This window comes from Struthio camelus, chromosome 2 (assembly GCF_040807025.1).
Source record: "Struthio camelus isolate bStrCam1 chromosome 2, bStrCam1.hap1, whole genome shotgun sequence".
NCBI lineage: Eukaryota > Metazoa > Chordata > Aves > Struthioniformes > Struthionidae > Struthio > Struthio camelus.
The window spans coordinates 136,282,579-136,354,667 of record NC_090943.1 but is presented as its reverse complement, the minus strand read 5'-3'; the positions used below and the strand labels follow the sequence as shown (position 1 = coordinate 136,354,667).

General features: G+C 40.3%; 1 protein-coding gene and 1 long non-coding RNA gene across 3 annotated transcripts; one reads left to right on the top strand and one right to left on the bottom strand.

Moving 5' to 3' along the window:
- Positions 1–13,018: 13,018 nt before the first annotated feature.
- Positions 13,019–33,585, bottom strand: BPNT2 (3'(2'), 5'-bisphosphate nucleotidase 2). Its single transcript, XM_068932659.1, has 5 exons — positions 32,966–33,585; positions 22,804–22,963; positions 21,753–21,848; positions 19,733–19,894; positions 13,019–18,365 (listed from the first exon to the last, which is right to left on the bottom strand). The coding sequence occupies exons 1-5, from the start codon at positions 33,350–33,352 to the stop codon at positions 18,094–18,096; spliced, it is 1,077 nt and encodes a 358-aa protein (XP_068788760.1). The 5' UTR covers positions 33,353–33,585; the 3' UTR covers positions 13,019–18,093.
- A 108-nt stretch (positions 33,586–33,693) lies between these two features.
- LOC138066041 (uncharacterized) lies at positions 33,694–69,367 on the top strand. 2 transcript variants are annotated; one of them, XR_011139219.1, is made up of 4 exons: positions 33,694–34,050; positions 36,347–36,685; positions 66,636–66,892; positions 69,226–69,367. It is a non-coding gene; the product is annotated as an uncharacterized lncRNA (long non-coding RNA). The 2 variants fall into 2 exon arrangements; XR_011139218.1 differs by lacking the exons at positions 66,636–66,892; positions 69,226–69,367 and adding an exon at positions 39,667–44,317.
- The last annotated feature ends 2,722 nt before the right edge of the window (positions 69,368–72,089 follow it).

Below are 72,089 nucleotides of genomic sequence, written 5' to 3'. Positions count from 1 at the left end.
AAGGTGGAACTGCATCAGTTTCAGAAATATAGAGCAGTGGATGCCCAAAATTTTATTGCTTTTATTACAACGATTTACAGAAAGGTTTTGTCACTCTGTAGACCATTTCTTAATGTCTTACTGTTCTGCATCCTCAATTTTCACATGATATTTTTTTCATCTCATCTGCATTAGGCACGTTATTTACAAAATAAGTTATGCTATTTCAACTGTTGCTGCTCACAACTTTCCTTTCTTGCTTAATTCCCAATGTTCCATTGTTAATCTCTGATTTACAGAGACAGCTGAAGGCATGAAACAATTCTGACACACCAAATATCTTTTTCAGCTCATTGCTGAAAGTTAGAAACCACATAACAGGAAAGTTACATAAACAGAAAAGAATTTTTAGCAACATTCATGAAATATGTTTTAAACATTTGTCATGACAATGTTTCACCCGGCAAATTAAGCACAGATCTAAGGCAGATGCATGTAGTAGTTATATATATATCCTGACAGGTGGAACAATACCCTGAAAACAGAACTGGTCAATCAGAAATTTGCATTGCAATGGCAACAGCCAAGCCAGTTGTTCTTTACTAAACAACTAGTACTGGAATGATTAGTTAGTGGGAAGGGGGTAGAAAAGAAAAGGCATTATTTTTAACACTATGTATTGGCAAATGGAATTGTGAAACTACAGCAGGTATCTTTGTGCACTTTAATCAGAAGTTAGCAAAGGCTGGGTCATGGTCTATTTTAATGACCTCATCACTGAAAAGCAGACTTTTTGAAATTTCCTAGCTAGCTGTCCTATAGAAAGTTCCTGTTTAGACTGTTCCTGTATACAGTGAATCAGTTTTGGAAGGTACTTTGTAAAGCCTATGGTAGGTTTTAAAACTAGCACTTAAAATTGACTGCCATAGTACAGGCAGCCAAGGATTTGAACACATCAGCAATACTGAAAAATTGAAAAAGTGCTGGTAAAACGTGGGCACTACGATCCTGGCTTAAAGGAATATAAATGTGAGCTAGGATCTGTAAATTTGCATGATATTTCAACAAATGACATGCTTTTCTGAGCAATGTAGCAACAGAGCAGGAAGGGCAACTGCAATCCAGTGTACTAAGTATTAAAATTACCCAAAGTCATAGACAAAGCAGAACCAGGAATTTGAATCTCTAGATTTTTACACCCTATTGCATTCATTTTTTAACATCTCCATGAAAGTCAGGAGTTAGCTTCTTTTAGGTACCCAGGAACATATCAGTCTTAAAGTTGAGTCTGAGAGATGAGAAAAGTTCCTTTTTCTTATCTTTGGGACATCAGTGCTGCCAGACCATAATATAAACCTTGAAACAACAAGAACAACATCTTCAAGGAGCAGAAAGCCTGTTTGGGATTTTTCAGGAGTATGCATGAGTGTTGCAGAAATCTCCCCTCCCAAGCATCTTTCATAAGTCTTTTTATGAGAGTAGTTGTGAACCTATAAAGATGAACCATGGTCTTTTCTGAACTATTAATATATTCATATTGGCCTTCTGCCAAGCAATATGAAGGTGAAACATTTTCCAAGACTGACATAACATAGGTGTCAGAAGAGCAATGCATTCCTTCTTCACATCTCTAGAAATGGAAAAAGAATATGATTGTAGAATTGCATTTCAGGAGCCATGAGCACAAAGCAACAGCAGGTCAGAGTCACGCAGGCAGTTTCGTGGCAGACCATCATAATCCAGCTGCTTGTTCTGCATCATCCTTCCTGGCGATCGCCTGGCCTTGGCCTGAAGTATTTTACGATTTTTTGTCAGGTGGACTATTGCGTTGACTTAATTATTTTAAAACAGCTCTGCACAGGGTCAGATGAGCCCTTGTGTCAGCCAGAAGAAGGGCTGTAGCAGCCAGTGGTTAGATGGGTTCAGGCTGCTGTGGCACTAACAACCTACTCCAGAGCATAGCAGCTCTTGGTGCCAACACTCAGGTAACGGATGGAGGCAAGGAGATGCAATGTAGTAAAAGGGAAAGGAGAGCTATGAAGCTATCCATTCCTCTAAGTGGCTAGGAGCTGACGCTGAGGCTTTGAGGATATTTCTGAGGACATTTTCCTGAGGGTTTTCTTTATTGCATCTGCCTCATATAAATGGAGAAAAAGTAAACAAAGCAAATAGCACAGTGAAAGTTAGCCTCCCAGCTTCTCAGCTGCAATGATAAGCCTCATTCTCCTGCTTTGGGCTGTGTCTGAACAACTGGAGCTGCTCTACTGAGGACGTATACTCTGCATAGCACAAAAGGGTCCATTAAAATCCACTCTTTTCCATTAAGAAACAGTCAAACTTGGAAATAGCCCCAGTTTTGCCTGTTTTTCTTTCTTACTGATTTCCTTACCCTTCTTGTCTTCGCTTGCTTACAGTCTATGCAAGTAGGTCACTTATATAGAGGCTGTAAATCATCTGTCAGTAAAGGGCCTATTTCTGTGAAAGGCTAAAGTTCACGTACACTGCTTCTATTCATGTTATTTTGAACTACTATGAACTGTTTCAAAAACCATAACAAAAAAATCTACATTAAAGAAAAAAAAAAGAAAGAGACAGCAACCCAGTGAAAAAAATCACTAAAAAATCCTGGAATTCAGGTTTCCTGTGAAGCTTTAGTTCAGGCCTCCTTTGGCCTTGCATTAAGTTACCGGTGTCCACTTCCACAATCATCCTCTACTGATCAGATCTGTGATTTACAGAAATGCTAAGTCTTAAGAAATAAGGCCTTTTCATTCTTTGTGGGTCTGTCTAACCAACTCTTGTCTAGCCAAATCTCGAAAACCTCAAGGATTTCAAGTCTCCAAGGATGGAGACTACACAACATCTCTCAGTAAGCTGTTCCAGTGATGCACTACCCTCATAGCGAAGGATTTTTTCCTAATGCCCAGCTTAAACCTCTTAAGCTGCAATTTGTGCCCATTATCCTTTGTCGTATCACCTGCCACTGCCAAGAAGAGTGCAACCCTGCTATCCTTGTAGATACCATAAAAGCTGCTATTAAACTGCCCTTTAGCCTTCTCTTCCCCCTGCTAAACAAGCCCATCTCCCTCAGCCTCCCCTAGTGCATTGCATGCTCTAGGATCCCGACCTTCTCAGCAGTTTCCTGGAGGAGACTGTCCAGTTTCTCCACATCCCTCTTGAAAATAGATGGGGGGCAACACTAAGCACAGCATTCTAGGTATTCACTGTTGCCAAAAGGAACAGTAATTTCCCTTGATCTGCTGACCATGCTCCTGATAATACAGCCTACTGTGTGGTTTGCCTTATTTGCAAAGAAAGAATGCTACTGGCTCATATTAGGGTGTCTGCCATAAGCCCCAGGGGCCTTCTCTGTACACCTCAGGTTCCTTATCTATAAAAAGGATATAGATATCCCTCATCTCACAAGAAAAAAAGAAAAACAGAGGAACATCATTTCTGGCACTTCTCTTTGGCACTTACTGAGAATGTGCTGGAGAACGACGGCATGATACCTTAGCACTCAAACAAAAGTGAATTGGAACGGTAAAAATGCAATTAAAGCTGAACCTCACTGCCAGGGCACAGCAATGAGCTTTTATGATCCATAGAAGTATGAACCCACAGTCAGTTTTAAAGTTGCTATGGCACCGTACTCTAAAAAGAGTTTTCTAAATGTTAGTCCAATTTTTCTATATCCAAATGAAAGCAAGAAATAATCAACTGCTCTCTGAGCACACAAACCAAGTCAGCCTCAAACTCCAGGAATATATCTGCAAAGAGGAAGAACCACTGAGTCCCTGCAATTTAGTCCTTTCTGTGCAAAGTGGAGGACATGCTGTACTTCTAGATAAATGCACTCCTGCCTCCTCTTCTACTGTCTCTACAGCACAGGAGGAAAAAAATGAGTCTGTTTAAGTGCACCAAACCTCAGCCCAGTCCTCTCCCCGTTAATCCTTTTCCAGTGCTGTATTCTGCTTGGTAGGATGAAAATATATTGTGAACTGAGAAGAAAAGAGAGGAAGTGACAGAAGTTTTGCTTTTTAGATCAGCTATAAGTCATTTAACACTTCACAACGACAGATAAGGATTTTTGTGTTTGATTTTACTTTCACTGTCCTACAAACTGTTCCATAAACTTGCTCCCTTTCCTTTTTATTTGCACAGTATTTCAAACCCTCAAGTTCTCTAAGAGGAAAACGGAAAGCAGCATTGACTCTAAAGTTTCAAATGTCTTCACTGATTTAAAAAAAAAAGCTCCGAAATATACCTATCCTATCCATACAAAGAAGGAAACTTAAAAATTACTGTTGCCAAGAACACAGTCATAGCTCTGAGACAGAATATGGAACATCATGATCTACTTTTCCTTCAGATTCCCAGCCTGACTTTTTAATTGAGGTACTTCTTTGGGAATCCATCCTGGAAGGGTATTCAAAGGGCTCAAATACTTCCATTTCTCACTGCAGACTCACAGACTAGCAATCAGATGAACATCACAGTCTACGTTTAAATCAGCCCCCAGTAAGAAATGCTTTGGAAAGTCTTCAAGATATGAAGAAATTCTGAGACAAAACTGCTGTCACTTACATACACAGCAAGGGTTTCCACTCAGGGGTATTAGGGGCAAAGCATGATCTGAGCCCATCTCAGGTCCCACCTTCACAGAGGATGACTTGAATTTTTACCTAACATGATTTAGTTATGCCCCATGACTAGTGCTCAAGAATTTTAGAGGGAAAAAAAACCTGAGGCAGTTGGAAACAGACATAATCCATCATCCTAGACACCTCAGACCTGAGATGCTCCTTCCACTTCATCACTGAGGGCATCACAATGGCAATGACAGACACTTGAGCGCTTCAGTGGGTAGGTAGTCTTCTTGTCCACACTGTCTGGCCAGACGATTCCCATCACCAAGATGTCAAGTCTGCATATTTCAAATTATTTATTGCCAAGGCATCCATTTTAAAGGATTACTACAGTGAACAACTTAAAACAAGAAGCATATGATCTCATTCGTCTCAAGCAGTCCCTAGCCCATTTTTATTCCTTACTTAAATCAGCCCCCTTGTTAAAGGCAGAAGCATTGTTAAGAGGTACAGCATAAAATACTGGCAATATTGTTTAGACCTTTACTTTCAAAAAGATAAAGAAATTGAATAAATATTGATGGTTGAAAAAGGAAAGACCTTGGAAAAGTCCATTAGTGTCAAGATACTTAGTATTTAATACAATAAAACGTTAGATTTTTGCATGAAGAGAAAACATTTCTAAGGATTTTGCAAGGACTGTATTGCTGATCCTGAAAATCTGTATTTTATATTATTTGTCCCATTTTGCATGGGGTCACTCACAAACTAGGATAGGACAGACAAATATAGATGAGTGGGTCCTTCAACACTACAAACATCTTTGAAACATTAACTGTTCAAAGTCTTTTCCAGCAAGCTTCTTATGCTTTGTCTGTTACATATTTATGGTGTGATACTGAAATATTGAAGGATACAAGAATAAACACTATATTCAAGTAAAAAGGATTGATTTTAACTTCTAAATAATTTAAAACACTTTCAAGTGTGCTTTAAGCATTTCCATTTATGCTAATGGCTGTTAGTGCAAATGAAAAAAAAAAACAATAATCCAAGCCAAAATCTGAGTGGCTTGGCTAAGCCAATGTAATTTTTCTATTTTGCCTTAAAATAAGAGTTTTATGAAATATCAATGATAGCAGTTTTGTTCTTGGTAGTTAATATATAATCATCATAATTTTTCATTTCATTTTGATAAAAAATTTGCATCCTAAATATTTGATCTGTTTACATATAAAGTAATATGAACTTTATTTCCACGAAAATCCTCTTCTATCCCTCTCCTTCTGCTCTCTGTGCCACGGGTTTGTGATTAGAAATGCACTCAAGCTACAGAAATTCAAATCTCATTCCCATAAGGAAGCAGGGGTTGTAGAATTTAGGAATTATTCAAGCACTTTTCCCTCCTTGACTGCAATTTTAATAAGAAGGCTGAATATCAAATGTGGAGCTTCAAAAATGGATGGTAACTGTTCTTCCTTTTTCATGTGACTCAGCACATATGGGCTGAGGAAAAGCACTTCTCTCTTAACTGTGAAAATCCTATCAAATTGAAGGTAGCAATAGACACAGTCATAACAGCATCTTCACCAGGGACATTATTTTCCATAGGAATTTGTTTGTCCTGATGCCATTTCAGTAGGTGAAAGTATTAGACATGAAAACACAAATCCAGAGGGTATTACTCAGTAAGGACTTTTCTGTGATAATCCCAATTAGTGCTTAGAACTACGAAATTACTCCCCTCCTCATTTTATCACAGATGAGTAACAAGGCTTTGAACAGTCCCAGCTGAGGTAGTTAATGCTGTAAAAGGTGCCTATGACTAACACGGACTGAGAAAGGTTCAATGATTGCTGGTGTCAATGACTCAGAGCATTTTAATTTATACTGAGGAGGGCTGCCCAAAGAGTGAATGCTTTCACTGTTTACTTTTAAACTTGGAGCTGGATTCTCTTTTAAGTCTCTTTCATCTCCAAAAATAGCCAAGCTTAGAACAATTGGATTTCTTATTTGAGTGTATAATCTAATCTAAGGAACTTAGGTTTCATATTATTTTTTATTAATTATTATACTTAAATATACATCTGTATATAATTAACAGAATGAATTAATTGCACACACAAAGGACAATTCTCAAATTAGCATCGTATTCAGACTGAAATGTAAACCCATACAAGTCCCAGTCTATTTCCCTCACTGTCAGCTCTGCCTTTAACATCTTTTTTCTCTAACTTTTTTTTGTTGTTAGACTTTCTGGAATCCATAACATGCCTCTGGCAGGCAAGGGACTATTTTTCTTAGCTTTCACAGAGGGAGTAACAATCCCTACACTTGAAGACTGAAGTTTAGGTTGTAGCAAATGGCCATTCTCCAAACTTCTCTCTTCCTTCCTGACTGAGAGCCTACACAGGCCGAGAGCAGCACAAAGTTACTTTCTGTCTGTGCTTGGCTTAATGTGCAGCTGGAGCGTGCAGGACATGGACTTTTTTCTTTTTCTCACTTCCACAAGCAGGGAGGCGACACTAGAAACTCAGTGCATAGTGTGAGGAAAAGGCAATGCGAAGAAAGGAGGCATTTTCCATTTTTATGTTAAATTAAGATAATACTGGAAGATAGTTTTGGAGAAAAGCACAGAAAGTAAAATGCTAGAAAACAATAACTTATTTTTTCCCTCCATGTGAGAAAAGAACACAAACAAGTGTCACTCATAACTGTCAATAAGAGATAGCTCAGTTCGCCTGGCACAAAAGTATGACAAAACTCCAAAAAATTTCAGTAGCCAGTGGCTGAGGAAATATCAGTGCTCTGCTCTTGCTGATAGAGTGGCCAGAAGAGCCTGAATAAGTAAGATGGAGGTGCTCTAAGAGGCTCCATCATGCTGCTGGAGGACAAAAAATTCCAGATACATAAGTGTACAGTAGTTCTCTTATCAGGTGCAAAAAAGGGCCAATAGAAGCCTACTCTTAGCTAGCTAGAAGGACATTCAGATGGTATCAAGAAATTCATGGCAATTTATACTAGCCAGAGAACCACGTCTCGGAATTTAAGTGATTGTAAGATGTGGTATTGCAAATGCTTAAGCAACAATTTAAGCAAGTAATAGGTGTTTTTGTGTTAATCTAAATGAATAAAAAGGGAGGCTAGGGGACATATCTAGGCTTAGAAACAAACTGTCTTATTTAGTTTAATATGTATGCTGATTATCTGTTGGGATGCCACATACATGTCCTATAGTATTGTCATGGTTAATAGCATACGTGGACTGTGAGATGCATTACGCTTCAAGAAAAAATCACTGCCCTTTGGAAGAAATAAAACATGGAACTCTGTTAGAGCAAGCAGCGAGGCCCATACCATACGTGTTAAACTGTGAGAGCTGACAGCAGCTGAACAACTTGGACCAAACCCAAGAAAGCTAGATTTCTCTGCAGCGGGTTTGCTGCATTCAGTTCTTCTGCTCACAAGCACAAAAATCATATCAGCTGGAAGCTAGGAAAACATAACTCCTCACCAGCCCTGCACCCAAGAAGAATATGTGGCTAGAGGATCACTGAGCGTCATCAAGCCATGTTGACGGTGGGTGGGAACAGAGATGTTACTTGTGTGAGACTGAGGTGATGGAAGTGGAGGACTTACTCAAAGGTCAGACCTGTGCAATTAACCTGAAGTGGCAGGTGGAGTCATTATGAGCTAAAAATTACACCAACTTTGGTTATACAGCTGTCACATGTGAATTTATTCTCATGGCTTGCTGAAGTAAAACTGGAGGTGAGTATGCATATGGATACCCTCATGTGAACTTCAGACCATGGTTTTCAAGCTGTGATTACAGATGTCTGTCAACTCATAAGATAATTTTAAGCATTTTGAAAAGAGTTACTTAAAAGAAAGTCTATTGCTAGTAGCTTAAATGAACTCTACACAAAACAGCACTTTTACTGCAAAATCAAATCAAATAAAAAATACGAGAAAAAAGGTGCATTAGAAATAGCAACGAGCCGTCAAATTGCACTGTTACAATTCATTGTAGACATTTGGATCCACCCCTAAAATTATATGGGTGCTCTTTGAACTAAAAACATATGAAAAGATTGAACAAAACCAGTGGAAAAATGTCCTTGGTTAAAAATTAAACGGGCATCTAATTTTGCAGGCATCACTACCTTTCTAACTGTTCAGTGTGTTTGTGAAAAGATAGAGCCCTCTACCGGTCTATGCCTTTTTTTCCCCTAAGTTCTTTAGATGAGAGAGATCCTATTGCTAGGAGACTTCTCATCACAAGCACCGAGAGAAAGCTTTGGAAAGTTTTTCCCAGAATAATTATGCCTGCTGCAAGTGTCAGTGCTAAAAGTTATTCTGGCTTATGTAGTTTTCTTGGTCTAAATCTATTAGGAAGGAGTGTAATTTAGCTTCCAAAAGTCATTATTAGATCTATATAAAACTATTATTGTAAGAAAAGATAAGGACCTTACTGGAATAGTAAACATGCCTGTGTAAATTCAGTCCTGTAGGAAACATCACATACAACAGAGATGTGATATTCTTTCTGCTAAAACATGAAAATATTTGGTTTTGATTCAAATATCTCCAACAAATTCAGGTAGTGAGATTTCAAAAAATTATATGAAGCAGGTTAAAAAACTCATGCTTCCCTTTGTACAGAATTCATATGAATGTGATCCTCTTTTTTTACTTGAACAGTATCCCCGTGCAGAGATAGAGCTTGCACTGAGATATTTGCTTTCTGCAAATATAAGTACACCAGACCTACCCAACCTGGGCAAAGTTCAGATAAAAGGAGAGCAAACTTGATGCATTCATAACTCTACAATAAGATAATTTCTCCCAGTATGGCCCTCTGGAAGAAAAAATACTTTTTTTTTCAAATGTGAAAGCCAAAGCTGTGTAGTTTCACATCAGTCCATTGCCTTAGTAGAATTACTAAAACAGACAGTGACTACTATAGACTAGTACAATACTTGTTGCACAAGTATGGACTCTTCATTTAAATCGTACCAGCTAATCTGGAAGAAGTCCTGTAATTTGGAGTTATTTTACTTAGGATGTATAAAGAGCAACTTCTGCTGGTACAATTTCAAGTCTAGGCCTGCAGCAGAGGTGGCAGGCTTTCCAGTTCATCTGACTTAACTGCAAAGCATCCTGCTGGTTTATTGTACCTTCACTATTTCTATACCAAATTGTATTGCCAGGTATATCTTTCAGTCCTCTGCAGTGGGAATTCAACAGTTTCCCTGAAGATGAGAACTTCTGAGGAGGACTTCTGGAATGCCTTAAAACAACAGATTTAGCATCCAGACCCAGTTAAAACACTGCTGTGCAGTGTTATCCTCAAAAAAAAAAAGGCAGTTTAATTATTGTAGCTCTACAGCTGAATTAATGTTTTGAGTTCGAGACTGTGACTGATGAGCCCTCAGACAATAGACGAGTGTGTGGGATGGCTGTACGCCAATGCATTAACAAAAGTCTACACAAGACAGTCTTACTCTTGTACAAAGAAAGAAATGTGTAAACAGCTCTTAAGCATGCACAACTGGAACACAGCTTATGGTATTTTTAATGATTTAAGCTTGGATTTATACTTAGCATATGGACAACATACCAGTTAAAAGAAGTGTATGAAAATAAGAGGATGTAGAACACTATATAGGCAAGGAACTATCAAATGGATATAAGAAGTGAGCCATAAATTGGATTTGTACTCCTCGGAAACTGGGTGCCACTCTGGACTGTTATTTGTATGCAGTGTTATGCTTGTGATAACTGCTCTGAACAAAGACAGCTGCAAAAAGTCAGCCTTAGGTTAATCCTGTCGTTCAGGCAAGGCTGATCAAGTGCGAGCCCTGGTCAGAGGTGAGATTAGAGACTGGGACCAGCATTGGAGGTCAGTGGTTGCTGTTTTCAGTCCCAAGTACGGGTCCTTGACGTGACGCCAGAGCAACATGGCAGCTCTCGGAGTCTGGAAGAAGCATCTGCCAGCGATCCAGGTCTTACTCCATACTGTGGGGATAAGCTCAAGTGGAAGAAATACAAGCTTGAGTGCCTTGTGTGAATAGCTGACAGCATAGAATAGACATTATCCTGCAACTCAACCCTTCATGCCTCCCAGAAGATACATTCATTTTTAACAAGCCATTTACGAGCCAACTACCAACTGTTAACATATTTACTCAGTTTCTGCAATTTCCTTTATTGTCCAAGTCCTGCCGTGCTTGTGTTTTTTGTCCTTCCTTGCCTTAATATAACCCACAATGAAGAGCAATTTCTATTTTTTTTTTCTAATCAGTGTACTTGAAAAGACAATACTTTCACTGTAGCAGAGTTCCCAAACTGGCCCACAGAGAAATCTGCTAGTTCAGTAATTAGTCACGTGAAATGACAGTTAGGGACACCCTACACTTCCCTTAGACAAACTGCCGTTTGGGCAGTTTGGGTTGCTGCAGGGAAAACATGTCATCAAATGCATTTGGGAAATCATCACTCATTGATAAATGAAAATATTATCCCCTCCCTATGTACACATTTTGAAAGATGCGGAGAAGCTTTGTTCTTCTAGTTCGTTTTTTCCCCCTTAAATGATTTTCAGAGCTTTGCAAGGCCCTTTCTCTCCAAATTGCTGTCAAATATCTCACTCCAATTATTTGATTAGACCCCAGACAACCAACAACAGTTTTCAAAACATTCACATATGGTTCCTGTACCATACTGTGGCTAGTCCATACAAGTCAATTACTCAGACCAGAAATGGTCCTGGACTTTTGAGCTCAGAGGTCTATACCATTAAATGATCCTCAGCATGTTTTTGGCCTAAGCAAACTTGTCCTGAACAATTCCCAGGCGTGATTTGGTAGCCTGCACAATCCTGGGACAATTCTCAGTGGACAGTCCACATGCAGACACCCTGTTTTGGAGTCTGTCAAAGTTTAATAGCATATACAATGAATGTTAGTGTCACAGAACAGTTTTAGGCACACTCAAGTTACTAGTATGAATGTAACTTTTGTGACTAGCAATAAGACTGTGCTGGTAGAAGGGTTGTTTGGCAATTTAAGTTCTTAACTGGGGAAAGATGTGAATCAGCACAGAAAGATAAGGCCAGTATTGCCAGAATGATAACACTGTACATCCAGCCCGGCACATATTGCTAACAATCACTTTACTTGAAGCTAGCTTTTCCCTTGGCTTTAAAGTATGTGGTGCTTTCCTTGTCTAGCCCAGCCTGTTTTTAATAGGCTGTTATATTTACAGTGCACCCAAGAACAGCCCAATATATATTTTTGTGTCATCTTGATTTGGAATATAAAAGCACTTTCAACTTATTCCTTTTCAACTTATTCCATATTCATTTAGAAAGACTAGCACACTATTAGAAGAAGGGCTACTAATGGTAAAGTTTGACAGGATACCATAAAGTGATGGAAACAATAGAGTCAAACAGAATTAAAAAAAAAAAAAAAAAACCAGTTAGGAGTGAGCCTTGAAGTTGAAAGGAAAACTTCAGATCAAAATTACACTATTATGTGGGGGGTTTCTAAGAACTCACTTTCCATCACAAGAATCCACCAAACTTCAGAAAACCCATATGAAAGCAAAAGCAGTGAAGATCTCAAATTATACTTACCACGAACTTGGCTGGAAGGGCTACTAATGATAAACCCGTAGGGTTAGCCATGCACACAGAACAGGGACAGCACAGCTCAAGCAGTCTGGCAAGCATCAGCAGGAAAAAAAGAAAAAAAAAATCAGGTGTACAAAAAACTAAAGATATCCCTTTGAAAGACAAGATATAGAAAAACAGCCTCACAGTCCAACATTTCCCAGAGAGTTTATTTATAGAATTATTTCAATTTGGCACACAACTGGAAAATGCTAATACAATTTGCCGGGATAACAGGAAAAAGGCCAGAGTGTTGCTGGCCCTTTGTGGGGAAAAGAAACAAGAATTACAAAAAAGGAACAGTCAGGGCTGAAAACAAGTTTATTTGCAAGGACTGGCAGGGGTAGGGAGTGAAGATTTAGAGTGCTGAGATGGTCAGATGATAATGTTTCCAGGTCCTCTAGTAATGCAGACTGAAATAAGCCACAAGAGTTAAGTGTGACATAGCACAGGTTGTTTGCACTGTTGGCAGAAGTTGAGCTCTTTAGAACTTAACTTACTGTTTGTTCTTTACTGTGCTTACTTCTGCTCACACTGAAAGAGGTGGGAATTCTGCTACTGCCTTCAATAAAATCAGGCATTTTACATTGAGCCAGTGGAGCCTCTTTCACGAGCAAAGCTCTGTACTTGGAAGGACAGAAGTGACAAATGCTTGTAACAGAACACTGAAAAGCTGTTCTCTTCTCCTCCCTTTTAAGATAATTTAACTTGTACCCCCTAAGTCTACCTGCATCTTTTCTGGATGTTCAGCATTATTACACCAACAATCACATAAAACTTTAAGCGGCATTTATTTTATTGTAATCTATCACATTTTTGGTAGGATCAACACCTTAGACCTTGGTTTAAAACATTAACTGTTTTAGGATAAAGTGGACTGGGTAGTTTGCTGCCTTGATCCTTTATTTCTTGGACTGTTTCCACCTCTGAGCTCTCCTTTTTCTTGCTCACATGGAATAAAAAAGGAGCAAGGATCAGGAAGCAATAGGAGAATGAGGAACAGCAAAGAAAAAAGTGGCTACCAATTGCTGGCTCCAGAGATAAGAACCCCAGAGGGAAACTCAGAGAAGCTGAAAAAGCTAGCATGACACCTGAAAACCATGAAGTTTAGGGCTTCAACAGTCTCTCGATACGAACTGTGAATGACATTAGCTACCTGCAAGGGGGGAAACACACTTCCAGCAGGTGCTACCACTTCATTATAACAGCTGCCATATAGAAGATGTAGTTCAAAAGTCAAGCAATCTTTATGAGTCCTCAGAGTTAATGCAATCTTGTCTCAGCAAGTTAAATCAAAATGAACTGGATATAGAGTAGTTTTATCACTCAGGATGGTAGGTCAGAAGATAAGTTATGAATGGGACTTTGGCAATGTCAAATTTACAATTATGAAAAGTCCTAAATCTCTATAACAATAAAGCACTGAGGAAGACTCAACCTGAAAGGAAGCCATTCAGGCTTTCCTTGGCTGGAGGCATTCTTCCCTCCCATCCTGCTAGAGTTTAAAAAGCATGGAGGTATTTATCTATGGTTAGTTAAATCTTAACTGTATGGTTATTTAAACTCTGAAGCAAAAGAGAAATACTAACAATGAAATTTACAGCAAGAAATGGAAATGCTCTCTCCTACAAGTTCTCTAGCACAGCTGCCTGCTTCTTCCCTCTCCAATTTTCTGGTTTACTTAGAAAATAGACTCACAAAGAGGTAGGGCATAACTAGGGGGACAGTACCCTATAAAAACAGTTTTGCCATCACAGAAATTGCAACTGGAACTACACCCCTGTGACAAAGCCTCGGCTGGTGTAACGCACAACAGGCTCAGCTTAATACTTAGCCACTTCTCATTGCATTACTCCAGGGGGTGCAGACTGTTTAATACTCCTGTTAAACCAGGAGTATTATAGTGCTGTTGTTTAACTCCAACAGATATAATAGGATTGCAAAGATGTTGGGAGATCGGATGTTCTCAATTAATGAGAACAATCTATAAATAAGCAGATATGAACTCCAGTGAAGACTCCCCTTCATATTTCTGATCTTCAACCACTGACCATTAAAAGGAGAACAAATCAACCAAAAAAAAGCCTTCTCAAATCTGAAGCAAATCAGAAAAATATGTCTTCAGGGGAGCTACTCTAGCGACTGTAACGATGATAAAATAAAAGTAAATATATGAAACAATATCACTGGATGACTTCTCTGCTTCACTTACATGGTTAAATTCATTATTCAAGCTCTCTCTGCTAACTATTTTCACTATTTTTGTGTGCTCTGTAGATCAGACCAAACCGTGCTTATTTAATTCATCTGTAAGAGTTTGGCAAATATGTGGAACTAGAAATCATTTAAGTACAATTTTCAATCCTTTTATTTCCGTGTCAATGTATTTAGAAAAACATTCATTTAAGGAATGTAAGTTAGGATTCTTGGTACAGTACTAGGTATCATCTATGCTACCATCCACTCTTTTTAGCCGATTGTTAAAAAATGGCTTTAGAATAATTTCACTTGCAATCACCTTCATCATAATACACAAACAAAAACCAAAGCTAAAACAATACATTCTCTTACTTTCCTTGTTTGGAGCTAGAATGATACAGTGAAAGTTTTTTGTTTGTTTTTTTGTTTTTTCTTTTTTTAAGAAAAAACATACTTTTGTAGGACCCACTTATGCTGTGCTATTGTTTTAAGTACCATCCCTAAAAGTGGTTTGATGGTTTTATGTGGAAGAGGCTAGAACACAAAGAACAATGTTCTAGCCCTGCAGTGAGATGTTATGATATGATTTCCTAGCATTCTGGGCACAAATTTAAGTCACATCCATACAGGAGAAAAAAAAACATATAGTCAAGCCAGAACAGCAAAGTGTTTTAAAACATTGTAAACATGGTCAAAGGAATAGCATATACTGGGTATTAATATTATACCTACAAATATCCAAGAGTGAGGAAACACATGCACTAAGCAAACACTTTTAAATACTTCCTGGCCTGTGCAAAAGTTGCATTTATTGTAAAATGACAATACCAGAAGATGATATTCACCAGCAGCCTGACTATACTCATATCAAAGAAGCTGCTCTTCAGGCTAGACTGGGAGATTCCAAGCATCACCTTAGATCTCGGCTGTGGAAAAGCTGTACGTGCTCAGACTGTGCCAGCAGCACTTATCTAGGCACCTCAGTTTCATCTCCTCCTTTCCTTTTAGCAGAAGTGAGCATGGTCCACAGAGTCCAAAACTGAAAGGTAGTAAGTGCTATGATTCAGTGCAATAAAGCACTTTAGGATATAATCAGGTCTCAACAAGCTTAAGTCCTCCTGGTGAAAGATGAGATATTTTAGCCAGCAAATGGGAGGATGGAAAGGGGGGCTAAAGTGTATCTTTATACCTTCTTTATCTTCCTAGGGAAAAATTAATTAGGCAAATACTGCTGTTAACTGCTGTGTACCTTCAACTAAGATGCAAGTAAGCTCAAGATATGCAATCTTAACCTAGTCTTCATTTCTCATGTGGAAACCAAGTCTGACCACAGCTTATGCAAGGAAGTGACAGTCATACGCAAAATAAAAGCAGTCACACTTCCATGAGGAAAGATTACACACACTTTCAACCTGAATGCAAAACAATCATCTCCTACGAGCTTTATCTTATTGTCTCTTTGAATGCTGTGCATTCACCCTTAGTGACACACTCAGGTTTTTATAATAGGCTACTATGACTATTTCTCATATCTAAATTTTAACCCATATTGTTTAACTAATAAACAGAAGGGCTGCCCTTTTATCAGGCTTTAAGTCACTCACAGCAGCCAGAAAGGGGGGGGGGGGGGGGGAAGCTGCAGTTTTCTTGTAAAATGTTACTAAAGCCTTGACAAATATCTAGATTTTTGTTCTTCATTAAGATTTGGAAGCTCAACAAGTTTCAAAATAAATTAGCCCCTTTTTAATAAGGGTATATTCACTTATTTGTTGTGGCATTCAGCAGTTTATTTAACTTAAAAACTGGAAGCTGAGTTGCTTTGTTTGTATATTATCTACACATGTAAAAGCTATTCTTGAATAGCAGCAATAGTGAAAAATTTGGGCAAAAAGTAGTATCACAAAAAAACTACCCGTACCAAAAGGCTAGCAGGACTAAGTTTCAGTCTACTTTGCCTGTAAGTTTACAAAATAAAACTAACTGAAAGTTTGTATCTGTAGCTGGGTAACATCTGAGGAGGTCCTTCGGAACAGTAAGCACTAGCTAGAAGTTAACAGTATTAAAAGTGGTATGACATGCACCACTACTGAAGTAGAGGGAGAATCCCTGTTTTTAATCAGAACAGCAATAGATGAAAAATTTAAGACATTTACCACAGAACATTTACCAGGGGAACATGAATTTGCTTTAAACAGACTATGCTTATACTGAATAACCTTCAAATGGAAAATGTTTGTATTAAATAAGAATTTTAGCTTTCTTGAAGAGATATGGGAAGCTTATCCTTTGATATGCAGACAACCCGTACATTTTAACTTCCTGAAGTCCTTTTAGAGGGGTTGAAAGGACAATGTTAGAGATAGTTACATTTTCAGCAGATAGAAGTCCACACATTTTAGAGATGCAACAATTTGTCATTTGATATCAAAGGGGCTATGTTCTGTTCTGTGTATACTGGACTCAATTTCAAAAACCTTTATTGAATAATGCTGTCACCCTCCTGTACTTCAAATGCTACATACTCTACAAACTTACTTAAACTAAATTTAGAGTTATAGGAAAATGGTCTTATGCATTGTGCTAATTTCCACAAATCAAGTAACCACAGACTCTTCAGAACGACTCAAGAGCTTTATACAGACACAAATGCCCCTTAAGCTAGGGGACAAAGGTCATTCTGGGGTTCTAAAAAAATTGCTGGTTTATATCTTATTTTGTAAATGAAAACAATCAACCAACTCATTATTCCCATCAAACTCATTCCATATGACCTCGCCCAGTGAAAAAAAATACATATCGAAGGAAAAGGCTGCTTCTGTAGGTATAAACACCAAATGATGAACAAGTCCTACGTTAGAGAAAAATCTAGCATGCACCTTCAACACTGTACACAGAAATCAAAGACAAGAATTGTTAAAAATTATACAAGGAAACATTGCCTTCTTTTAAAAAGGAATATGGAAATAATTACACTGATTAATAAAACACTAATATTCACAACTCATCTGAACTAAACTGGTTTACATCTTCAGGAAAATGTCAAAATAATACAGAACATTTTTTTTTCCCTCTTAAAAAGCAGAAAGAGTGCCACTCTATCAAAGATAAATTGTTGCTGTATATAAATTTGTGTCAGCCTTCTTGTGCTTTCTGTTCAGGGGATATAAAACACAGGGTTATATTTCCTGCTAAGTTTTTTTACGGTTATCAAATGGTTATATAAATCAATCTTTTTTCCTACCTAATTCATTATGGAGCTGCTAAAACTACAGTAACACGATGTAAAAGGTACCAAGAAATTCCTGTGAGAACTACTTAAGTTATTTTATGAACCAATTTGGACTTTCCTTTTAGTTCACCTATATTCCCAAATACATGCTGTATATGCACCTTGAGTAAAAGAACTGCATGAAAACAGTCCAAAAAATAAGATATGGAAACTGAGGTGTGAGGCAGTCACCTTTCTACTTCCATTTTTTCCCCCCCCCAAATAACACCACTCAAGCAACCCAATGCACTCTATAGTCCTCAAACCCACACCAAATTGCTTTGCTGTGCATCTTTCCCTGCAGGTTTTCACACCTGCTTCTTCAGACAGAGCATGTGGAGACTACAAAAGCATGACTTGTACTTCTCCACCAGCCAAGTTTATTTGCGTGATGTTTTTTCCAGATTTGGAAGTTTTTCAATCAGTGCTTTATGGTTCACGTTGATACTGGCTATAAGTCCTCCCTCATTGCCATCTGAGCCAGTGTAACTAATTTCTTCACCAGCCAGGGTAGTCATATGGCCACCCAATGCCCTCAACACAGCATTTCCAGCACATATGTCCCACTTCTTAATATATGTGACATGGATATACACATCAGCTTCTTCTTGATTCTTTTCAGCCACATCAAGGAGGGCCAGCACTTTATAACCTAGAAGAAATGAGCAGAAGTAACAAAAGTTAACAAAATATTAAGCTTCCCAATTCATCACAAAGAATAAATCTGGTAAGTGTTAACAGCATGCACATGGAAGATTTAGGAAAACAGTGTTCTCAACTACATCATGCTAGTCCAGTATAACAGCGGAGGCACTAATAACCTCTGTTGTTTGCTGTTTGACCTACAGAGAAGGCTTAAAAATCAATATTGTTCCCCCGAACCACTATTGAAACGTAGGGCATTTGGACATGTTCTTCTTAAGATAGTTTTTATCAATGTGTTACATAAAAGTACCTAGAGACACCTTAAAAGAACAAGACTATAAACTGAAATACTGTTTCACTGTTAGGCTTATTCCCCTCTATCATCCATTGTGCAGTTCATTAGTCACTGCTCATAGTCAGCGTTCCTCATTTTATAGAAATTTTTCAATTGCTCAGCCAACATCTGTTTTATTAAACTTTTCCTCCCTTTCTTTTTCGTCTTATCCAGAGTCAAACCTAGAAGAATATCTACCTACAATCAGTTATACTTTCATCTCCTCTGCTATCATAAGAAAATTCATTTAGATTCATTGTTACAGCCAGAGCTGCTCACCTATGCACAATCTTATTGACTAAACTTTCTAAAAGGAAGCTCAGATTTTTCATATTAGACATGGAAAGATACACTTCCATAAAATTCACATTTTGCATGGATTTTACAAGGCTTTAAAATAGGTACTACTTCATGCTGGTGCCTCACATATTTGCACTCTGCCAATAACACGTGCAAGGATATCGTGTAAGGTTAAATAAAAGCTCTTTGGACTAGATGCTGGACAGATAACAACAAAAAACAATAGAATTTAGTGATACTAGTTTTTTATTTTGACAGTAATGCAAGCACTACTACCAATGTTTAGCGAATTTCTCAACAAAAAAAAAAAGAAAACCAAAAACAAAAAAAAAAAAAACAAAAAACATACTACTAGTTAATTAACAGCTAATAGATTCTCTTCTGTGATTCTATATTTGGTCACATATTCTTTTTCCCTCCACAAACACATCGCTGCCTTCCGTGAATGCCCATAAACGCATTCAGTAAAAGGACCAAAATAACACTGCTGGTCCAAGATTAGATTCACATACTAACCAACCTGTGGATAGCTTGAAGCCTGAACTAGGTTTCCATTTAGGGTTTTATGTAAAGGGGAAACAGTGTTCCTACTGCCAAGTGCTCACTTTTTGGGGTGCAAACAACAAAGGATAAGAAGAGAAAGGGGGCATGCCACAGTTGCATCCTTTTTGTCTAACATCTGCTAGCCAGTTAAACCATTTGGAAGCAATAAGAGGGATAGCATGCTTAAGGAACCAAACCTGCTCCACCAGCGGGGATTATCACAGTTTTATTTCCAAATGTCTGCCGTGCAACCTGCTCTACTTTTCCTGCATGAGAGCGAGATACAATAATCCTCGGGGTTTTCTCATTGTAGGACGAACGAGCTTTTACATTTGACCCGCCATCCACCATAGCCCAGGCTACAAAAGAAACACAAGTTCAGGTAAGCTTTATAAAAGGCAATCGCTGTTGTTAAGCGTAAAGTTAAAAGTCTACTTATCCAAGAAAATGAAAGTGATGCCTCTGAATTAAATTCTGTTAGATATAATATTGAAAGTTGAGGCTGACAGAGAAGAAAGGGGCGCGTGCCCATGCGTGCACATGAGTGGAAGAGAAAAAAAAACAGCTGCCCACACAAACACGCACTTTTGTGCATATGGCATTATCCCACGCCTGGCTATTCCTGTGTGAGACTTTAAAAAAAAAAAAAAAAAGAAAAACATAGTAAGAGGAAAAAAACCTCAAGAAGCAATATTTAGAACGTGCACTTGTAAAGCCACCAAAGTTAAGAGGGTGGCTTTGAGTCAGAAAGAGATCCAATATTTCCTCAAATACCTTTGTTTTAAAAGCAAAATAACCCGACTGCTCTTCAAAGCAGAGAGCGTAAATGTTATCTTAAATCATTTTGTTCAGAAGGACAGTAATACCAAGGAAGGATATGAAAACATTTCACAGTGTGTGTTTTAGAGGACTGGATTTAGAATACACAACCTCCCTCTTGCTTTATTACGAGTTTCAAAGCCAAACTTGGTAGGTGGCATCCCCTAACCATTAATTTGACACTTACTTAGCAGACTAACCAGCAATTTCATCTCACTAGAGGGCTAGATTGTATACCAACAGACTAAGCTATGTGTAATAACAATACTGACTGCCCCTATTGCTTTGTATTTGTGGGGTACTATTAGGAAAAATTCTGTTGACAACAGATTCGTATTTCCAGCTTAGGAAAAACATATTCTTCAGGTGGAATGACAGATTCATTGCATTTCCTCTGATATCATGTCTGAAGATGCCAAATTTTATTACTGTTAAAGGAGATAAATTTTCATATTTATATTAGTGATGAAAAAAATTTCTTCAGATATAAGATGATACTTAGAATATATGTGTAAAAAAGCTCAAGAAACTTAAAGAATATCAAAATATAGCACATACTAAAGTGACTGGAATTTAAGACAACATTTAAGGAAAGCAAGGTATTTAGCACAAAATATTGAGTTTTCAGTAGGCAAGAAGACAGACCTAAAGCAAATAAACAAAAAAAATACATTTATTGAAACATTCTTAGTTCCTGTATCAGAGCTACTGCATAACTTCAAAACTCTAGAGGTCAGTATTGCCTAAGGGGAAAAATGAGAACAGAAACTCGTTTCAACTATATGATATATAAGATATGAATACTGAAACGACTTTGAATCACTCAGAAATGGTTGTACACACACACTGCCAAACTTGCAGCCATCCTCACTGGCACATCATTAGTATCAAAGATCAGGTCAGCCTCATGCATTTTAAAGTATGCCAGACAATCAATAAGGCTGCAAGGAACAGTCTTGCCAAAAGCATAAACACAGTTGTCATTAATATCTTTATCTGTCTTTGTTATTCACACTGAATAAACACCAGCTCCTGGGTGCAATTTCACACTCCCAAGTATTTCTGCTGAATGAGCTGGATGAGCAAAGCACTACTCTGTTCAAGAGTAACAACACACAAAAGGTCAGTATGCGTGAGCTTCATTTTCTTTGGTTTGTTATAAGCATTCCTGTTTGAAAAGATCTCATTTGTCAAATGTAGTTTCAGGGTTTTTTTCTTTAATGCATCATTTTTACGTTAAACATGGACAACATTTTCCATTGTGTAAAACATATAGCACAGAAAACATTTGCAGCTCTAATTCCAAGGTCTACAACAGTGCTATTTTGCACCAGGTTTATTTTTTCATTACATCTGCAGATCCATCTGAGTTAGAAATGTGTAAAGTTATAAAAGTACCTGTATATGCCGAGAAAGGCTTGTGTATCACTCCTATTACGGGTTTACCATTTACAGCCACACAAACCATTGTTGTGACATACTGTCGAAGATCCTCTGTGGGCAAAATGAGAAAATAAGGATGTTTACAATCAGATGTGAAGAATAAAAAGGAAAATAGACCTGAGAAAGACATGTTGTTCTTTGAAAACTAGCTGGCATTCCAAATTCCACCTTTTACAATTGTGCAACTTGGTCGTATCTTTAAGTCACCCTACGGTTATCAAAAGACGTAAAAGATTCTCCACTTTTCCAGTAATTCTTCCGGTTCCGTAGATATACCCTATACTCTTGCCAGAGCTAATGCTAATAGTAATATCTTATGCAGTATGTACTTTCATTAAAAGATATATGCACTCAAATTCTCCTTTCTATGCCCCTTGTCCTAACCTCTATTAGCTCAATGCTGAAAATTCAGACATTAAAGAATAATCACATGAAAAGGTGATTATATCAATGAAATACTAGCAAAAACATAACCACTAGGTGGTGTTTGTTTTGAAGTACTCATGACTTAGAATTTTATTTGTATTGCCTTAAGTTGCTTATGTGACATCTCAGATTTTTGAAAAAGAAGACTGAATTATATATTAAAAAAAACAAAAAGCTTTGTTTCTCAAGTAGGATATTCATTTATTTTTTCCTTTAGAAGAATAAAGAATATTCTGAGATATTTAATGTTTCCACAATAACAACTGAAATAAATGAAATGTGTAATCCCTAACTAAATCCATAAATGACAGTTACCATTTATTTTATTTTTACCATTTATTTACCATTTATTTACTTAGTTACAAGGAATATGAATTTCAGAGCTGGCACCTATGAAAGTGAACACTAGAGTCTGACAACTAGAGAGGTTTCATTTTACAATTTGTTCAAATAAATCATACTACTTTTGATGTAATATACTTTAACAAGAGTTGCCATTTGAAACACTTACTATTTTGTCTCCAGTACAAAAGGCAGACATCAGAATTACACATATGATTTGCCAACAAGATTCAGCTACCTGTGTATTCTTGTGTAGCATCTAACGGATCAATCCAGACAGTAACACTTTCTGCTGGAACCTCTTTAGGTTGTATTTTTTTCTTTATATCTTCAGGAATACTACGATCCCAAGAGACCGTCTCCTGATCGGCTGCATCAACATGTTCTTCAGAATTTATCTATGATAAGACAACAAAAGCAGATGCATTAACTCATCAAATGTAATAACTGTGGTACTGGAAAAATTAAAGGTTTTTTTCCTATCTTTTCTTTCTTCCTTCATCTCAAGCTAAAACAGCATGAACTGGTTATTTTCAGCAATTGATAAGTTATTAACATCACATGGCAAGCAATAAAAAACTGGAATTCTAAATTTTGCTGTGAATCACACCATAGTTGGACATCATTTGTTTGCCTACAGTTCTTCTTACTGAATGTTCTCACAGTATGAATTGCATTTTTAAAATCAAACGTTAAAAGCAGTTACTTCAGAGATCACAGGAAGAACGTTTTATCCTGGATAATCACAAGGTATACAGTTATAGTAGCAGTCTAATATTCCAACCAATGGAGAATCCTATACATAGATCACCTGATGCAGACTGAAACATACAGATACTTTACCAACAAATAATTTGCAACTGTAGTATAATAACATATAGGAGTAGGAATCCTAGATACCGTTCCTGCTTTTGGAATTGAATTACGACCTGTGATTTAAGCAGCTCAACTGGATGTAACCTTTTTACAACTGTTGAATATATATTTTATTTTACAAATAAGTTAATAGCATTCCACACCTACCTTTAGGGTAGGTTAGGCTGACAACCTAAGAAGGCCTGAAAGGAACATTTATAAACAGCAGTCAAAGGTCATATTTAAGCTTATTGTCACTTGCTGGTTATCTTAATGAATTTTATTCTGCACTAGAGGGCATTTCAATCTCCATGCAGAACAGAGTTTGTTAAATCAATGGAATACATGTCCCACTCTGCTGAAATAAGGTGTATTGGGTTTTGCAGAACGTTCCTTAATTTTAACTGAAGTGGAAAGTTATTTTCAGATCACAAGAGATGCAGTTATCATAGAATATTGTACATAATGATCTCTCATGTCACAAAATATCATATAAGCTTGCAGGAAGAATTACTGGTAAATAAGGGTCAATCCCTGAAAACATACGAACCACAGCTCACTACCATTACGGGTGTGGCTTACGAGGATGGGGGGGGGGGGGTTGCAATGCAACTGGGCATAAGTAATGCCAACAAGCATTTAGATAGATCCATCCCATTTACTTTTAGCACCTCAGTTATATTAGGAGACCAGCATTTCTACACTCCTTCTACAGCTCAGAAAAGGAAGGCATTGTTACTGTACCTTTCAAGCTTTAGCCTGAGTGAACCCTTCAGAAATGCCTCACTCCACCAATTATTCAGCTACCGTCCAGGGAAAGTAGCAGACGCATGTGAGATGCGGCATGTCTACAGCCTAGAATCACCTATTTCCCTCCATCCACTGCAGATGGAGTCTAGACTATTAGTTCAGACCCAGACATCTGATATTAGAGTAAATACCATCTGACTAAAATAACTTTTGTTGTTACTATAGATGTTGTAGGCAAGTGACACTGAAAGATATAAAAATAAAGAAATGATCACACTATGTTGGAATATAGCAGACTTTGACTCAGTAAGGTATTTACATACTTCACACCACAACAAGAAGAGACATCATACGCTTCAGCTGCAACAGGTTATTAGCAAAGGGTTAAGGGTCATCTGCTCCGAGAGAATTTACAAAAAAAAAAAAAAAAAAACAAACAGAACTGCAGCAACTACAGCCATACACCCTGGCTGTCTTTTGATATAAAACCAGTCTATAAAGTGTTGCGTGCCAACCACAGAGTCCTTGAAGTTGCTGTGACATTTAAAAATTAAACATCTGTCACTGAACAAAAAACCTGCTGATTGTGTTTTCCCCCAGGGGATACAGTCTAGCAAAGTGAACAAGATGAGTTCCACAGACTTGGCAGTTTCAGCACAACCTCCAGCCATTTTTAAGTTCCAGTATAGCATATAACACACCAGCATAAGTGATCTTTTTCTTCAATAGAATAAAGCCTGCTTCCAAAACGTTACAGGGTTGGTTCCAACCCTCAAATGGAAAAATCTCCTGCTAAACTTATTGTTACATTACATAATCTGAAAGGTACTGTTTGCAGAGAAAGATCTACTAGTTCAAATTTTGTAACTTCAGACACGATGCTACAGCATAATAATAGCAGTAATATTGTTAGTATTACTCTCTGCAGTACTACAGACAATAGTAATATAGTTGCAGAGACCCCATTCACTGGTCTGAAGGTCATTCAAAAAAAAAAAAAAACAACTGGATCACTAGCTCTTTCATTCATATTACCATTTACTCCATAGCCTTGGCCGCATATCCTAAAAATCACAGGCCAAGTAGAAATTCATAGCCATTTCAATAACTACAGAGACTATGTTTCTTTTATTTATGGTTAGGAAGCTACATTATGGGTTCTGCAAGACAGGGTTGCTGGAGAAGAGTATCACCAGCCGTTAACACTGGAAACTTCCCTTTCTTAAGCAAGGGAACAAGCCAGGAAGATGAGCCTGTGCGTTAATACAGTAGCATATTTTACTGCTTAACGTTCACCTTCAACTTCTTTGCTGGAAGCCTCTACAGGTTCCCTTCAGTCTTTTCTGAAGTGATATGGAAGGTAGATGACTATATCCCCAGTCTTCACTCAGAAATTAGGAGTAGTTACAGTAGCTAAAGAATCACAATATCAAATGTTTCAGTCAATGAAGCTTGTTCCAGCAAGATACTCTCAGTCAGTTAAACTGCTACTTCAGTGTAAGTAATTATAAAGTTGCAAATTTGCATACTGACTTCCACATACACTAAAAGCTTTAGGAGGAGGCAATGTTGTGTAACAGTCAGATTTAGACAGCAACCCACTCCGCAAGAATTTGAGACAATAAGCAGAAGAGACAAATAAATAGCTATGTAGAGTTAGCCTCCTAATAGCTTTATGTTGTAAAAGCCAGTCTCATAAAGTTCTGTATATTGCCCACTAATACTGAGTTTAACTACCTTTCAGCAATCTTCCCCAATTATATTTAGAGGAAAAGCCCTTCTCACAAAAAAAGAACTGCATCAAATGTGGAGATTTATTAAAAACCATGTAAAATGGTGAAAAGACTACCATTGAAAGGTCAACAAAAAATTCATTGTTATAAGCAAGAGAATCTGACCGCATTTTTCAAGTTTAGAGCTTCTCTAAAATGAGTCGGTAACATGTACGAATCTCACAATGAATGAGGGAAATTGTTCACGAGAGCCAGCAGCAGAGGTTCAATGGAAACACCTGGATCAGAACAAGCTGTGCATTCTACAGCCCAGAAGCATGCTCAGGCCTTGGGAAGCTAACGTCTTAAACGTTCGCTCTCTGCGTGAAATCTGGGACTGCTCGAGAACAAGGGAGACAACTCAGAAGCGTAGTAAAAATCTATGTGGGTAAATTTAGTGATTTGAACAAACAAGCAACAGTCCAGTCGGCATAAAGAATTAAGGGAACCTCACATTGGCTCATTGCCTGTGTGGGGCCATTCCTGACCAGCACTTCGCAAAGTCTTTGTGGCAACACATCACCCTACAAACCTATTTAAACACTAACTAGCTGTCTGTGGCAAAGTGAACAAATTTAATTTTTTCCTGGTTTGAAAAAGTACAGCACAGCTGTAGTTTTGCCTTTGAATCCACCCATTAAAGAGACATTAAACTGCAAATATAAGCTAAAGAAATAAAATGGAGTTTTCTGTTCAAATATTTAAGAGCTGTTTAATGTTTAGTATAGTAATCTTACTAGCTTAGTCAAAACTTTGAGGCTTATTCAATACACAGATATCTTTAACACCAGTTGCTTTCTTTTGAAAGGGTTCTTTAGCAACCTTTTCCTTCTTGGTTTACCACAATACACTACAAAAAAAAAAAGATATCTTTTACAGATGATCTTCTTCATGCCTTTGAAAAAGGCTTAACTTGCTAGAGTCCAGTTTACAAAAGAGTTTAAGTAGGGCAGATGTCGTTATGAAAGGAGAGATTCCAAATACCTATATAAATAAATCTGCTCGTACCATTTTGGAATTCATTTGAAATTAAAATGTCCTATACCTCTGTAATAATGCCACACCACAATGTGGATAATAGAAGCACACATTTTTAAGGCAACAAAAGTCCAGCTGGATAGAAGTTCTACAGTTTCTTCTACTCTCAACTCCATCTTCATTTATTTGAATTACAGTAGGAAGGGACTTCATGCACAAGTAAGCTGACAGTGTGGACAAGGAGGAACATGGAGCTCTAACGGTGCTTATCAAAATTTCATTACATAGGTTTGGTCATTACGCCAGCTAGAAGTAGAATGAAACTAACAGGTTTTGACATATGATAAAGACATCAGATGACAAATCTGCTTCTATTGACTTATGATGAATACAAGTCGGTAAAAAAAGATAAAAACAACAAAAATACAACAAAGGGAACTGTATGAATCATGGAATTCACACAATTTTCAACAGTAATCTGTTAAAACAATTATAATTTAAAAACATTAATAGTAAGAAAGCCATTCACTGGTTAGTTCATCATCATTTTAATAGATGGCAAATTTCTCAGTTACAGTTCCTTACAAACGTAACCACGCAAATTTAACAAAAAGAAAAGGATGACTGGCACATCACAAGAGGTTTTCAACACTATTTGTCATTTTATGAAAACAGGCAAATAAGACCAGATTAGAAGCATATCAATATAATAAAACAGAAACTTTTCTGCTGTTTGTGCTTCACTACATTAACGAGAAACTTAAATCTCCAGACGCTCATCTGGCAGATTAAACAGGCCCAGTACACATACAAGCCAATTCAACTACTTGTAATTACATCTGAAAAGATAATAACAGAGCCCATTACCATAAAATTAAGGGCTTTAATTTCATTTTAGGTACAGAAGGCCAGCATAAATAAATCATCTAGAACCAATTAAAACCCATGTTAAAAGCTGTATCTGCAGACAACACCTATTCATGAGATTTCAGATTAGCATACACATTCTTGTTTTACTTAGAAACCTGCTGGCAGCTGCTAAAATTGTAAGGGTCAGACAGATGTTAATTTTGTTAAAAACCCCAAGAATTGAGGATGACAGTCTTTCCACATGAAGAGACAAATGCAAATTACTGAATTAATTCTGCAGAGCACTGAAACCCTTGTGAAGCTTTTAAGTAGCATTTTGCTTTTTAAATCTACTCCTTAACATATCTGTCCTCCCCACAGAATAATTATCAGATGCAGAGCTTGCCATCTTAGATTAAATTTCAATTTTTTAGTGTGATAAGTGGCATTGTGGTCAGAAGTCTGCAAACAGCAGATTTAAACCTAGGGGGGAAAAAAAAAAAACTAGGTAGCTTGAAAAAGAAGTGCTTCAAGACCCTAATCTTCAAAAAGTGGAAGAATTTAATTTAATTTAAAAGAAAATCTTGATAACAGTACAACTGACAATTTCTTAAATTTCCATTTTAAACAATGATGACAGATTTCAACACTACTATGCACAAACTTGAATTGAGGTAGTTGTATAGTTTACTTTAACTGGGAAAGAGACAGAAGAACCTTCAGATTCAGGGCAGCAGCAAGAGGGATAAAAAGATGATGTCCGAAGAGAAAGCAGTGGGGCAGAAGACAACTCACTGTCTATCACAGTCACAATAAAACAGGAAGAAATGAAAGATATTTCTCCATTCTATATTTATGCTAGAAAGAAAGACCTGTAGCTAACAGAGCTATAGAACGTACATCATGGTGCTGGTCAAAAATAAGCTAAAACTGCAAAACAAAACATGACAGTGAAAGTAAAGCTCAGAATTCATTCAGTCAAGGAAGATTAAGTTTTCATCCTATGAAAAGAAACCACGCTATATTGAAGAAGGAGAACAGTGGAATTAGAATTGTGTGGGCCACTGTAAAGCTGGCATTTTCATAGTCTGAAGATACAGGGACTTTGGCCAAAGTACCGGTTTAAGGAGAACCCCCCAGCTCTGCTAGTCATTCCAGCCTTGTGCTTACGTACACTGTTTGTCCAGATGAACTGATACAGCTTGTTTGTAGGGTCACATTGGATGCGTTCACGTATCACGTTCACAACACTGACTCCTGGACAAGTAGTGTTAGAAAAATGGTAGACCTTGATTTGTGGCGCTAGGATAGCAGCTCTTTTACCAGATAATGCCATTGAAGTCCTTATACTATCAGATCATCTCTTCAATAAGAGAAGTTCTTCTGGACAAAGTACATTAGCACTTACGGGCAAAATGTATTAGCTCTTGGAAATTTCTAACTTTGGATTCAAAGGCAGCTTCTCCAGACCTCCCTCTCTCTCTCTCTAGCAGCAGGGCTGGCTTGAGCCTTACCTTATCCCCATCCCAACCCATCCTATCTCACCACTAGCATGCTAGCACAAGCGTTAAGTGGGGCTACGTGGAGAACTGAACAGAAAAGCAGCTAAGTAACACAGAAAAGATTTTTAAAAACGGAAAGAGAGCAGAGAGGAAGACTTTAGCTGGATCAGCTACTTAACTGCAGTTGTTTGCAGCATTCCACACAGAAGGCAACACTCTGGAGCGCAGGAGCAGGAAACACCTCAAGCCATTAACTGCAGCTGGGGACTTTGTCAAGTGAAACCACTGCATGAAACCACTGCATGAAACGTATTTTAAAATCAGCTGCACAAACCTATTTCATAGAAAATACATACGAATATTCATTGCTGGGTCTTGACTGTGATCAAACAACACTGGGAAACATTTGAGATGACTTACGTGCTCCTTCCTCCCCTGATAAGGACAAAGAGTAGCAGTTCACTTCTGCTTTATCTAATCTTGCTCTTAGAAGTCTTACTATTAGTTTTTGAAAATGCACTCATTTATATCAAATAGAGCAGCTTATGTAAGTAGTAGAGTTTCCCCCTTCCCTTGCAGAGGTTATACTTCTTCTTAAAAGAAAAGACAAGGCAAAACATTTTCGATGATGTTCCTCTTCTCACCCTCAGATTCTGAATGCCATTATTTTATAAATTGGAACTGTCAGGAATCTGATAATTTTTCCATATTTATTTCAACTTCCATAACTGGGAAGTCTAACTCTTCCCTCTTTTGTTAATAACGTAGTCTTAACGGAAGATCTGCTTCAGAAAGACTATCTACCTGCTTTCCTTTACTATGTCAAGCAGCACAATACAGGAAAGACGGTAAATCCCAGACCGCTCACTGACTTAAGTTTACATTGGTCAAATAACTTCTCCCCCCTCGTTATTTTTAAACGCTGGAAAACTACACATTCTTAGAGAATAATCAGTGGATTATTTCCTTTGCATTAAAGGCAGATTTTATTACTGTTTGGGCGGTAGGGGGGGTTGCCAGCTGGGGCACTTGGCACCAGCTCAAACGTCAAGATACCCCTGTTATGCCCATGACTGCCATGATGTGAATAAATAAGCATTTGACATGAGTTTATTCTTGGAATTCTTTGCATTCTTTGTTTGAATTTTTATTTGACAATCCTTTAGTTAGCAGCATCATCTCCAGCAAGAAGAGAGGATTTTTATTTGACTTCAGCAATGGTTTTTTATCTGGAATGTCCCTCTGTACTTAGAGATAATGCTGCTAGCGGAAGCATGATGCCTCTTATAACGTAAGATGCAGTCTTATACTGCTCCACATGAAAGGTGTCTCAAGAAATCCACTTTAATCCTCAGACTCATACCAACTGAACCTATAGGTCTATTCTATGAAATAGTCGCAGCTTTAGGTGTATAATGCTGAAAGCACACAGGAAGGATTTACAGGATGAGATGACCATGTCTCCAGACCTGAGAATGGTACATGTATGTACATGTACAAATGTATCTTGTTTTTTTGATTTGGACAAATGTTTATGAATACATTTTCATCATCGTATAGATTTTTAAGAAGCAGCATGCCTTATTAGTACACACAATTTGCTAGATATTTAAATTACTCATTAGATAATATATTTTTAATCCATATCATATACTCAGAATACTAACTATCTCCAAGCTGACTTGTCAGACGTTAATAACTCTAGATCAGCCGAAAGATTTGTTAGCCAGAAACTTCCTATTCATCCTCAGTGCTCAAGCTCAGTCGGTCAGAGTGAGGGAGGGGGAAGCAGGAGATACCTGCATTTTCTCAGAAGTTCATACTGTGTGTTAGAACACAGCTGTGCTTTTGGAAATACTGTCTTTTTATTTTTTAGTAACAGAGGCACAAGTCAGCTATTTGGAAAATAAAAAATGAATACCAAAGTTTTTGAAAAGAAGTTCAAAGTTAACAGCCTGCAAAAGGAAGCCATGCAAGTCAGAGTCTCATCGCTATGCTCCTTAGGCGCCTGATCAGAATTCACACGCGTAACCACAAACACAGAACAGGTAATATTGTTCAATAAGCTCATGCATGAAAATGTGCAAAGTTCAAGCAGTGATGAGGGCATGTCATAATGCCAAGCTCCACGAGGACACTGAATAGCAAAAGCCACCAGGGGACAATAGATTTTCTTCCCATGACGTATGACTCGTGAAGGTAGCTTGCCCCTGACAGCAACAGTTTTCAAAAACACAGCCTTCATAATTTTTCTGTAGAGGAATGCTAGACAGATCAGGTTTATTTCAAATGCTGGACAATTTGGTGTTTCCTTTAGGTTTCCTACGCAATGTGTTTCATACAGTACTTAAGAAAAAGAAGCCTAAGGAACATCCAAAGTAGTCACTCAAAAACGACTAGGCTGGTGTGCTGATTAGAGCTGTGACTAAACTTAACTGAAAAGGAAAAAAAAACCCAACTACTCTGTTTTTTCTTTCAACCTGTCCAGGAGAAGCATGAGATTATTACCTTTCAAATTCACAGCATGCAGTTTTGCATTATTTAGGGTTTTCCATCAGTTTCAAATAACTATAAGTTAAGGAAATCAGCATCAAGAGACTGAAAAGAAGTTCTCATTTACAGAGAAAGCGGAAGTAAAGTAGACAAAAGGCAAAAGGCATCTAGATATGGTTCTGTTTTGGGTACAATTTAAAACGTTAGACCCAGTTTTTAGAAGGGAAGGCTTGGGGTGCCCTACATCTCTGAAATAAAGTTAAATTCATTTTGCGCCTTGTAGCCAGTCACCCACAGAGTGAGATGGCTGTAACTTTGGGTAAGCCGATCAGCTAACAAGAGCTACAAGACAGCTCTAGTACCCTAACTCTATCTTCTCCACCCTCAAACTCTCAGTCTGTTCTCCCCACTTCTCGCTCTCTCAGTAACATAGAGCAAAAAGGATAATCAAAGAAAATAAGTTAATAGTATATGTTAATCTTAGCATCGCAAACATATACGGAATTGGTGCTATCAAATCATATTTAACCTTAATTAGAGAAATCATAACTCAAAAAGTTTCCATTCTTTGGTGTTTTTTTTTCCCCTCATGCCCATATTATGCTAAATATCTTGCATGGCTTAGCTTATAACCAGTCCTGCTTCTTCTTTCCCTGCAACTTATTTCATCAGCTAACATGTATGAAGTCACATATGGTACAACGGCACTGGCACAAAGTCAGCAAACAGGGGGCGGGAGAAAGAAATATTTCCTGCCTCAAATTACAAAACTCGCATATGACACGTGTCTCTACAACCAGTTTAGTAGAAATCTTAAGCCCCCACGGCACTTGAGGAAAGCAAGCAACAGGGCCTGATGATTTGTTTTAGGGTGTCCACACTTACAAACTTGTAACACCTCAAACGAGGGACGCAACTCGGCAGGAACAAGCTGGGGTGGAAGGTGATGCTGAGGTTTCGCAAACATCGCGAACAGCCCCTCCACAACACCCTCTCTTGGCCGCGTTGCTGCCTGCCGCGCTCCTAGCCGCGGAGGAGGGGCAGAGAGAGGCAGCTGCCCGGGTCTCGCACAGGCCGCTCGGGGCGCAGGGCGGAGGGGAAAGCGGCGCCGGGGGCAGCGCCGCCGCCCTCGCCGCTCAGGGCGGGCTCTGCCGGCCGGGCCGGCGGCAGCGCGGGGCTGGCGGGCGGCCCCGGCACTCACCTGCACGCCGGGGAAGGCGCCCTTCAGCAGGTAGAACATCTTGCGGTTGGAGAGCAGGTCGCCGCTGGTCAGCTTCTCCTCGGCCCCCTCCCGCGTCTTCCCCTTGGCCTTCTCGTTGAGGACGTTGCCCTCGCGGACCCGCTTCACCTCCTCGCCGCCCCTGACGGCGGCCAGCACGGACACGGCCAGCAGCTCCCGCAGGTCCACGGCGCCCGCCGGCGCGGAGCCGCGCGGGGCCTCGGGCCCCCCCGCCGCGGGCTCGCTCAGCATGAAGAAGGCGAAGCGGCCGGCCAGGAAGCCGGAGTAGAGGTGGTAGAGGACGCCCAGCCCCAGGAGGCAGAACACGGCCATGCCGAGGGGGGAGAGGCGGATCCCCATGGGGGCCATGGCCGCCACGGGAGCGCAGCGAGGTGGGCGGCGGCGGCGGCGGGCGGGCTCCGGCGCCGGGCGTTCACCACGGCCCCATGGCGCCGCCGGCACGCCAGGCCACGGCGGCTGCCCTCCTTCGCCCGCGGCGCGGCAGCCAAGGCGGCGGCAGTGCCTCCTGTTGCCGGGCCGGCTCCGGCTCCACGTTCCCCAGCCAGCCGGGGTGAAAGGCAGCGGCCCGTCTGTATCCGGGTTAGGCGGAGGCGGGGCGCCGCGGCGGGGCGCTGCGGCTCGCACTGAGCATGTCCCGGCGGCCGTTGGGGGCAGCGGCGGCCGTTGGGGGCAGCGGCGGCCGTTGGGGGCAGCGGCGGCCGTTGGGGGCAGCGGCCGGTTGCGAGGCGGGTGGCGCCGAGACGTCGGCGGGGCTGTGGCAGTCCCCAACGACCCCTCACCCCCCCCCCCCCCGCCCCGCGGTGGCCGGGAATATGCCTAGCAGTATAATATTTCTTTTTTTTTTCTTCTTTTCTTTTTTTTTTTTAATCGGTGCGTGTGTGACAGACACGTACCACCAAGTCGCTGGAAACGGCAGCAAAAGCAGCACAGTTTTTTTGCAGTGATGGGCGGAGGGCAGAATAAAAAATATGAGCGCGACTACTTCTGTGTTCAAGAGCTGCAAGATCTGCAGAGTTTGAAGCGGGAATCAGCAATTGTTCAGAAAGGTAGCTTGTAAGGCTAGAAAGGAGAAAGGGTTTATTATTATTACTATTATTTTGATAGTCTCGGTGGAATATTATTCAAAGGTCTGATCCAGTTCCAGCCATTTGAAACTTAGTTTTTGAAGACTTGCTGTTAATGACTCTGAGCATCAGTGCTGGTCTTCTCTCCTCTTGTTTTTCGTGCACCTTCTGGGGAACGGCGGGGGTCTTGGCCCTGGCTGAGCCTGCGACCCTGCAGGACAGGGTACGAGGGGCCACTTTAGACCTACAGCAGCATTTCCCAAACTTCTGAACTCTGAGCCCCTCTCATTCCGTAAAATGAAGTTAATCCAACCATTTTCCCAGCCAGATTATGCGCTACGGGCCTACACTCTTAGTTTATACCTTTTCTTTGCACCTCAGGTAATTTTGAGGAGCACGAAGCTACCTGCTTATGGCCAAAACAGATATCTGTGATGGAAACCAGGAATATTCTCTGATGTCATCTGTTCTCTTTTCTAATTACCTCTAGTAATTTTGAGTAAGTTAAATCAGAAACAGAAGAACTAGACAAGTGCAGCATTCTCATAATTAACTAGATGTTTACAGCAGCAGCGTTCTAGTTGGTTGATATACAGGTTGTAGAAACAAATTCTGCTAATGACTCTGGGTAGAAGTAATTGTTTGGGATTGTACCCTATAACTATTTTCCCAGGATCTTGTATTTTATTTCTTTTTAAATAGTATTAAACTTGTACGATCAAGAATGTGAAAACTAAGAAAGCCCAAAATTAAGATTGGCCTTGCAAATTAAAATTGCTACATTATCTCCCTCTTTGAATCTTAATTAAATCTTCAATTACATGTTTGCATACTATGTCCTGCAGGATCACACCCTCTCGTAAGTGTATGTGTATGTGCAAAGACTACGAATGAAACAAAAGACTGTAGGAAAAGATAGGATTGAATCTGAAACAGGATTCAAAAGTTGCATTGTAGTCTTAGTTATGCTAGGATTTAATTTTCTGTGCTGTTAGGCAAGGCAATACAGACAACTATAATGTCCACATTTTCCCGCTTTTAATTCTTTTTAAGATAGCTTTTAATTCTTTTTAAGATACAGGATTTTTCTATGCACTTGCTTCTCTGTCAGAATGGCTTGAAAGGATACACTGCTTATTTTCTTAACCATCAGCTTCATGATTCAGCATTTCATATAGTAATTATTAATGATAATAAATTGTGCAGCAACACAGGGTTGATGTTAGAAAAGAGTAAACTTGTGCCTGTGATGAGCAATGAATATGAAGTTAACAAAATAGGCATGCTTCTAATTAGTTCTGTTTTAAAAATTGCTGGGCAAAGTAATCAAGAGCTGTGCAGTGCGGTGCTGTCAGTAACAGTTTCTATGTGTTCAGTGAACAGGAATTTTAAACTACTAGTGGAAGAATCCCAGGATAAGGAGGCGAACCTTCTGCCATTTTAAATTGCAGCTTTCTGAACTGGTTTCTTCCTTAATGGAAAGAAAGCAAAATACTGTGCATTTTAACCCATTGAAGCTTGCAGAGACTTTATAGAGGCATTGAAAAATGATGGATTTATTACTTGCTACTAAAATTTCTATGCCTGCCTTTCAAGGGCAGTAAATATAGACAGTAATGCCAAGTGTGACGATGACGATGCACAGAGAGCTCTTTATTTCAGTGTTACTCTATGTAGTATTTCTGCCAGGTTTGAGAATACAAATGTTGACACTTTTCAGAATGCAAATAGTGAATAAAATCACATAACAAGAAGACAATATGCTGGCATCCTTTTTTCTCCATAACAAGCTTGTTCTGCAGTTACAGACATTATTTTCAAAGAGTTTTCATATGACACCTCCCATGCTATTTTCTCAAGATCCCTAGATTGGATTCCTCATGTTTTTCTCGGGTGCTATTGACTTCCACTGGGCTCCAGAACAGCACGGAGATCTTTGCACACTGCTCCTAGCAGGCAGGATTAAGGGAGTTTAGGTAGGGTTTTGTTAATGGGCTTAATTTGTAACATAGGTTTCCAGAGATTGCGATATAGGCAGAAGCTCAAAATAAACTGGAAAAAATTGGTTTGGTTAATTTCTAGCAACAGGAGATTTATCATTTACATGGGGGGAAGGGGAAGTAAAATTCTAAAAGAAGTGTTCCTTTTGAAAGTAAAACTAATTATTTTTGACTCTCTCACTTCAGTTCTGGGCCAAATAATTTGACAAACTTGAAAAAAATAACTTTACTTGAATCAAACCACCTTTTTCAACAAACACATTTGTGTTTTTTTGCAGGAAAATTACACTCATCTGTAATGCTAAGGTATTCTTTAACTGAGTGAAAAAAGTGTTCCAGCCTGGGTGGAAGCTGAAGATATGAATCCAAAGATGTATATGTTCATGTGCTGTGTCAGTTGCCCTGTTAGGAGTCAACTTCTTTTGAAGGCAGCGCTGACCTTGATGACTCAAACAACATGCTGATGTGCTGAAAGTAATGTGCCCTTTTAGCCTCCCACATAAACAGTCATTGTAGAAGGCCTTGGCAGAGCTTCTCACAAGGGGTGCGGTGTGCTGGGAGTGAAGTATGCTGCTTTCTGTTTAATTCATCCAGCAGAGGCTGTACGTGCCATAGAGGTAAGGCAGATATTACAGTCTGACTCCCTTCCTGAACTTCTCAAGAGTGATGCTTGTGTTACCCAGCGCTACTTCTACATTCATGAGAAAAGTGGTGGTGACTGCTGCCAAAAGGTCGTACTTTTGAGTGTGGGAGGTTGACAAATAAAAGGTCCCTTCTTGGTAGGGAAAAGGCATTAATAGGGGTGTGTTCTGAGCACCAGGTGGTGAATATGTGAGCCCCAGTGAGCACAGTGAAGAAGGCTCTGTAGATACTGATACTCCCTGGCCATTGCCAGTGAAGTCAGTGTGGGAGAAAAGGAGATAACGGGCCATACACAAAGCTCCTGGTTTGTGCTGTGGCTCTATGAGGGGTGTGCAAGAGCGCAGTGTTTTGAGACTGCAGCTTGTTGAGCGTAGCAAGAATATATAACCTGGTGGGCTATATCTCAGTTCAAGTTGGCAGTTTTTTAACAGCAGTAAGTTGTAGTATATCACTCTGGCTGCTTTGCCACCATCAGCACCGACTCAACTCAAAAAGCATGTGCTGTCTACACGTTCTGCAGATCCAGCCATGCAAACAGGTTAACAGGGTCTATCAGCAGCAACAGAGCTGCTGTGTTTCTGATTGTTTCTCTCTGACTCCTGCCTAACCTCAATGAACTGGTCTATGAAGCCATTTATGGGCAACCTCCCTGGGCACCAGGAACACTTCATTTTTTGTGTATGCAGCTGCAGTGTGTCTATGGAGTATGTGGTCAGCCACCTGAAGAAAAGATAGGGAGCCCCTCAGGGTCAGAGTTGAGTTTGAACTACTGTGCATGAAAAAGATGCGCTGCATCTGTGCTTCTGAGACACCAAGAAAGAACGAATGGCTGTCAAATGTGACCAAAATACCCAAGGGAAACCTACTATGCAAGTGCTGGCACCAGCTGCAGCTCCTTCACTTGCCTGTGAGAAATGGGAAGAACACGAGGGAAGCCCATAGTTACTATTTCATATAAAGTCATTTGTAGTGTTGTGTAACTTTCACTTGCGTAGAGTTTTTGATGGTGCAGTGTGTGTATGAGAAGCTATGAATAGTGGTTATTGGGTTTATGTCTTTGGATTCTTTCCTTCTTTCCTTCTCCCTTCTTCTCTCCCTACGTTTCTCATTCTTGCCTGGTAATTTTGTTTGTAACATTGCCTCACCTAATCCTGTTTGCAGCAGCAGCCCTGGTTATAGCCAGCTCCTTTTTATATTCCGACTGGCAGGGGTGGAAGCCTTGGGAAGGTTATGCAGAGATATATTGAACTCAAAAGTATTTTTAAGGGCTTTATTTAAAATAGAGTGTAAAATAAAAACAAAACACTGCAATATATATGAAATGTGAAGGCTGATAAAGCAAGGGAGAAGAGGATGGATAGATGTTTTTGTTTTAGAGTGTATCCCAAAACAGAATTGGGCTAATGCCTCCACCATACTTTTTACTACCCACTCTTGCTCCATCAGAGCATGAAGTGAGTGCTCAAAGGTTTACATGGGAGAGGTATCTATAGGGCCAGCAAATGGAGATTAGAAGAGTACACTGAAGTAGCAAGAGATGCACAGAAGAACTCCATGGCTGCTGCAGGGACTTGATTAGAGGTCTTGTGCTACCTGTGCCCTTTCCCACACCAACTCTGTTCTTATTTGTAAAAAACAAAAATTTTGTACTTGCTACATGACTGACCCATGACAGCCATGGAAAAAGCCACTGGTGTTAAGAGCATGAAAATTCATCTGCCTGTTTCCTCTCGGTGCTACTGCAGTCTCTTCCCTGTCTTCACACTGCTGAGGATTAGCCGTCTGAATTAATGTTTCCTTGAGGCTATTTAGGGACTGCTACCATAAGCCTTGCTAATGACATAGATACTGTTTATGTGACCTCTGGCCTTGTGGGCTGCTGCTCAAACCTGTGCGTAAAGTGGGGGACCCTGTCCACAGAGGGCGGGTTGCTGCTGAGTTTCTGTAAGCTCTGGGCATTAGGGATCCCTGAGTAGGTCATCAGTTGGACACACTGACTACTGGTGATGAGAGGGACCCGTGATGGATAGGTAGGTGAGAAGGGATGCAATAGAAGCAGAACATCGCTTTGCAGACACACCCAGTATTGCATGATATAGCACCAGTGTTGGGGTCAGTCCAGGACAATGAATGCCTCTTTGTACAGCCAAAACCCACCTGTGTGTGTATGTCCTGAAGCTGCTGCAGCTTATGGCTTACCAGGGGAACTGGGCTGCCTTGGCGGAAATTGTTACCCACGGAGAGTCAGCAGAGAGGTCTATTCCAGCAGGAAGCATCCCAAGGATGCTATAGTACTAGCCTATGTACAGTGCAGTTTCATAGTTCATAATATGTTAGGTGAGGTCAGATGTGCAACTGTAAGCACTGAGGGAGACGGGTTGGATGAAACCTTGCTCAGTTTTATCCAATATAATCTTTTGTGGAATAAACAGACCATTCCTTTATTTCTGTGGCCACTGGAGCTCAGTTTTTCACAGTTGGCAACAAAATAGCAACCACTAAGTCCTATGCTAAAGTGTATGTAGTTCAGGTTAAATGGGGCAGGTGTTAAAAGTGTGGGACCAGCTGCTGGGATTGGTCTGGGGCTTGGTGAAGACAACAGGCCTGGGTGCTGCAGGAAGTGAGGCAGATGTTAGATTGCTCTCTTAGTTAAATGCCCAAGGCCTGGCTGCATTCCCAGAAGACAAGGGAAAACAACTATGTTAGAAAAGGTGGCAGGGAGTGGATATTTTTGTTTGGCCAGTGACAGTCTTGATCCTGGATCTGTCCTGAGGCCATATATGAACTGAAGAGTTCCTAGGTACCAGTAGCTCAGCTGTTCTCAAAGCTTTCCTCCCCATAGCAGTGTACTTTTTGTCTGTGCGTTCTTCCCTTTCCACAGTGGAGAAGAAATGGATTTGAATATGGAAAAAAGACCGTAACCTGAACTGCATGTTACATCTCCATTCCTTTCCAGGATATGATCCAGCTTCAGGAAGTTGCAGGAGGGCCTACTGCCAAAAATGGAGCTGTCATTGATGTTCATAGTCAGAGACTGCCTCCTGCATTGCTCCAGGTTCACTTAGCAGTGGTCCTGAAATGTTCAGTGGTGCAGCAAAGCTCCTTGCTGTGCGATTGCCAGGAGTGATTGCTTTGCTGTCCTGCCTGCTGGCTCCTGTTTGCGTTTCACTGCACTGTGCTGCATCCAGTGGAATGCTGCTAATGGCAAGTCTGGCTCCGTGCTAAGTGCTGGGTTTGGTTCTGCCTTGGTGGCAATGCTAGGATATTAAACGCAATACCTGTGGTTCAGGAAAGGGCCTGAGGGCAAGCAGAAGAATCCAGTCCCAGGGAGGGCATCCAAGGCAAAAGACTGATACGAAGTGGCATGCAAAGAGTGACAGAGAGTGAGCTGGCTGTGGTAAGGCTCCAGAAGAAAGAACACAGTCCAAGCCTGCATTTATAGGAGTGTAGCACCATCCAGGTCCCAGGATCTCAGGAGTCAAGGAGTGGGAAAGGAATGAGTAGGGTCCCTAAAGGACCTGTGCGTGGTCTGGGGAATTCTGAAATAGACAGCTACTACTTGATCTAATACAAAATTGCTTTGCCAAAAGGTTTGAAACATTTTTTTAACTGACAAAATATTATAAATCAGATTAGCAGTTTGCCTTAACTGCTAAGGTTTGCAAAGGGTTTAGTGTGCTGCTTCAAGACCCTATGCTATCTTTAAGGTACATCCCTATACACCCTATACAGTCAAACCTAGTTTAGGATAATGAGAAAAGGTAGAATTTTACTGTATTTTTGAGTCACAAATTTGTTAATAGGCCACTTAGGTGCAGAGGATTACAGCTAGTCTGCAAAAATGACATTTGAATCTCCAAGGAAATAAAAAAGTCTGTAAGAAGTCAAATGTAGAAATACCTTCTGAATAAGTCAGGAATAAAGGAGCTTAGAAGAGGAAAGATTGAATCTGCATGGGAACCCTTGGAGGATTAGAAGAAAGAGCTTATCTGTCAAAGCTAGCGTGAGACATAAGGAAGAGGCTCTACAGATGCAGTCTAAGCTGTATGGTATGCAGAAGACTGCAACCACAGGAAATAGGAGGGAGACTTTATATTTGATCTTGATGTAAAGAGCTTAAGTGCTTGTAACTTTGTCAGTTTTGGATGCTGTATAAAGAAATCCTTTTGTTTGGATTGTAAACATTTTGAGAGTTAAATGTGATTTCACTGGTAACTTAACTCCAAGGCTGTGGAGAAGCTGAACCACAGTGTGCTGGCGTGTCTTAGTAAATGCCCAGCACTCCAGCACCGACTAAGTACGCTGAAGCTATACAGAACAGTTTGAGAGAGAGCGTTGCAAAAATCTGGAAAACAAAAGATGTCTTCTGGTGACAATAAGGAAACTGCTGTGACGTGATAAAACTTTGGGGAACGCACTGAACCACAGGAATATTAAGGAAGCTTGTGGCAGAGTTCAAGCACAAGCTACGCTTTGATCAGGTTGCTTAGCTTAGTATGGAGTAAGATTTAAGGGTCCGGGATAAAGAAATTAAGTGACCTGAAAATCATTTCTGGTCTTGAATGCAAAAATTGCAAGTCTGCTAAATGAATATAAATGCTATCAATTTAGAACAGCATTTACACATGAATTGGAAATATTCATTGATGTGAAATACCCATTTGATTTTCAAAGGAATAAATGACTGTATGAAGTGCAAGGCAATGAAATATCACATTTTACAGCTTTATGAAGAGACTCTTTTAGAACTCTAGTATATTTTTGTATCACCTGAGAAGTTTAAGTGTTGATATATTCTAATGGATTCTTCCTGAAAGGGTTGTGGTGGCAAAATCCCCTCAGTGAGGCAGAACTTCGTTTTGGTATCAAGCTGGTTAATAGAGGCACCCCTCAGAGGCTTCAAGTTTGTTCACAGATTTCCTGATCCACCCAAAACAAGACAGCATGTTTTCTGCTTCCAGCATTGCAGGAAGTTTCAGAAGTCACTGAACATTATCAATTGCTCAGTACTTCAGTGGCAATAGCAGTTGAAGGGGTTTCTGCCTTCACTTGCTGCCCTCACTTCCTCACTCCACTGCTCATTTCTCACCCCACACTCCTCTCCTTCCCTCAGTTGTACCGACACAGGTGTTTATGGAGCTCCCCCCATGAACTAGGACAGTGAACTGACCCAGATTTAAAGCAATTTTAAGTCACTATGTGACACTGCTTACCCAAGCTCATTAATTTGATGCAAGTCTTTAGAGCTGCCTGCTCTCCAGCACCATGTGCTGTCTCCAGTTGCTTGTTCCCACAACCTCCATGCTGACTTGTGTATGTGAAGCCATGTCAGGAGCTGGGCGAGGCAACCCAATTCATCTGAAAATGAGCCTGGCAAAGCAAACAGAAAACATTGGGCATGGCATGAAGATTGAGTGTTATACTGCTCTTTTGGATGACAAAATGAGTTTTTGCCTGACTAAAGTTGCTGAGGAATGGGATGCCATGCCATGGTTGAGGAGTGAGGGTCAGGAACACTTTAAGCCCCTGAGGTTCCAAGTATTGTCTCCGAAATTCTGTGTTGTGAAACTACATACGGAGCTTCCTATCCTGGCTTCAAAATAGGGTGCTAATACCCTTAATAAAAGCGCATATGCTCTTCTTTGATGGTCACCTCAAAGGGACATAAAAACCTAGGTCTTCACATAGTTATTCTATTTGAAGGGGACAGTCTTGAAGTCTAGGCTAGTTCAGAACTCCAAGGTTCTGCCTTCAAATTTAACGTCTGGTTTCAGGATACATTTGATTTCATGCTTTATGTTTGATCAGAAACACCTAGGTGGTGAGTACCTCCTTGTGGTAGAGACTCCTCTGCAAAGAAGGGAATAGGTTTCTGTCCTAAGCCTCCCACCAATCTTTGTCTAGGAACTTTTTATGCAGCGAAAATATACCAGAATTTAGGGAAAGCTGCTTTGAAAGTTCAGGAGCTTGAACAAGCTCCATTATTCTCTTAAGCAGCTCTCTATTTTGTGGCAAAAAGCAATCCTTTGGGGTCCTGTGCATATTTTTTCTGTTTTGACCTGTTTAACAACACAAACATCAATGAAGTTTACTCTGATATATTACGATGATGGCTTTATTTGGATAAAGAATGTTAAAATAAAATGAGCATCTTTACCTTTGATTGTGGAGAAGTTTAAGATTTTACTGTAGTTGTTTCAAAATTATTCTCTAATCTGCAACTTTAATTGGTCAACACAGTCCAGTTCTGAGGTTCAGAGGAAACTGAAATGGAGGCCTTACTGGGCTCTTTTTAGGGAATCCAAGTGTTACTGATAATTACTTGATTTCTCTGGTCTCAGTTACCATACATCATCCAATCTGTGGTATTAATAGTCTCGCAGTGAACACTAGAGAATAATATTAGCTAGAAAGTGTTAAGTAGAAGATGCCTGGTTTTATATATTTTCTTAGTCAAAGACTGGGGACAAGTGTCCACCCTGTACACGTTATTTAAACTTTCGATCTTTTTTGAAGTAAGTGACAATAGAGGGTTTCTACTCTGTAGAAACTAGTTCCAAATTTAATGACATTGCATGAGAATGTAAACAGGTATGAGAATTAGTATGACATCTTCTGTTTCAAGGGTTTATTTTTTTATTCTGCAGACTATTCTTAATAAGTAATAAACTTTACAGTCTTGGCTTTAATGAGAAGGTCATTGAGCGTAAGAACGTTAAAACTAGCCAGCACAGACTTGCTTCCCTTGGCTGCTGTAGGCCTGTCTGTGCTCACCCTGAATTTTAGTGTGCTTAGGGACAATAGACTGGCACAATAGCTGGCACTGAAACATGGCACATTCCATGGAAACTACGTGCTATATTTCCTTTGGCTCCTTTGAAAATCTCATACCTTCTATCTTTATTCTTCTACTGCTGCTGCAGTTCTGCCAGCTGGCAAGTAGGAACAGGGTGGTTGGGAAAAAAATTTATTTGAGAAGATCTTGTTCTTAGGAACAAGGAAGTGATTGCCTATTGGGAAAAGGCATGAATCTGTATTTTTTATATAAATTAATGAAACAAGTATTTGTGAGATTATCTGGATGGAGGTGGCATTTCTAGAGGTGATAGTTTGCGAACTATTAGAACAAATTATATTCTTTTCATTTACATGTAAGCAACAATGACTACAATATTAATGTGACTATAATATTAAACTGATTCAATGATGTTTGGGTACAGCAGGTGCAGGGTGCTGGGGCTGTCTCGGGCTGCTGGGCTGGGTCCTGCCCGGGGGATCAGGTCCTATATGGGGCCAAGCTGAATGCTTGTCCAGGGCCTAGGTCCTAGCCTGGGTTGGGACTAATTTTTTTATGAGACTAGGAAGACCAAGGCCCATTTGGATTTTAATCTAGCAAGGGATATCAAGGACAGCAAGAGAGGCTTCTTTAAATACATCAGTAACAAAAGGAAGTCTAGGAAAATGTGAGCCCTGGGGCCCTGGTGATACTGAATGAGATACTGAATGCCTTCGTTGTTTCAGTTTTTATTGCTAACAGCAGCCCTCAGGAGTCCCAGACCCTGGAGACCAGGGACAAAGTCTGGAGAAAGGAAGACTTTCCCTTAGTGGAGGAGGATCAGGTTAGGGATCATTTAGGCAAAGTCCATGGGCCCTGATGGGATGCACCCACGAGTGCTGAGGGAGCTGGCAGATGTCATCACTATGCCACTCTCCATCCTCTTGGAAAGGTCCTGGAGATCAGGAGAGGTGCCTGAGGACTGGAAGAAAGCCAGTGTCACTCCAGGCTTCCAAAAGGGCAAGAAGGAGGAGCCAGGAAACTACAGGCCTGTCAGCCTCCCCTCCATCCCTGGAAAGGTGATGGAACAGCTCATCCGGGAGGTCCTCACTAAGCATCTGGAGGACAAGAAGGTGATGAAGCAAGAAGGTGAGTAGTCAGCATGGATTCCCCAAAGGGAAATCATGTTTAACCAATCTGATAGCCTTCTCTGATGGGATGACAGGCTGAGTAGATGAGGGGAGAGCAATGTATGCTGTCTCCCTGGACTTCAGCGAGGCTTTCAGCGCTCTCCCCCATAACATCCTCATACACAAGCTCAGGAAGTGTGGGCTAGATAAGTGGACCGTGAGGTGGCTGGGTGGCCGAGCTCAGAGGGTTGTGGTCAGTGGCGCGGAGTCTAGTTGGAGGCCTGTAGCTAGTGGTGTCCCCCAGGGGTCAGTCCTGGGTCCAGTCTTGTTCAATGTATTCATCAATGACCTGGAGGAAGGGACAGAGTGCACCCTCAGCAAGTTTGCAGATGATACTAAACTGGGGGGAGTGGCTGATACACCCGAGGACTGTGCTGCCATTCAGAGGGACCTGGAGAGGCTGGAGAGGTGGGTGGAGAGGAACCTCCTGAAGTCCCACAAAGGCAAGTGCAAGGTCCTGCACCTAGGCAGGAATAACCCCACACAACAGTACAGGCTGGGGGGCTGACCTGCAGAGAAGGACCTGGGAGTGCTGGTGGACAACAAGTTAAGCATGAGGCAGCAGTGTGCCCCTGTGGCCAAGAAAGCCAGTGGTATGCTGGGGTGCATGAGGCAGAGTGTTGCCAGCAGGTGGAAGGAGGTGATGCTGCCCCTCTCCTCAGCCCTGGGGAGGCCTCACCTGGAGTCCTGTGTCCAGTTCTGGGCTCCCCAGTACAAGAGAGACATGGCGCTCCTGGAGTGAGTCCAGCAGAGGACTCCTAAGATGATGAAGGGACTGGAGCATCTCTCCTATGAAGAAAGGCTGAGAGAGCGGGAACTGAAGGGGAATCTTATCAATGTATATGTGTCTGAAGGGAGGCCAGACTCTTTTCCGTGGTGCCCAGCAATAGGATGAGAGGCAATGGGCAGAAACTGAGACACAGGCAGTTCTATCTGAACGTGAAAAAAAACTTCTTGCTGTGAGGGTGACAGAGCACTGGCACAGGTTGCCCAGAGAGGTAGTGGAGTCTCCTTCGCTGGAGATATTCAAAACCCGTTTGGATGTGATCCTGTACAATGTGCTGTAGATGACCCTGCTCGAGCAGGGGGGTTGGACTAGATGATCTCCAGAGGTCCCTTCCAACCTCAACCATTCTGTGATTCTGCAAATATTAATTTGATCATATTTTCTATGAGTAAGTGAACCACTCTAGCATTACACGGAAGTATTATTCTACATATTGACAATGTATTTAATTATTTCCTGAGCCTGCATTCCACTTCCAATGCCATGGATTTGGCATTGACCTCCAAGTAGGTGTATCAGGTTAACACAGACATCAAGTGTGCAGTTAAGTTCACACTCTCCAGGTCTTCATACAGCTTCCGTGTTAGGCTGGGTAGAATTTGAAACAAACAACTGGCTCACCACACAAGTTGTCTCAGGCACAAGGAAGAGTGAGGCAGTATAGAGGCAAACAGCTTGAATCATGTGGTGCAGCAAACATAAGTCCTCATTCAGAAACTTTAAGGACTTTAAGGACATCTGAGAAGTAGCCTTAGAACAACCTGTGCCCTAAACGGTGAGTAGCATTCTCAGACAGTGTCTTCAAAGAGAAATTGTTGTGTTAACTCTGCTGACTCCAGTTTACTCTCTTTCTTAATATGACTGCTGAGGTGGGAAGGAGGTCCGCTCACAATAAGTACTTAACATGCTGTTTTATGCCAGGAAAAACACAAATGAAGGTTCATGTGCAGCCAGAAGCTGGTGACACATATTTTTCAAAGGGGAGATACCAATGTTTCATTCTTAACTTGCTGAGGGTAACAGGTTTTATTGCTGCTAGCTGGTCTCTTTGCTCATGATTTCCTTAGGATAAGAAGGATAGCAGAGATTTTCCTTTCTCTGTTTTGACTTCCTCAGTTACTAGTTACACATAAATCACAGCCTTTAGAAGAATTGCACAGAGGCTGCCTGGACACTCTCTGCCTGTACTAGGAAAGGTCTCTGTTCTGGTTTTATGTGGTTTAGAGTATTTCTCCCTGTGGGATGGTCCCAGATCTTTTTTATAGTAATGAGGATTTCCTGTGCTAATGGCCCACAGGATTTACAGCAATTGTGAACTGGAACAGCAGTAGGTATAGCTGTCTAGTAGCTCAGTATCCGTAGCCATAGCCTAGGCCTGTGTTTGGATTTCACTGTCTCTCTAGGGACAGCTACTGGAGCTTTAGGTGGTAGCATATGACTGTCATAAAATGGACCTCTTGGACTCTATTTGCAGTGCCATATTGGAAATACCTGTCCCTGCTCCCTGGGCAAAGCCTGATCATGCAGCATGTGGAGCTTTATCATTGCCCATCAGTTTTTACATGGGAGTTGAAGATGATTAGTGTGACAGAGATCCAGTTAATGGTTAAAGAAGAAGCTCTAGTTAACATATCCATTCTACCCCTTGGTAAATTCCACAGTGCGTTTCATACACATTATAAAAAGCTGCAAGGGCATATTTACAAATGAAGAAGTGAGATTAAATGATCACCAACCTAATCACATTCTAATTCTTTTCTTGAAAACCATGGTAATTAGTTGCTTTTGGCTTTACCGTTCAGCCTTACCTTTATCTCTTTTCTTATCTTCTAAATCCCCTAATCAAATCCTTACTAGTTTACATTGTTATTAAAAATATTAATAGTTGTTGGTTTGGACCTGACTATGTGAAATATTTATGTTTATCTCTATTTTCCTAATATAAACTTGATTAGAATACATAGTTTCCAAAATATGTTTTTTTAAATACTGAAGTCTTATGATTTTAATAGGAAAATTAGGAGATTACAGATGAGATTTAAAGACTGTTCAGGAAGACACAGCTGAAAGAATAATTGTTTTGTTTTTTTTTTAAAGTTGTCTAGCTGTAAGATCAGATAGACAAAAGCAAACAGTGGGAAGAAAAAAGGGAGTTAGCTGCAGAGTATAACGTAGCAAGACCTGCAGTTCTACCTCTCATTGGAGGTTCTGAAAAACTTTTTGCTGAAACATTCATAAGTAGCAACCACTCTGTTAAAAATCCTGTCCTTTTGGGTTTTACTAATAGTATTATTATTCTAATGAATGTCTCGTTGTGGAGCTCTGTTAAGAATGCTGTCCTTTAGCTCTTTATTAGTGTTAGGTTGAAAGTGTCTTACTCCTCAAATGCATGCCATTTTTAAAGGAGCTCTGTGCAGTATCACAGTAGCTTCCCAACAATGGTAAAAAAGGGTAAATAAAGGAGTTCACATTTCCCTATCCTTTGTACAAAAATGCTTTGGCCTCATAAAGAGTGAAGCTGTAGGCTGTCTTCCTCTCTTGTTTCTTGAACATGAACAGATTGTTCCAATACGATTATTCTGGAAATATGGAATAAGAATGAAGATATGAACACTGCACACTCAGGCTCTCATTCCCCACAGCAGCAAAAAATGTACTCTCAGATATGAGACAACATTCTAATACCCATGAAAAAGCATATTTATGTATTCAAATAACATTTTCTGTTAAGCAGAGTATATACACAAGTATCACATCAGTCAACATATCTATTGACTAGATACAGACATATTACTATCTATCCAAGTGTATATTTATATATATGTATATAGTCAAAGAATATCTGTAGATATTCTTTGAAAAATTGTTCCGAAACAACTATATGTTACTTGAATATTACAGCTGGGAATTTATCTGTCTATGTAGTTATAGTCTTCACAGAATATTCTGAAGTAAGAGAATGATTTTTTATTATAAATATTCTTGAGAGCAATAAGAGTAAGAGTATTTTTTTAGATAGAGTAGATTTTGATGCTTCAAACCAATTTTCCTGGTCAAGTAAAGAAAATACTGTTGACTGATACATGTATTTTGAAACTGAAGATCATTAAAGTTCTAAAAAATGTATGAAACGTATGAAGATTTTCTTATTTCTCTTGAAAATATTCTTTTTTATCCTTAATCGCAAATATATCATTTAGACTAAGAAAAGATTATTAGTAAACAGAAAACATTGCTATTGTTTCAGTTATTTTTCTGCAGTTGCTTCATGTTAACCTAACTTTTGCTCCTAAGAAATAACTATTCATTTTGATGTCTGCAAACAAAATTTGGCTAATTCCCCAAATGACAGTGTTTCTCTGGAATAAATTGAGAATCTTTGAAGGCAAGCCGAGAGCCAGAGACCTCAAGCACATTGTATTTAACATAATAAGGATTTTCCAAGAAACTCACCACTTTTTTGTCTCCCTTTTTCTTGTAAACGAATGTTTCCTAGAGAACTAGCTACTTCTCTGAAAGTTAAAATCTATATACAACCTGCTTTGCTAAAACACTTTACATCTCATGCTAACCCTTTCTTCAGTGTGTGGTCTCATGATGAAGAATATTTAGTTCTCCATATTTCCATGGTAATTTGAAAACATTGCCAATGCACTAGGAAGGCCTCTCATTATTGCTCTTCAGTCATGGTTGGAAAATGTTAAGTTTTGAAGCAAATTAACAGCCAGGAAGCTATGAAATGAATATTATAGTCTGTGAAGAAGAGAATAGTTTTCATGCAACTGATGCTGATCAAGTTCCCGTATAAGTCTGCTGTAGTTGGTTAGCATTTACTCTGCTGGTCGTAACTGTCAAGATTCTTGCATTAACATCACAGACATGTAGTGTTATTGAAATTCACACAAAAAAGTTAGGGGGTGTTCGAAACTGAATGCAGCCTGATGCACAGCTCCAGCACTCTAGATGTATCTGGAAAATCTGCACAACAGGAGGTGGAGACAGACTGACAGTGCCTTTCAGGTATTAGGAGCGCAGTATACGGCATATTCTTGTTTGACCAAGAACCTAACGGCCTGGAATCAGTACCTGTTCTTTGCTTATCAGAAGACCAGCGCTGCTCACAGACACCAGTCTGCTTCCTTCCTCAGGGCTGCTCCTATGAGCAGGGGCTTCCGAATGCGGCTCTGAGTGCCTATCTTGCAGCGTAATGTTGAACTTTTGCATATCAAAGACAAGGAGGTAGAAGGAAACTTGCTTTTAAAGCAGGACCCTAAAGACAAGCTTAGCAGCTATAGCACTCAACTCACTTTTTTTTTTTTGAATACTAAACATTTAAACTGACATCTAGAAAGAAGCAACTAAAATAGGTCACATTATTCTTTCATTTAACATTACAGCAGTGCTTCCCACTAATAAGAAAGATCCTTAAAATGAAGAGACAGTAGTGTCGGAAGGAAATGAAGCCTTATATTCGGTTTATAACTTTTGTTCAAGCACAAAATACCAGGATACACACATGAATCCTGTCTCCCAAACAACTGAACTAATACTGTACAAAATGTGGCTGCTGTATGGGTACAATGTCCCACAGAGCTTATTTTTCTTCCACTATAGTCTAAGCAATCTGTGATTTCCATGACCTTTTGATTTTTTGCCTGTGATTTATAAAGCCTGGCCTCTATTTCATCAAATTGCAAGTTACCTTGTTATAGTTGGTCCCCAATTTTATGACATTAAAAAGCCTAGATTGCAAACTGATCAAACAGTCTCCTGAAGAGCTGTATCTTATTGACACTAAATTTCCTGTCCAATAACTGCTTCCTATCACAGCAACATTACTTAGGCACTTTCTGGCCTGATTGCTCCAGGAGCTGTTGCTTTGTAGTGCACAGCACTAAATAAATTGATCTTCTATACCTCTAAATGCAATGGAATAGAGGATTAGACTGGGATGACATCAGTGTATTAATTTCCCAGGGAGAAACCAGTGAACTTACTTGAATAAGACTGTCTGCTGTCTGCTGTTGCTAAGATACTAGCATATGAACAAAACTTCATGGTCAAAAAAAAGCAAATATATATCGAAGGATCAGCCCTAGGCGCTCGATCTCTTCCCACAGTAGAAAGCTATCATCCATCAACACAATTATCAGAGAGCTGCATGCTGTTTTAACAAGCACTTCAACATATTGATGATAAAGCTCAACAGAAATTAATTTGTCTGGAAAGAATTTAAAGCAAATGTTATGAACCATACCCATGTGTAAGTTTGTCATACTATATTGTTTAAGCCCAAACCACTTTAGCTGGTGTTTCAGGAATATATACATATATGTATATGTGTGTGTGTGTGTCTGTGTACATAAATCTATCTATCTATCTATCTATCTATATATTACACAGACAATAATTGATGCTTTGATGCTTTCATTCACTGTACATTCAGACTTGCTGCACAGGGCAGGCAACAGATACTGAAGCAAATCAGAGTCCAAAGTGCTGACTGAAACCCCTTTATCTTGTACCACTCAGAGTTTCCAGGACTCATTTAATAACAAAAGGCTCATGATTGTTAGACTAAAAACAGCCCAGTTCATCAAAAAGATTCAATAATCTGCAAAGAGAAAAACCTTACTAATCTGGCTCTTTGCAATACAAAGATAATAATGGATCCTGTTCAAGCAAACACTTGATGGAAACTGACAGTGCATTTGATGGGGTAAACAGTCAATACGAACGGAATTTGCTAGTGGAAATACTCTCCAAAGCATCTCGTAGGTAAGGTGGATTGAAAACTGGAAAAAGATAGGTACATTAATGATCAGGTACTGTGGTGAATGCTAAAACCTTTCACAAGACGCAGAGAGATTAACAAAAATGAAAGAATCGCTGGCTGTAAATTAATGGGACGTCTGTAAAGGCAAATGCTAAAATGCCCGAAGAGGTGAACTGAATGCTTTCTGTTACCATAGTTCAATAAATGTATTTCTTTCCTCACACAACATTACTAATCCTTGGTTGCTAATTCTGTAATCTATTTGATGGGAAATGGAATTGCTAGAGAAATTGAATAATAGAAATAAATCCAAGTTTAATAACTCGAGGTCAGATCAACAAATAAACCTAAAGAAAAGTAATCCTGTGCTAATTATTTTATTAACTATTAATAGCAGCAGTAGCATTAAATTTACTTTAAACAGGTGGTGTTGTGCAATGGAGAGAGTGTGCTGTACTGGATAAAAGATAATATTACATCCAAGAATGGACTGAACAAATATTTCAAATATCTAGAGAAGTTCAGCATTTCTGAGCACTACTTGTTAGAGAAGTAAAACAAAATAGTTTATACACTGGAGTGATCCTGTGTTTGTGATTGCTCACCCTGCAACACAGAAAATTCACATCTGAAGGCAGACTAATTCTATGCAGGGACCCCTTTCCTGTTCTCCTGGCATGAAGGAACTGCGTTTTGCCAGAGAGCCTACTAGAGAATTGTCTCTTGCATAGAGAAACTTTACTGATGGAAGAAGTCATCTTCTCTTTTTTACAGCCATGCCCGTTAGCATGTGCAGACACTTGGCAGCTCTCAGAGCATGCTATAATATAGCTTCTAACTACAGGAATCTCTCTCAAACTGTGGAAATAAATATTTAAAAATATATATGTTAACAGCTGGTCAAATTTGACCAGTTTATCTTTGCAGCAATAGTGAGTTCTTCTGACTGCTTGTCGTGGATTCACACAGCTATTCCAAATAGCTGTTATCACTTCACCATCACTATCCTGTTTGGTCAGGCTATATGAGTTGATTCAGTGAGCCTGCACAGTTTAAGCAGAGCCAATGCTGCAAATAGCTGGCCAGTTCTGTGGCTCACTTGTTTTGTTCCTAGCCTATCTTACACTAATGCATAATCTCAGCCTTAATTTATATGCTCTAAGTGGGAAAAAATGTATATTAAAAAATAACATGGCAGGAAAGCCTTTCAGGGATTACAAATCCAGAATGTCATGTGATTATTAACCAATACAGCGAAAAATCAAAGAGCTCTAAACTGCTGATATAGACAGCATGAGCTTAGAAATTATGTTATATGCTTTACTGAGCAAATACAGGTGCAGCTGGCTATTTCTGGCTGTTTGAGAAAATGTCATTCTCTGTTCTAGCCTTTGCTCTAGCTGAGTCTGTTCCTCTTTCTCACATGTTTGAGTTACAATCAGTCACAGCAGCTCTGTGATCGTATCATAACTGATCTCTTTGCATTTTTCGTGTGACTGATCATGCTTAGCTTCCTGAGCCCTTAAAGGACATCACTAATTTGTGAGACATAATAGGGATATTCAGAATATATCTAGAACATTCATTTAGTTAAGACTGGACGGCAATGTATCAGCTGTGAGATGAGAGATGTCTTTTTTCCTGTATCATTACTGCTGATAAGTATAATTATCGGTAAACTATCATTGAAACACAGATGTCTCTCCGCATATCTTTTGCCCTGGGGACCTTGCAAATTTAGAATCACTCTAGAACATTACTTTGGTAACATTGCGATCTGGACATTTTGGAGACTTGTTCACTCCTGAGAAAACAAGTCTTTCTTGTGGAAGGTCAGCCCACAAATTGTCTTTGATAGGTGAAAGAGTTCCTTAACACAGGGCTGATATGTCTCAGAGCGGTAAATACAGGCTACAGAATCAGGCACATCTCAATACACTTATTACACTCAGTTTTTATTTTCAAATATTTATGATTTAATTTTTTTCTTTTAGATGCTAATGGAATTAGATTCCAGGATCGAAGTTCAAGGCTTTAACCCAGCCTCCTATAAACCTTTTTTGAATTGATTTGTCCTAATGGTTTCTTTTGGATTGTCTATTCAATAGTTTACCCAGCAGAGAGCAAAATGAATCATGCTAAAGTCACCTATTCAGACTTGTGTTTTAATAGTGTTTAAATCATGCCTTTCATGCTGTTGAGCTGAAGGGTGATGCTAAGTTTTTCCTGTTTTCAGAATAAATAGAAGGAGGTGTGAATAACAGTTGTATTATGCACAATTTAATGATTTTTTAGATTACATAGGGCCTGTTTCTGTTCCAAGTTATCCTCATAAAAATCAAGAGTAATTTATTTGGGACTAATGAAATTAAAGCAGTAGGAAACAAAATGTAAGTGACTCTAACACAACAAGCTTAAGAAATATTGCAATAATTAATCACAATAAAATTAATCAAGTGTTAAATTTCTTTCACAGTTACTGAAGTGTTATTTAAATCAGCATTAGCTAAAATTAAAAAAAATAAGCGTGTTCTGGATGAGCAATTACACTGCTTGCATGCTGCTTCACAGGGAGATATTATATATGCACATGCTGAAAGAGACTTGGTTCCACGTTCTACTTCCATCCTCTTCTTTAAATTGCATTAGTTAAAATTCTCCATAAAACTAAAATGTGTTGTTAAAATAAGGACTAGCCGTGCTTGCTGGAAAAGATTTTATTCCCTCTTACACTGACTTGAATATAGAATGATTATAGCAATGAAATTCAGATTTATACCACCTTCAATCAGAACAGAATTTGAGTTTGGAAACTGTGCTTTTAATATCATATAACTTTCTCATTCATATTAAGTGATGCTGATGTTTTTCAGATAAAGACTGACTCAGGGCAAGACAATCAATCAGTGATGTTATGTTATGGAAAGTCATTTGTGTTTAATACATTTTTGAGATGTAGCACTGTCTTATCGAAATATTTTCCATCTTGAGACCCCAAACTGCTGGCATTCTCTGCCTGTGACTCACCCAAGTCTGTAATTTTTGTAGTTTCAAAACAGTCAGGCAGTGGAGTATTTGGAGGAGGTCTGCCATGCCAGCATAGCAAGGGTTACTAGCACTGCCATTAAGTAGGGGCAGGTGAAAATTACAGTGGGGGACCCCAGGAACGAGAAAAGTGGAGAGCAGAGGAGCCTAGTGGTATCTGGGTAGGTATTATAATGAGTGAGATGAGAAGAGCTGGGCTGAAAGTTGCTGTTGATTTGAGCTGCTTGAAAGGCCTGTTGCTGACTGAAGCTGAGCTGAGGAGTGCTTTTCATTGCTTCCTTTCACACAGCTCCCAAATTACCTAGCACTAATTCCAAGGGCCATTGCAGCACTGTAGGAATGGAAAATTATTTCAAAGATAAATGGCACTTATTTGCTCTATCCTAAAGCCAAGCATTTTGTGGATGGCAAAAGACAGTCAGGACTGAGAGCTTCACCTACTACAGAGGCAGTTAGGCATACTCTAACAGGCAAGCATCTTGCACTCAGTTACCCAGGAAGCATGTTTGTATAGTTTGAAAAAATCAGGCAACATGCCTGCCTTCACCATGCTGCAGCCTGATGTCAAGACACCTTGTAATTGCAAACTTACATTCTGGAAAGCTGCATCAAATCCACGTGCACTTTTCAAATTGAGATGGCTTGTCTGGGATTCATCCCATCAACTAGCTAGTCACCTAGCTGTGTAATTACCAATAGTTAGGCTCCATCTATAGTCAGTGGAAGCAGAGAGTGATATCTCTGGATTGGATTTATCTACCCATAAGATAAAAGTGAGTGGTTCTTTCAAGCAACTTGTTTATTTACTATACAGGAAATGAACCCAAAGGACATAGCTAGCTCTTAAGTAGCTAGTGTTAGTTGAAATGAACTCTACTCACATGATACCACATTCCTAAGGAAAATTTTACCTAGCTACTTCCTCTGAATCTTTTCTTCGTATAATCATGCAAGAATATTTTATCTCTTTGTGAGGGATCCTGCATCGCATCGGCCAGAGCTTTGAGCTAGAACTACACCACCTCTCCTTTAAAGAGATCATCCAAAATGTTCTCTGTTTCCATAGGTAGGATTTTAGGACAGACACTGTAAACTATAGCAAAAAAAAATCCATCTGCTTGTTAGGCTGTACTAAATCTAAAAGATGTAAAAGTAAAGTGGCCCTTCCCTAGTAGATTCTTACAGGTTGGGTCCATTTCTTCCACTTTTACTTTCTGTTTTCTCTACCCCTACCCCCAGATCTTTTCATGTTAAAGAAAGAGCAGAGCAACTCAGTATTTCCTATTTCAAGGAAATTTTGCAAAATAAACTGGGAAAACACCAACACCACCACCAACAAAATCAGACTATTTCATTCAACCTGCCTGGAAACATTGGAACCCTTTCTCCCATTAAACCTACAGAAATAGCTGCTTCACGTAGCGTCCCTGGAGCCCCTCACTTTCTCTCTGCCAATCTACCCTTCAGTATCCTGCATGCCAGATGTTTCTGCTCACCGAACCCCTAGGCACCAACACCACCCAGCCCAGGGCACAGAAATCACAGCAGCAAACTGGCAGCTCCCATCCCAGGTGCTCTGGATGCTTCTCACTCAAAAGGGAGTAAGGGTTCCTGAGAGAAACAGCACACATGTCAGAGAAACAGTTACACTCAGTTAAGGTAGATACTGTCTTGTCAGTATTTCTCATTTGTGCCCAGTGGCCTCACAGGAGTTAGTTTTGGTAGCCCTGGAGAAACTCACAGCTGTAACCGGCTTTGGAACAGCATCTATGCTCCTGGATTCGGCACACACACCAAGGCCACGAGAATTTTCCTTGTAAAGTTCGTCCAGATTGAAAACAGAAAGCACAGTGAAAATGGTGTAGAAAGCTTATTTATTTAGCATTTAGGTACTTGATGTCTGATTACCGAGAATATGTAAATCCTGCAAATCTACTGAGCATTGAAACGTGCCTCCTTCTTTTCATATTACTCCCTTCTCAGATCAATGATTTATTTGTTCAAAGACAGGAACAACCTGCATAGGCAAAGTTCATGCATAGGAAATTAAATAAACAGAGTCTGAGATTACTTTAAATGAAATGTGTTACAATTATATCTTGTATTTAGGTTTTCTGTCCTCTTGTATGTGAAATCTTAGAGGCAAAGGACTCTCTGGAGTCTCCCAGGGAGAGACCATGATGCAAAAACAGCTAGCTAATGTTTAGTAATTAAAAACCTAATTGCCACTAAATAGAAAAAAAATCATAAAACATAAAAAATATTTGAGCATTTAAGTGTTACGAGAATTCCTTTTCTGGGTAAGCACGTAATTCTGTCTTTATTACCTTGTGTCTGAGATCATAAATAACCTCTCATATAATGCAGTTAGTAATTAATTATTAAATCATAGCATTTAATGCATTTTCAGTAATAATTTAAAACTTCCTAATGTGTATTATGGAGCTGATGAAATATCAGTGCTAATTATGTAATAAATTTAAAAGTTTTTCTTGTAGAGAGCTCCCAGGCTCCCCAGGACACCATGATTCCAGGCATATAGCTGGCTTGAGCAACTTTTCTCTTCTTTTAATGCCTGACTTTTGTCAGCCAGACCCCCAAAATTTGGAAGTGAAGAAACTTGGTTTCACGAAGCAAAGGACATTTTGCATCATGCACTTAATATGGGTGGGTTAGTCTTCAGGTAGACCCTACATTTCCCTTGTGAACCTAGTTCTAATCTCACTCATTGCCCTAGCTCAGCAACTGGATCCATGCCCCTGACAGTGTCCTAATGGAGTCATGAGAGGGGTAAACCAGGAGGCCCAACTACATTCATTAGGTCGAGCATAAATTGGAGTGAACAACAAGCTCAATACAGTTACAACATAGCAACTTGCAAATTACAGATGAAGAAAAATATATATTGTGGGAATAAAAATGAATGGGAAAACCCCATACTCTCAACCCACACAGTTTCTTGCTGAACGCAAAAATCATTATCAGTTTCCTTCTGAAAAAAAAAAAAAACCCGGCAGGTTTAGACATATGTATGTATATCTGGCTAGAAGCGTTTGAAAAAAAATCCCCCAAAACTTGGCTGAAAAGTGCCAACAACTTTTCTAACCACAAGAAAAAATAAACAAACAAAACTCAGTTTTGAGTGAAGCGGATACTTCAAATGAAAGACCCAACTGAATCCCAAATCTGATAAACAGCTTGATGGAAACATTACAAGTAAGTCTTCTGTTGAGAAGAGGCTTAGGCAACCCACCCAGGTAGTTTCTTCTCCTTGAACTGCCTTGGCCTAGGCTATGCAGTAGCCGTTAGGGAAAAAGGCATAAGGCCAGAGGGCTCTCTACAGGGTAACAGTGAAAGCAGTTAAACATACGTACTCCACAGGGTAACAGTGAAAGCAGTTAAACATACATACTCCACATCTGCAAGAAGATAGGAGAATAAGGGAAGTGTGGAATCTTTTTTCTAGTCAATGTATGCCATGCAGCAGGTTGGCTTCCTCCCTGGGTAACTGAGGTATAACACAAGTCTCAGTCTCTCTCCCAGACTATTTCAGAGGCTGCAGAGCAACATCTTGCTTCTCATTCTAGGCAGCTACTTAATCACCATTTAATCTTGTGAGACAGTTGACAAATTCTTTCTGAGGGACTGAATTAGGGATTATTTAGGGAGTTTTTTCCCTTGGATATAGCTTTTATGAAAGCAGCACACACACCTAATTGTAATGTGTGCAAAATAACAAAAGCTGGAGATTGAAATTTGACTGTATGAAAAAGGTGAGGGAAATCTTGTATTTTAGTATTATTATGGCACAGTAAACCCTGGGTAAGCAAACATAAAACATGTTTATGTCATCCGGAACATAAGCATTTGCTGCTGTGAATTTGATTATCTTGTGTTTATTTTGCACTGAGCTTTCCCATTGGAGCTGTATTTTTGCAGAAGGCCCACTGCAAATAGTTGTTAGCTAGTCAACACCTAGAGCAGTGTTAGAGCTCAGAACCAGTTGAGATACAGCTCTTCTCCTCTGAGAAATGGGTTCTTGCAAGCATCTGCTTTCTGCTTTGGCTTCCCACAAAACATCAAGGCAAGTTCACAGAACAACCTAGTTTTTGTCTTTTGGCTGAGGTTTGGGGCCAAGTACATGAAAATGTTGCCTAGGTTGGGTAAGTGAACACTTCTGCTCTCCAGACAAAATGGAAACCTCTGCCATAAAAGGGAAACAGAGCTGTGTAGGGGGCAGAGACAAAGTGAATGGGAACATTACTGCAATTTCTGCTGCTGTTGAGATAAGCAAGCCTCAGTACCTCCCACGATGACATTCAGGCAGCACTGAGGAAAAAGAAATCTTCAGTTTGTCACTTTGCATCTGCAGGAGCTTATCTCACGCACAGAAGAACCTGTGCCAATGAAAAAAAAAATCCCCCAAAACCTGAACCTCCAATGCCCAGATCAGACAGGAACTGATCTGGGCATTGGAAGAGAAAATAGCTTTTGGAGCCTGGGAGCAGTTGGAGCTGGCAAATGAAAGAGGCAGTGCATGAGCATTACAGTGCCATATTGGCACTGCATGCTGCGACGACAAGGGGTTCAGCCCCAGGTGGCCACTGTGGGTTTACCCAATGTCTTAGCAGATTTTCAGTCCCAGTTTTACTGCTAACACTACTTGTGTTCATTATTTTAAACCTAGCTTGGCTGTGCTAACAATAGCTCCATGTGCAAAACGGTCTGCAATGCAGATCTACCTGGAATGGGGGAGATGTGGGAGCCTGAGACCGCGTAAGGCTGAGAAAATTCGAAATGAGATGAGAAGGCCAGAAGGTGGGGCATGGGACAGATGAGATAAGAAATCTGGTGCTGAGGAGAATGAACAGCCTGTAATGTGCAGAGAGGAGATGGAGTTTGATTTGATGCGACAGCGTGCAATAAATACAGGGAGCGTGCCGAGCAATGCAGAAAAAGCGAAACACGAAGCAACTCCCCCGTCAGCGATCACCCTTTATCCTGTGCACAGAGACAGTCTACACGAGATTTTAATTACAGACAGTGTTTTAAAAGGCGCACAGGAGGAGACTTCATTAAGGCTGCACAGAGATTCTTAATTACAGCTTTTCTTAACTTTGCTGTAGCCTAGCCAAACCCTGTGTCTGTTATCACAGGTTCTTCTGTGCGTGAGATAAGCTCCTGCAGATGCAAAGTGATAATACTGTCCATGGTTTGGATGTACGCAGAAAGTTCCAGATCAGAGAGCGATTCTACCTCTTCCCTAGCACATTGCACAGGTAAATAGCTGTGTACAAGCACAGCTAGGCACAAACAGTCAAAGAAGTTCCTGCAGAGGACTGATGATAATTTCTTGACTCAGGTGGTGGAGACGCCAACGAGGAGAGGTGCATTGCTAGACCGTGTACTAACAAACAAAGAAGGTCTAGTTGGAGAGGTGAAGGTTGGGGGCAGCCTTGGCTGCAGTGACCGTGAGATGGTGGAGTTCAGGATCCTCCGAGGAGGGAGCAGGGCAATGAGTAGGATTGCAACGCTGGACTTCAGGAGAGCTGACTTTGGCCTCTTCAGGGACCTACTTAGGGGAATCTCATGAGGTAGGGCCCTAGAAGGAAGAGGGGTCCAAGAAAGCTGGTTAATATTCAAGCATCACCTCCTCCAGGCTCAAGATGGGTGCATCCCTCTGAGGAAGAAGTCGAGCAAAGCGGGCAGGAGACCTGCATGGATGAGCAAGGAACTCCTGGCCAAACTCCCAGCAGAAGAAGGAAGTACACAGAATGTGGAAAAGGGGACAGGCCACTTGGGAGGAATACAGGGATGTTGTCAGAGTGTGCAGGGATGCGACAAGGAAGGCTAAGGCCCAGCTGGAATTAAATCTGGCAAGGGATGTCAAGGACAACAAGAAGGGCTTCTTCAAATACATCAAGAGCAAAAGGAAGACTAGGGAAAACGTGGGCCCGCTGCTGAATGGGGCGGGTGCCCTGGTGACGAAGGATACAGAGAAGGCAGAGTTGCTGAATGCTGCCTTTGCTTCAGTCTTCACTGCTAAGGCCAGTCCTCAGGAATTCCAGACCTCGGAGACAAGAGAGGAAGTCTGGAGAAAGGAAGACTCTCCCTTGGTGGAGGAGGATCGGATTAGAGATCTTTTGTCCAATTTGACATCCATAAATCCATGGGCCCCGATGGGATTCACCCACGAGTGCTGAGGGAGCTGGTGGATGTCATCATTAGGCCACTCTCCATCCTCTTGGAAAGGTCCTGGAGATCAGGAGAGGTGCCTGAGGACTGGAAGAAAGCCAGTGTCACTCCAGGCTTCCAAAAGGGCAAGGAAGCGGAGCCAGGGAACTACAGGCCTGTCAGCCTCCCCTCCATCCCTGGAAAGGTGATGGAACAGCTCCTCCTGGAGGTCCTCACTAAGCATCTGGAGGACAAGAAGGTGATCAGGAGTAGTCAGCATGGATTCACCAAAGGGAAATCGTGTTTGACCAATCTGATAGCCTTCTCTGATGGAATGACTGGCTGGGTAGAGGAGGGGGGAGCAATGTATGCTGTCTCCCTGGACTTCAGCAAGGCTTTGGACACTGTCTCCCATCACATCCTCCTAGGCAAGCTCAGGAAGTGTGGGTTGGAGGAGTGGAGGGTGAGGTGGATTGAGAACTGGCTGGATGGCCGAGCTCAGAGGGTTGTGGTGAATGGCGCAGAGTCAAGTTGGAGGCCTGTGGCTAGTGGTGTCCCCCAGGGGTCAGTCCTGGGTCCAGTCTTGTTCAATATATTCATCAATGACCTGGAGGAAGGCACAGAGTGCACCCTCAGCAAGTTTGTGGATGATCCAAAACTGGGGGGAGTGGCTGACACACCAGAAGACTGTGCTGCCATTCAGAGGGACCCGGAGAGGCTGGAGAGGTGGGCGGAGAGGAACCTCGTGAAGTTCAACAAAGGCAAGTGCAGGCTCCTGCACCTCAGGAGGAATAACCCCATGCAGCAGTACAGGCTGGGGGCTGACCTGCTGGAAAGTAGGTCTGCAGAGAAGGACCTGGGAGTGCTGGTGGACAACAAGTTAAACATGAGGCAGCAGTGTGCCCTTGTGGCCAAGAAGGCCAATGGTATGCTGGGGTGCATGAGGCAGAGTGTTGCCAGCAGGTGGAGGGAGGTGATGCTGCCCCTCTCCTCAGCCCTGGGGAGGCCTCACCTGCGTGTGTGTCCTGTGTCCAGTGCTGGGCTCCCCAGTACAAGAGAGACATGGCACTCCTGGAGAGAGTCCAGCGGAGGGCTACAAAGATGATGAGGGGACTGGAGCATGTCTCCTATGAAGAAAGACTGCGAGAGCTGGGCCTGTTCAGCCTGGAGAAGAGAAGATTGAGAGGCGATCTCATCAACGTGTATAAGGATCTGAAGGGGGAGTGTCAAGAGGATGAGGCCAGTCACTTCTCCATGGTGCCCAGCAACAGGACAAGAGGCAACGGGCAGAAACTGAACCACAGGAAGTTCCATCTGAACCTGAGGAAAAACTTCTTCACTGTGAGGGTGACAGAGCATTGGAACAGGTTGCCCAGAGAGGTAGTGGAGTCTCCTTCGCTGGAGCTATTCAAAACCCGTCTGGATGTGATCCTGGGCAATATGCTCTAGGTGACCCTGCTTGAGCAGGGAGGTTGGACTAGCTGATCTCCAGAGGTCCCTTCCAACCTAAACAATTCTGTGATTCTGCGATTTTTACTCATTTAATTTTTCCTGAAAGAGGCCTATATTGGTACCAAGTGGGGCAGGATGTCAGACTTAAATGGCTCATTGAATGGGAATGATATAGGGAAATTTACTCAGCTATTAAAAGCCCCATTGCTCTAGAAATTGAATCTCTTTTCTCTCTCTCTCTTTTTTTTTTTTTTTTTGGTGGCACAGGGGGTGATTATATACCCTTAGACCTCCTAAAATATACATTTGAGTAGTCAGGATAGAATAACCTTTTCTCATTTTCCTTTTCTTTTTTGAACATGATGAACTAAATCTGCTGATCAGTAGCCTTTGGCTCAAATGCGAAATACAAACTCATTTCACTGGTGTTAGTGCATTTAATGCAGATTCACAATAATCTATAGAGAGTAAAGCCTGATTTGATGTTACATATGACATCAGCACTATAGAGAGATGTGATATTCAAATGAAAAATGAGATTCTTTGAACTCCTTTTAATAGTCTGCAGAAATAAGAAAGGTGTAGTGCCGTAGATACAATAAAAATGTGGATTTTCCTGTAAATTTCTAAAATTTCTGTGACAAGAGATATCATCATGTGAAAGTTCTATCCTTTATCTCTAAGTATTGTCTGTGTAAATCAAATAACTAAACCTATTGACATATCATGCAAGTTAATGAAAGTGGAAGTGTAGGCCCAGTTTACACAGTTTCAACATCAGCTAATGAGAGGAAAAGTTTTTAAAAAATCACATTTAAAAAAAGATTACAATGCTGACAAGATAAATAAAACCAGCTATTTATTGTCTGCTGTAAGTGTAGGGTGAATGAGGATGAAATATAAAGAATCTAGAACCCTTTACATTGCTGGTTTGCTTTCCTAAATAAATAAATAAATATAATATAATATAATATAATATAATATAATATAATATATATATCTGTTTAGCTTCAATTTGCCTGACTTATGACTTTTGAAATGTTGTATTTAATTTTAAAGTGAAGGAACATTAGATACCCATCACAAAGGAGACATTTACAGCCTATTAATAACTTATTGTACAGGAAACTAAGTCACTGATGATTCACACCTCTAAAAAACAGTTTACTTTCCCCTGAAATGCATAGCTGTGCCTGTTGACTGTATTTTCTTCTCAGTTTATTTAAAAATATTCATCAGGTGACTTTTCATTATCTCACCTGAATTCTGTAATTATATATCATATACAATATCTGTTCAAAATTTCTCTGTTCCTGTGCGGTAGTTTGGGGAATCCTTTGGGGTTTATATAAAACTCAACAGAAAATTTGCCAAGTATTTTGCAAACCTACTGTGCAATTTGCATAAATCTACTGCATTTTGCATCTGTCAGCTTCTCTAAGCTGATTTTCTACCAGTCATAAAATTGTGTAGTTCTATTTTTAAAGGGTTAAAGCATGTATTCATGCTCTTGTTCATCATGTAATTGAAATATTTAATCAGACAGCACAGCAGGTAGTGTGTTCTCCAGGCAAATTTCACTATAATTGCTTTCTGGGATTACTTCAGGGCAAAGTATATGGTGCAGCGTTGTCTTCTTGTTATGCTTAAGTTCTGGGCTAAAGAAACAACATGGTTGGCTTGAGAAGGCAGAAGGACTGCTCTGTTTCCTTCTGCCCGGCAGTGTAAAGCATCCAAGACCAGTGGGAAGAGGGCAGGACAAGTCTACAACCCCCTGTCCTGCACTTCTCAGATTTGCTCTACTTCTTGGAGTTTCCCCATGTTTTAGAAGCCAGGGTCCTGCAGATCACTTCTAAGGAAGCATCAGTTACTACTGTCTCTATTGCAGCTAGCAAAGGGAAACTTCTCTCTATGAGGAGTTCATGATAATACTGAACACCACCTTCTGCTCAGACATTGTAAGAAGAGGTAAAAAATTGACATTAAAAAGTCAGCAAAAAAAATTAAAAAAACCCCAAAGTTCTGCAGCAACTCCATATTTGCATTGCATCACTGAGGTCCATCCTCTTCCTTCCTGTCCTGTAACAACAGGTACTCTTTCCATTTTGACCACTGCGTTGGCTAGAAAAAACATGCACTTTTCATTCCCATTGCAGTAGCATAGGGAGACCGGCAGAAAGAGGGTGAGACTCACTGCGGCTGGAAGGGGTATGGGCATGAAGAATCTGGGGAAAGCCACATATACTCCTGAACAAAACACAGCGGTTTAGGGAGCTCCTTGCTAAGCATATGGGAAGACCACATTGCTGCTGATTTGAAACCCAAGCTTCAGCTTCCCTGCTAAACTGCTGACAGACCAGTGAAGACCATCACTGCTGACTGCTGGAAGACAGGACTGAACACAGGGCATGGCCCCTCCAGCAGCTACAATACCCAGTTCCCCATCACCACAAGAAACCCCCATATAATCACCTTTATAAACTTATTTTGCTCCATCTTCAAACTCTTTTGTCCATCGCTATATTGCAGGATTCCAGCACTTCCATCTGTTGCAGATTCTGCCAATCATGCTGGGGAACTGCTTCCTAAAATCTCTCTTGAGACAGATGTTCTTTAGCCATCCCTCCCTCTCCCCTTCTTTGAGAGCAAATTTGCCATTAGGAAATTTTGCTAATTGAATGAAATGTGCCAGCTGAACATAGATAGCTAAAATAATCTCTGCTGATGTGATTGGTCCAATTTTTAACAGATATTTAATAAATGCAAAGTGGTTCTGGAGTGGAGTCTTTGCAGTCCAGCTTACTAGAGCTACTGGAAAGGCTGAATAAAAAGATAAGAAAGTATGGTAGATGGGCTGTCTCTGCTTTATTTATTCTCCTGTATCCAAGTACCTTCTCACGTAGGTGTTCAGATCTTTCATCCTTTAGCTCCTTAGAAGCATGTACTCAGCATTGGTTCACATTGTAAGGAATTACTTGATAGCCTCCTTTGAAACAAAGACAAAAGTGATTATGACCTGGATGTATTTTCCAGTTCAATATTTGTTCTAGTCAAGGGAATGTTGATACCACTGCTTTTGAAAGAGTGGAAACATCGTTCCTCCACCACGTCATCAAGAGAGCTGATATATAAGGTAGTTTATTTGAATTGGCCCCACTACCTACCATGTAATTGTTTCCATAACTTGAGTTAATCACAGGTTTTGCTGTGACATAAGTACATCCAGCTGTTTCAGGGAAGACACACCCAACTGATGCAGGATGTATTTACAATACTTTGAACTTTGCAAATGCATGGGCCTTGAAACCTTGTCTCTTCTGTGGGAGTTTAGAACATGTTGAAATACTTTTTTGATCAGGAATGAATGTAAACATTTGCTTGCACATTGAAGTGCTTCGCTAACCAAAGTCAGTGGTTGAAGAAAACTGAAATACTAAATTACATGTGAGAAGGAGGAGAAAACACTGTTAATTATTCTCTGGGTAGCAGGAAATTGAAGCCTCGGGTGTTTTTGCTGTTGTTTGTTTCCTATTAAGCTAGCTGCTTAATCCAAAGCCTAGCTGCTCCAATTGAAGAAAATGTTCTTTGATTTTAAATAGGGAAATACAGGACACTTTCAAAAACTGATCCACAATACAGTACAGCAAAACTGTGTTAAAAGAGCAGTAACGCCATCACAGAGAAGTCCACTCGCAAGTTGGGAAATCCCTGAATTAAGGCTGCCCTTTTGTAGCTATGTTCAGGTCTGTGGTTTATGGCCACAGGTTGTCTTCTTGTAGGCTATCAGTTAGCAAGTAGTCAATACAGTGTTTCACTTTGTAGTTCATCATGTGCCCTCATGGCTCATTATTGACCCACAACTCAAAAGCTGTGATAAAAACAGACTAACAAAATTTCTAAAACTGGCTTGTCTATTGTTCTCCTCACAACAGCATCTGATTGCTTCCTAGCTGTTAATAAACCAGTATTCCTTGCCTCTTCCCCTTCTCCCTCTATTACCCTTCACCCTACCCTCTGTTCACCCTGCCAAGATACCAGAAGTATACACTAGATACTTCTGTGAGAGACACTCTTGTGAGTGTTTTCCAATTTGCAGCTAAGAGCAGAAATGCGCACCTCAAGGAAACTCTCCTTTTTCAGGACTAAATCTGAAATAACTGCACTGATATTGCTAGAACAGGACCTAGTCCAAGTCCAAATTCTGATGCTTGTCCTGGATATTCTCTTCCAGGAATTGCTCTGTGAGACTGTTTGCTGTGGAGCTCCCTGTCCGGGCGGGCGGGAGCAGAACTGGGTGCGTAGGCATAAAGTGGGGAGGGACAGGGCCATGCAGGATCGCAGCCACTTCCCTGAATGGATGGCGAGCACGCACCACATTAGACTGCTAATGAAGGAACCACAGTCCCTGTAACCCTGCCCAACAAATCTCCTTCTATTTATAAAATTTTGTAAATAGATACCTTATAAGCTGTGCCCACAAACATTGCAAAACTCTCTGCAGCGCTTAGCCTTGAAGCTAGGAACGAGGCCAGAGTTGCCTTGTCAAACAAGCCTTTTGCTACAAGCAGCATTTAACTACAGCGCACACCTCACTGAGCCTCAGTGCAGTTTTTTGGTCTGCTTCTTCCCATGCACACGTGCCTGCTGCTCTCACTTCAATCCATTTGTACATCCCAGGAATTAGTTGCTATGTGAACATATGTTGTATCTTCTCTGGGCATAACAGGAACTGGCAGTTCTGAGATCGCATTGCAGCCCTTCTCCAGTGGTTTTCTCGACACAGATTTTTGACTGCAGCGTGGCAAACATGCAGAGAACTTCCCACTTGTTGTGCCTGTTGCTGACGAGGCAGCTGCTTCAGAGACTCGGGACTCCTCTTGTAAGCTCATGTGCTAACCCTGTAGGCTGCCATCTGCTTTGCCTGAAATACGTTCATCCAGAAGAGGATTGAGACGGTTATTGAAGTGGTACCAGCTAGAGGTGGTATGATTTATGTAAGGTATTTTTTTTTATTTGTAGAGCAGCATAACAACACTGTTTCCTAATACCTATGAAAATATAGCTGTATGTTAAGGCATGAGCCTTCATGCTCCCCTCTCCCCTGCAAAAAGAGAGCAGAAACCTGTAGAAAAGAACCTGTAATGCTCTTAACATGAGTCAGTGCTGCATCACATGGAACTGATATGAGATAGATCTAACAAAAATCCAGCCTCAAAGAAAATATAAGAAGATAAATCCAGTGACTATAACTAGACTAAGTTTATAAATTCAATATCTCTTTCCAGGGAAGTGATGATTAAGATTATGTATTTTATTTCTATACTGGGCCCTCTACAAGCTGGTTAAGTCATTTTTTTAGAAATTCAGGTTTTATTCAGTAAGATATGCGTTAAAGAACATTCAATGTATTTTAGCTGGTCACAAGAATATACAGTGCTGCTAGTCACGAGAATATAGAGTGCCTTTCAGTACAATATTACGCTTGTCAGTGTTTGAGCCGATGTCCACTGAAGTCCATGGAGAGCTTCACCAAGAGTCCCTTACTGAGACAGGTCTTCAACATCTTTTGGTTGTTTAGGAAACGCACAGTCTATCCACTTAATGTCACTGCCCAGGGCAGCATATTGGCCCCACACTGGATTTCATGCTCTAATATCTGCATTTCTAAAGGGAGAAATATTCATGACGAAAGTGCTTTTAACCGCTCTTGCCCGATTTTAATCAGTGAAGAGCAGAGGTGTGATGCTATGCCACTTCTCCCTCTCAAGGGACGTTGATTTCAGGGCAGTGCAAATACCTTACAACCAATTGTACCTTACTGCATCCTAGGAAAATTTTTGTTCAGCTTTACAGTGTCCTTTGTATCACCTTTGTAGCCAGCCTCATAGGCAATAGAATTTAGAGGCAGATGTAGGATTAGCTTTTTTTAATATTATTTTCGGTGTTTTCCAGACCTAAACACTACTAACAGAGGATATAGGTATCTAAGACCAGCCATTCTTCTTCCTGCTTTCCTACCATAAGTGACTTTACCTGAAGTCAAATATATTTTCAGAATAGTCTTTTAATGATATAATGATAATCTTTTTAATGCAGAGAATACTATATTAGTAATGCATAACCGATGCTGCATTTTCAGATGGTGGCTGGATTAAATTATCCTTCCCTCACTAATTTCTCCTTATTAGACTCCACACCATCTCATCCTAAAGAATAATACCGATGCCACTTTTCACAAGATCTATGATTACACACTTTCAGCAAGAGGCTGTAATGGTACTTAGTGAAGGCACTGATGGTGGCAGAGCTCGGCAGTAGGTTCTTCTGGCACAACAAATTACTTGGTCATTCATTTTACTCTCTCAGTTTTCTACCTAGTTCCTTCTAAAGGGAAAGAGCTCATAAGACTATTTCATTGCCTGCAGCCGGATCAGCTGCTCTACTCATGCCAGCAGTAAACACACCAGCAAAAGGAGCTAAGTCTGTCCTATTCTGCTACAGCAGTCATTAGGAAAAGCATCAAAATAAACAGCCAGGAAGCATTAAAACAGATTTTTTAAAGTTAGGTTTAGTTGTTGTTAAATAACAACACACAGGCCACAATAACTAGTAATGTCACTGGTCCTTCAAGCCACAGGACACATCTGTTGCCATTGTCACTCAAGGCAGGACACATGTGAAAATGTATTTTGCCTTGTGAAGCTCTTAAGGTGGCAAATAGCACCCCTCCCTACCTCAGCCAGAGAAATATTTGTGACCGATTTTTAGTGGGTGCTTTGTTTTCTCTGCAGCATCAAGAGTTCAGCATAACTTTCAAAAAGTCAAAATTCACTAGGGTATTCCATCACCATCCTATACAATAGGTTGTTCAAAGCATAAAGCTTTACATTCACTGGTATCAGACAACAAGACTGCTACTTGTTCCTTATGAGTAGTTGCACTTGATCATATGGCTGCAAAAGCTGTGGTCATACTTAAACTAGGCATTTTTCATCCTGTAAGGAACAATACCTACATCAAATTATGGTAAAAGTTACCAAAAGTATATCATCGTATTTTCATATAGTGATTATGAACTGACTCATCTCACTCATTTCAAGTCTTTTCAAGTTCCTGCCTTCCTCAGAAGGGCAGATGCTAACAACACACACTGGCTTTAGAGAATAGATGCAGTGCACAGAGACAGTCCTCAGTAATCTATTTATTGCCTATAACTTCCTAAAGCAGCAGCATTAGGCCTGTGCGCAGCTGTTAGGTGACAAGAAGGTCCCTTTTTGTGTTTGTGTCCTGACAGAGCTGTTGCCTTTCTTTTGCAGCACAGTGTTGAGGCTCTGCTCTGAAGCACAATATATGCCAAGAGATTGATAAGAAGGAGGAGCTGAAATAACAAGGTTAAATGGCGCCCAGAAAACCCTTGTAAAACGCTGGTGGCTTATAGTAAGACAAATATATGTGTGTGCACCCCATCTCAATTTTCAGCAATCCAGTATGTCTTTCTTGAGACACTTATCTTTGCAAATAGGTATTGCATAAGGGAGAGGTATGACAGTCTCTGAAACTCTTTCCTAGCCCTACCCTTAAACGGCTAAGAGAGTTGCTCTTTCTTTTTCCTTGATTCCCCTCAGAAACATCATGGAAAAATAAAGCTGAGCTATAAGTTTTTGCATTTGCTAGCAAATGCAGTTTTAGCATCCCTTCAGATTACTTACGTCATTTCTGCCCTGATGTCTTGGAATGTGTATGTCTGCTTCCTTTAAATCAAAAAATCATGAAAACGACTTGTGATGATTTGTCCTGTTTTGAAGCTTTGCATGAAGATGAAATAATAACATTAGAACTAATATCAGAGAGAAATTCCAAAAGCAGAAAGAAAAAAGTGACAACAGCCAAAGGGCAGCGAGAACTCAGAGGTTGGTAGTGAACTTAGGTTTCTTAAGAGAGACAAAGTGAAGTTGAAAGTGTATTGCATTTCATGTAGTTTAATGCAAATCCTGGTTCTCTCTCAGATGTGTGACAGACTCTACTACCTTTCAGAACTTTAAACACTGCTCTAAGTATATGAAATATACCTATGACACACAGGGATAGCCCCAGAAAAGTAGTACGCACCTGCATTTTTGGAGAAAATGTATTTGGGCAAAAACATACAACTCCAAATTTTGCAACTTAAATTTTGCAGTTGTTGAAGGGTCTGTTTTTACTAGAGTAAGCAGACAACCTGATGAAGATAAAGCAATCATGTTTTTAGCTATTTGTGCTGCTGTCTAAATAAAGTGACAAAGTCCCAAAGTGCAAGTCAGCTGCCAATTGTCTGAACCCCAAATGCTCAGCTATGAACAATGAGTTCAGCTGTTCTAATGGCTTTAATCACTAAGATATTGGCACTTCTTAAAAAAGTTGTAAAGGTATCTAGGCCTTATACACAAGTGGTCTAGTCAGGATCCTTTGCTGGTTTTTTTTTTTCTTTTCTTTCTTTTTTCCTCCAGGTCCCTGGAGTAGTACTGCCACTAGAGAGCAAAGCAGTCCAGGCTGGTCAGTGCAAACTGATGCAGGCAGACAGCTCAGCATGGTATTTTGCAGAAATATGAGCTTAAAAAAGCTCACTGAAAGCAGTGCGGTCCTGGCCATGTGGCTCTGCCCTGAGAGAATATGTTTTGTCTATCAGCATGGGTTATTAGCAAAGCTCATGCTCATGGGACTCTGTTGCTCAGGTTTTAGAGATAACTACATCATAACTACCCAGGGTGGCTCCCTATCAAGCTCTAACATATGGCGTAGGGATGCTGTAAATCTCTGTAAATGTGCAGTTCTCTAATGCTACTGCACACATTTATAAGGTGCTAACTCAATGGTGTATTCAAAGCCTGTAATATTTCTCTCTTATGCACTATAACCAATCCATCTTAAATTGTATTTCCCTAAGAAATGAAGCAAAATCATGGCTATTCCTGCCTTTATGGTTTTACCAGTACTTTCTGACTATATCATTGTAGGTCTATATTTTTACTGGTTTGATTTACTAGCTGAGCTGTAATTCCTGGGCTGCTACGGGTGTAATTCTGAACTGAACACCTTCTTAGAGGAGGCAGAGAGAAGCTTTAGTGGTCTGCTGTTTTTGCCAGCAGATTTTAGTCACACATGTCATGGCTAAAACGAGAAACCCAATCTGTAGGGTGCATGTCCCCGTGGATCTGGGGGCACTCAGAGGGGCTTGGGACTCCAGGAGGCAGCAGCAACAACCCCGAGGAGCCTGCAGGACTCAGCGCTTCGGGTGGCAGCAGCAACTATCCCATCCACAGCAGAGGGGGCAGCAGGGGCGACCCCGTGCCACTCAGACATGTTCCTGGCCAAAAGGAGAAAAATCCCTGTAAGACATCACGGGTAGACAGCAGCACTGAAGCCTATACTGCATTTTAATCAGCAAGCTTGCAGAAGACATTCATTAGAGTGTTTCCCCCCATAGCCAGAAAATTTGAATTTCTGTTACAAGCCATAGGCTCCTCCTCCTCTCCCCTCCCTGCCCCCATCTATATCATCCTTTACTTTACTGGCTCAAGATGAACCCTTTACTAGAAACCAGAAATCAGATTGAAGGCCAGCTAAATGCTCTGTGAAGGCCAAGTTACCATGAGGGAGAGCTGCAAATAACCATGCCCAGAAATTCAAGAAATCTAAACACAAATAATTGTTTATTTGTTTCAGACTCAGAAGTTGCATGGCCTGCTGACCAGATGCTAGAGCCAAGCAGTTTAGGAGAGCAATATGCATGTGTTTTTATTGCTTCTTATTCCTCAGTCTGGACAAAAAAGATGTGTGAATTGAAAGATGCTGCTAAATCAAGTATGAGCACTGGGAGCAAAGTACCTGCCCAGGTGCCAGGCCAGCTCAATGAGCAGGGGCAGCAGGTCATTATGAGAGAACAGGAGTGCATGGGACAATCTTTTTTTGCTCTCCTGGTAAGTTATTTGAAATACATTAGATCAAGACTAACCTATGGCCTATGGAGATATACCCGGCTTGCCTCAGAAGGATGAGCAAAGCCCACATACCTTTCAAAAAGTAATGAGCTGCCACTGAAAATATGTGTTGGTCGAAAAGTTACCTCAGATGATGGGGCTGGCTTCAGGTATTCTTGCAAAAGACACTGTAGAAAGCAGCAGAAGCAGTGACTGTGGTAATA

Excerpts from the sequence above, each read along its gene's own strand:
- BPNT2 (XM_068932659.1), bottom strand. The coding sequence starts at position 33,352 with ATGGCCCCCATGGGGATCCGCCTCTCCCCCCTCGGCATGGCCGTGTTC. Across the intron at positions 19,895-21,752 it reads GCCTTTCTCGGCATATACAG|CCTGGGCTATGGTGGATGGC; the intron begins GTACTTTTATAA and ends TTTCTTTTGTAG. Across the intron at positions 18,366-19,732 it reads AATCCCCGCTGGTGGAGCAG|GTTATAAAGTGCTGGCCCTC; the intron begins GTTTGGTTCCTT and ends CATTTCTTCTAG.